General features: G+C 39.1%; 3 pseudogenes; 2 read left to right on the top strand and 1 right to left on the bottom strand.

The window, feature by feature from the left end:
* The first annotated feature begins 17,748 nt into the window (after nucleotides 1-17,748).
* On the top strand, nucleotides 17,749-18,667 carry LOC140531433 (olfactory receptor 6C2-like; annotated as a pseudogene).
* Nucleotides 18,668-33,075: 14,408 nt separating this feature from the next.
* LOC140531432 (olfactory receptor 6C2-like) lies at nucleotides 33,076-34,155 on the bottom strand (annotated as a pseudogene).
* Nucleotides 34,156-51,913: 17,758 nt separating this feature from the next.
* LOC140531431 (olfactory receptor 2AP1-like) lies at nucleotides 51,914-52,841 on the top strand (annotated as a pseudogene).
* The last annotated feature ends 19,248 nt before the right edge of the window (nucleotides 52,842-72,089 follow it).

Here is a 72,089-nt window from a genome sequence, read left to right as displayed (position 1 = left end):
ACTCAGACAAGTATGGGCTTTGTGAGCCTGGGTAAATCCCCTCAAGTCTTAGTGCTATAGATTACTCTTTAAGACATTAAGTTGCAGAGACAGTGCCAACTACTTGCATTGATAAAATGTTTCCTCATCCAGGAGTTCCCTCTGTCAAAGAAATGGGTCAAGTAACCATCCTTAGCCCTACTCTCATCTAAAAACTGAAGATATAACAATCATTCACACTCCAGTTCGCTCTCATAGTTTTCCTTGTTCAGAATTTTTTCCACAATAAAATTCACTCTCACTGGTTCTCTGCTTTCTGAAGGATAAAATTATCATTAAGAATAAAGCTACTGTTCTCAGAGAAGAAAGAATATCCCAGCATAAATCCCATTTCAGCCACATTGTACTTCTATACCATGTTTCTTACCTGTTCCCTGAATTTATCATCTATTTCTTCTTTCTGTTCAGCTAATCTACGATCCACTCTGATGAAAATGCTTTTGTTTTTGCTTCCATTTGTCTTCATCCAAGTGATCTTCACTGTAATTACTTACTTTAATTCTTGGATATCCTCAAATAAATATATCTTTTTAATTTATAGGATATTTGCCCTCTCCTCTTTCTTTTGAATAAAGCGTACCTTTCTGAAATCATATTTCAGTCATTACTTTCATTCCCCCATGTCTCCATGATGCCTATGAGGTTACAATTAAGCGATGCACTGAAAAATCTAGTTTATTTTTCTTTGAACTGATATTTTTTTTGTTTCAAACTTAAATAAATAAATAGAAAAGTCAAATATTGCCATACACACATCAGACCATAAGAAATGATTCAACTTAAACAAATTTTCATTTTAAGAAAACCTATATAATAAATATTAGACATTGTTTCAAAGCTGACCAGCTTTTCTCTGTTTCTTTGTTGGTTTTGTTTTGTTTTCCACTGTTTGTTTTCTTGATATTTTTTCCTCTTTCAACTTCTCTCCCCTAAAGAAGGCTACAATTAAGTTTATGTATACACACACACACGTACACACATAGACATGCACATATACACATGAACATCTATAAAAACACATATATTTACATATTCACTCTTATGCATATATGCATGACTTTGCTATGCTTATTTCCTCCAATAACATTTCAGTGAAGGTGGATCGCATCTTTCTTCCTTCAAAGTCTTTCTATGTTTTTCTAAATTAACCAGCTCATCATTTCCTACATCACAGTGATATTCTAACTTGATCACATCCTATCAAAGAGATCGCCATGAAAATTTTTTTCCTTTTTCTACTTCTCTTCTGTTCTTAGCTATATAGGATTTAGTTTTACAAGAAATTTTTAATGTAAAATAATCAAAATTATCCTTTTAACACTTTAATAATGCTCTCACCTAATAATATTGTTTAAGGTTTGATACTGCTGGATCTCCTTCTTTTAAATCTTTACTCCCTGGTTTCTTTGATGTTTCTGACCTTTTGTTCTTCTAAAATATTTTGTTACTTTTTCTAACACAGTAAAGTAATTTTCAGTAATTTATTTGGGACGACACTGAATAAATAGATTAGTTGGGCAAAACTGCCATTTTTAAATTATATTGGTTCCATCAATCCATGAACAAGAACTATTATGTCAGTTATTTAAATGTGAGTTTATTTGCAGAAAAAATATGTTATGCTCATGTTCATATAGTTTCTATGTCTATTTTAGCAGGTATTTTATATTGTCTAGGTGTTTTAAATGGTCTAAAATAATGGTGAATAATATTGCTGACACACAGTATAGTTTCTCTGTTCTTTACTTTTCTTTAAATCAGATTTGACTTTAACTCTGTTTGAGCTCATGATGACTATCCGTGCTTCCTTCACATGCTAAATTCTACTCCTGCTCTTTATTTTATCTTGTGTGTACCTCTTATTTTTACAATATTTCCTGAAAGCAACATATTGTTGAATTCAAATTTTTAATCCCCTACATGTTTCTTTTTTGTGTATTGTTTCATCCAATTCACATCCTAAGTTATAATTATTTATTGTGAAGTTTTCTCCTTTCTATTCTTTCTCACTGTTCTCATTTATTTAACCTATCCCTCCTCATCCTCTGCTCCACTTCAAGCCTTGCCCTTCCTGCTCCTTAATCCACCCAGTCTTCTGAGTTCCTCCCTTATCCTGTCTCCCAAATCAATCCCCTTGCCCTCTTAATTCTTTCTGAATTTAGAAGACTTTTATACATACATATATATGTATATATACATTTATGCACATATATTTTTTATATGTGCATATATTAAATATACATATATATACATATCTATATAGACTATTCCCTCTTTAACCCATTCCTAATAAGAATAAGGTTCAAGCACTACCTGCCCTTACCCCTACTAACTTCTTCTACGTCAATATTTTCTTTTATGCCTCATTTGGATGAGATAATTACTTCTTTTTATCTCTCCCTACACAGTTCTATTTTTTTTAAACTCCCCTTTGTACTCAGATCATCCCACACCTTTTTTTTCAAAGTACTCATATAATGACAATTATAAGAGTACTTGTAATATTTTTATATGTATGAAGTAAACAATTTGACCTTATTGTGTTCCTTATATTTGATCTTTAATGTTTACCTTATATTTCTCATAGATGTTCTATTGTGAATTTTCCCTTAAGTTAAGGGAGTTTCATCACAACAAACTGAAACTCTCTGAGTTCATTAAATGTCCATTTTTTCTTCATTCAGGGTGATACTTAACTTTGTAGGATAAATTACCCTAGATTGTAACCATAGCTCTTTTGCTCTTCACATTACTGTATTCCAAGACCTATGTTCCTTCAACATAGTAACTACTGGATCTTGTTTAATCTTTATTGTACCTCCATGATATTTGAATTATTTTTTTCTTGTTGCTTCCAATATTTTTTCTTTGGCTTGGGAGCTTTAAACTTGACTATGATATACCTATAAGTTTTTTCATGTGGTGATCAGTGGATTTTTTTCTATTTCTACTTTGCCTTCTTATTCTAGAACTTCAGGACAATTTTCCTTAATAATTTCTTATGATATTATATCAAAATTCTTTCTTATCATAATTTTCAGGTAGTCTGACTATTCTTATATTATTTCTCCTGTCTCTGTTCCCCAGAGCAGTTTTTTTAATGAAATGTTTCACTTTCTCTTCCATTTTTTGCATTCTTTTGATTATTTAATGATTTGTTGCTGTGTTAGAAAGTCTTTAGCTTCCCCTTGCCAAATTCCAGTTTTGCAGAAATTATTTTATTCTTTAAGTTTTTGAATCTCTATGTCCAGTGGGCTGACTTCCTTTTCATAATTTATTTAATATTCTTGGATTACTCTTTTTGTTTCTAATTTTTCCTGAAACTCTCTTATGTGATTTTTAGAGTCTTCTATAAGCTTTTCCAAGTATGTTTTCTGTGCTTTGGACCATTTGATGATTCTCAGGGAAAAAGTAATGCATTTTTTAGCTCCGATATCTTCCTCTGAATACGAACCTAGATCTTCTCTTTCCCCATAGTAACTTTCTATGGTTGGGTTCTTTCTTCTTCGCTTACAATTTTTTTTGTTTTTTTGTTTTTGTTTTTAGCAGCTATCAGTGAAATCAGGTTGTAGTCCTTAGTATGGGGAATGAAGCCCCAAGCCTCAGATACTTTTACTGTTATTTTCTGAGATATTTCTTAGGGCCCTACCTAAGGAACTGCTCTACATTCCCACTCTGCATGACATTAGGATATTTATCCCAGAAAACCCTACCTTTTGAGAATACTCCTATCCCTTGAACCTTCCTGAAACTTAGTGCATGGAAATTCCCTAAACTATGTTCAACTAAGCATCCTAGTCAGTCCCCTCTGCTTTGTTGCCCTTGATATTGGTGGTTGGAAATTAATTCAACACACCAGAGAAAGACCTCCACCTTCCCTATGAACATATAAAAAATCTTGTCACTGGTCTGCAAGGGCAAGCTACCATATTTTCTAAACAATGGGTCCCAGTCATTCTCATACCACAGTGGGAAGACTGACAAAGATTTGCAGAACCTTGTGGTTCAATTCCAGAGGACAACCTCTTGTAGCACCATCAAGTCCTTTACTCTTCCTGTGGCACCTGAAGTTCATTGCACCTGAAGTCCAACGATGCCCCTCAGTAATCCAAGACAAATATATTATTTCTCCAGAAATTGACTGAGATAGCTTCTTTGCCCTGACAGAAATTCCATTGTTTAAAAACACGTGCAACCATGAGTTAGTTGTTTAAAAAAATATCTGTCACAAATAGCTCCTTCAACCATTTAGTGAATACAAATGTAATATAACAAAGAATTTGAGTAAAACAGAGTAAGACATCCCATCAGAATATTTTCAATAAATCCTGAAACATCTCAACACGTTTTGCAAGGGAGAAAAATCTCCATGTTTTTCCAGGAAAATTCCAATTCATTCACCACTTGAAATGAATTGTGAACAAATTTATCATAAGATCATGGGATTTACAGTTGGAATGGACCTGAAGAATCACAATCCTCCCTCATGTAATACATTAAGAAACTGTTTCTCTAAGAGATGAAGAACTTTGCCCAGGAAAAGAAAATTTAAAGAAGAGAGGTTGAATTTGAATCTAGGTCTTCAGATTTCCAGTGCAGATCTTTTCATGTACAATAGCTACAGAAAGTATATCCCTGCAGAATGAGACTCATATGACACACAAAAAAATTTTAAACAAACAATTGTACAGAAGGTCAGACTCAGGAAAGATTTGAGACTGTAAGGGGAAAACATCAGGTACGCTGAGTGAAAAATGGAATTGGAAACATGAATGGCAGTGACAGGGAGCCAGGAGAATCCAAAGACCTTCTTCATTTTCTCCACAATGTTTCCCAAGGCCTGACTGCTTACTGGCCTAAATCTTCATTGACAGAGTATACTGTGATGCTAATGAAATTAAAAATCTTCCCCACCCATTAAGGGGAGTTTGATTAGGGGAGATTTGTAGGAAGGCCCACACCTTTTGTTAATGAGACCCTGGTTCTCAAGGGTTGTGATGCCCTCTAGTTCTGGAAATTGTATTTATAATCTGAGGTGCCATTTTCTTTTGGGGCTAACTCATTGGAAGTACTTGGCCACACTATGCTCTGTGCTTTGAAAACCCGAATGTTGGTACTTCTGTCTCTGATAACTATGCATATATATTCAGGTAGTTGCATCTGTCTATTAATCTGTGATGTATGTATTGTTTATGATCAGGCAGCTGGAAGCCCTGTCTGTTGATCTCTGTCTCTCTGTGTTTTCTCTAAAGTTCAGGAGAGTGACTTTTTTCCCCTGAACTAAGTGAGTAATATATGTATTGTTTAAAGTGATTGTTGACATCACAAGTTGCTTTCCTTCTAAAAAGTAGATCTAAAAGTTCAAACTCTTAATGTATATATTGGGGTCCTTGCTTTTACAATACTAGAAAAAGATACTGGGAAAAAATTCATGTATAGGGGAGTAGAAAAGTAAGTTGAAATCATAATTTGAGAAGCATATGAGTTAGTTTCCAATTAGCCTAGAGTAACAATTATAATAATAATAATAATAGCTCACATTTTAGGTACAATTTTTTTTAAAAAACATCCTGTGAACAGAGCAGTACAGGGAGTACAAATCAAATTTTATAGATGAGGAAATGTGGGCTCAGAGAGTCACTCAAATTTTAAAGCCAGAAAGATGATAGTTTCCTTAGATTCTGATTTAGATTTAGATTTACAGCCAGTAGATTCTGGGCTTGGATACTAGGTCACTTGACTTTGTGTTCAATTCTCTAGGGTATGGCTAAGGTAAAGGAGGAGTGAAGAGCTTTGAGTAAAGATGGACAAAATAGAAGATTTTGACAGAAGACTGTCTTTGAAAGACAAAAAGATGTTCATTTTAAAGCTACACGGAAACAAATAAATCCTGACAAAACCCAGAAACAAACTGGAGTATAATAAGATGACAATATTTATGACAAACCATATAAAAGCTATTTTCTTTCTCTGTCCTACTGACTCCTATGACTATATTTTGTCTCCGTCCTCATCTTCAGACTGACTCCTTTCTACTCATTCTGTGTGGAGTTGTAGAAGGATTCAGAACAACAGAATGAGAACTCACACAGGTATTATCTAATTTATTCTGCTTAGATCCATGGAAGACCTATAGCTACAAGTTTTACTTTACATGTTCCTGTTTTTCAACTCCATGTTGATATAAAGCTGACCATCATCATTCTCTCCTTTGTTAATTTTAATGTAAAAAGCCCATTTATTTCTTCCTAAGAAATTTCTCCTTCTCAGATATCTCATTAACTACTGCCTGTGTTTCCAGGTACCTCTATAGCATGTCAGCTGAGCACTACACCATTTGCCATTCAAAGATTTTTTATCATTTTTCTTGGGTCAGCAGAGTTCTTTCTTTTGGCCATTATGTCCTATGACTGCTATGTGGCCGTCTGAAAACCTCTGCAATACACAACTATCATAAACAGAAAAGTCTATAACCAGCTCTTGCTCAGTACCTGGCTAATGATCATCCTCTCTTCACTTAGCCTGGGACTCAAGTTGGAATTCCATGAGTGCAATGTCATTTATCATTTTAGCTGTGATGCATTTCCTCTGCTAAAGAGTATATGCTCACACACAAAGTTCATGGAGAGGATTGTTTTGATTTTCTTTATATTGACACTCATCACCAACTTACTCTTGCTGATTTTGTCCTATGCCTACATTGTTAGGACAGTTCTGATTCCCCTCTGTCCAACAGAGACAAAAAGCCTTTTCTACCAGTTCCTCCATCATGATTGTCATTTGGTCACTTATGGCAGTTTCATTTTCATGTATATGGAGCCATCTTAAAAAAGAGTGGATTTCAATAAGGTTGTGTTACTACTTACAACATCTGCCACCCCAGTGGTGAACCCCTTTACATACACTGAAGACCAAGCAAGTCATATAGGCCTTTACTATGACCAGGTGGGATTTATATCAGAAATGCAAGGCTGATTCAATATTGGAAAAAACTATCAGCATAATTGATGATATCAATAACAAAATCAACAGAAATCAGATGTTTATCTCAGTAGATACAGAAAAAAACTTGATAAAAACAATACTCATTCTGATTAAAAACACTAGAAAGCATGGGAATGAATGAACTTTTCCTTCAAATTATAAGGAGCATCTATCTAAAACAATTAGTAAGCATTATATGTAATGATGACAAGCTAGAAGCATTCCTAATAAAATCAGGGGTGAGACAAGGAAGTGCATTGTCACCACTGTTATTCAATATTGTAGTAGAAGTGTGAGTTTTAGCAATGAGAAGAAAAAGAAATTGAAGAATTTGGAATAAGCAATGAAGAAACAAAACTGCTGTTCTTTGAAAGTGATGTGATGGCATGGTAAGTGAATTCTAGAGCATCAACTAAAGAAGTACTTGATATAATTTATAACTTTGGCAAAAGTGCAAGATATAAAATAAATTCACATAAATCATTGAAATTTCCATAGACTTCTAACAAAACCCTATGGCAAGAGATAGAAAAAGATATTGCATTTAAAATAATTGTAGACAATATAAAATATTTGGGAGTCTACCTGCCAAGACAAATTCAGGAACTATATTATCACAATTACAAAACATATTTCATACAAATAAAGTCAGATTTAAATAATTGGGAAAATATCAGTCACTCATAGGTAGAGTGAGCTAATACAATAAAAGTAACAATTCTGTCTAAATTAGTTTACTAATTCATTGCCATACCAATCAAACCACAAAAAAAAAGTATGTTATAGAGCTAGGGAAATTAAGAACAAAATTCATCTGGAAGAAAAAAAGATCAAGAATATCAAGGGAATTAATGAAAAGAAATACAAGGGTGCATGGCTTACCCATACCTGATATCAAATACCTGTATTACAAAGCAGCAATCATCAGAACTACTTGGTGTCGCCTAAGAAGTAGAGCAGTGGATCAGGGAAATGAGTTAGGTACATATGATGCAGTAGTCAATGACTATAGTAATATACTGTTTGATAAACCCAAAGACTTCAGCTTCTGGGATAAGAACTTACTATTTAACAAAAACTACTGGGAACACTGGAAAATAATATGGGGGAAATTAGGCATAGACCACAATCTCATAGTGCATACCAAAAAAAAAGTTCAAAATGGATACACTATTTAGATATAAAAGGTGACAGTATAAGCAAATCAGTAGAGCAAGGAATAGTTTGCCTATAAGATCAATGGAGAAGGGAAGAATTTATGACAAGCAAGAGATAGAGAACATTATGAAATGGATAATTTTGTTACATTAAATTCTAAAGTTTTTGCCCAAACCAAACCAAGGTAAACAAGATTAGAACAGAAATAAAAACCTGGAAAGCAATTTTTATAGCCAGTATCTCTGATAAAGGACTTATTTCTAAAATATATAGAATCAACTTTGTAGGAATACAATTAATTCCTTAATTGATAAATGGTCAAAGGATATGAATGAACAGGCAATTTTCAGATGAAGAAATTAAAGGTATCTACAGTTATATGGAAAAATGTTCTTAATTGCTATTGATTAGAGAAATGTAAATTAAAGCAACTCTGAGGTACCACCTCATACCTATCAGACTGGCTAATTTGAGAAAAAGGAAAAATGATAAATATTGGAAAAGATATAGGGAAATTGGAACACCAATACTTTGATGGTTGGGTTGTGACCTGATCCAAACATTCTGGAGAACAATTTGGAACTATATCCAAAAGGCTATAAAACTGTGCCTACCCTTTGATCCAGCAATACCACTTCTAAATCTGTACCCCAGATACATAAAAATGGGAATAGGAGCCATATGTAGGAAAATATAGCACCTCTTTTTTTTGGTGGGAAAGAATGGTCGTGAGAGGATGTCCAACAATTGGGGAAATGGCTGAACAAGTTGGTGAACACAAATGTAATGGAATACTATTGTGCAATAAGAAATGATTAGCAGGTGGATTTCAGAAAAACCTGGACTTACATGAATTGATACTAACTGATGTAGCAGCAACATCGTGAGATAACTAAATTATACACTTAGCTCTTTTCAGCAATACAATGAAGATGGAAAACACTATCCACATCCAGAGAAAGAAATATGGAGTCTAAATTCAGATAGAAGCATATTATTTTCTCTCTTTTGTTTGCTTTCTTCTTTTTCACAGCTTCTACCTTTTGTTCTGATTCTTCTTTTACTACACTATTAATGCAAACATATGTAAATATGTTCAGTATGATTGTACACGTATAACCTATATCAGATTTCTTGCTGTCCTGGTGAGGGGGAAAAGGAGGGAGGGACAAAAAAAATTAGAACTCAAAATCCTGTAAAGGTGAATGTTGAATACTGTCTTTACATATAATTGGAAAAATAAAATAGTATGAGGGGGAGAAAAATGAAAGTATATGCATGAGTTTGACCATAGGTTGAGAATCAGTCTGCACTCATACTGAACCCTTGTAGTTTTGGAAACAATTTGATAACAGGTTAAGAATCTGTGGGAACATATTTCACTTAGTTTGAAGGATAGTTTGATGTCATCATTACACAAAAACTTAGATTAAAAAGAACAAAGTCTCCCACTGCATCCAAAGTCACCTCTAGTTGTCCTGATCTATATAGTGCCACTGGACCCAGATGGCTCCAGAGCAGAAAGTGAGACTGGTAACTTTGCACAGTGCTCCCTCACTTAAACCCAATTCATTTGAATATCACATCATCACCTCTCCGATGTCATGGTCCTCTCCAAGAATGAAGGAAAAGAACAATAGCATGAATACAAAAATTGTTGTATACGTGTTCATTCCTGTTCTAAATCACTGCAGAAACAGAACTACAGCCTTTCACACTTGCATAAACTTGTTGCAGAGAAAAAAATATACTTAGAAAATATTTAGGCAATTATTTACTAGTTAAGGAGTCATTAAATAATTATTAGCACAAACCTTTTATTAATTAATTAATTTTTATTTAACTTTTAACATTCATTTTCACAAAATTTGGGGTTCCAAATTTTCTCCCCTTTTGTCCCCTCTCCCACCCCAAAACACCGAGCATTCTAATTGCCCCTATCACCAATCTGCCCTCTCTTCTATCATCCCTCTCTGCCCTTGTCTCCATCTTGTCTTTTGTCCTGTAGGGCCAAATAACTTTTTATACCTCTTTACCTGTATTTCTAGTTTCCTAGTAGCAAGAACAGTACTCGACAGTTGTTCCTAAAACTTTGAATTCCAACTTCTCTTCTTCCCTCCCTCCCCACCCCTTCCCTTTGGAAGGCAAGCAATTCAATATAGGCCATATCTGTGTAGTTTTGCAAATGACTTCCATAATAGTCATGTTGTATAAGACTAACTATATTTCCCTTCATCCTATCCTGTCCCCCATTACTTCTATTCTCTCTTTTGATCCTGTCCCTCCCCATGAGTGTTTACCTCACATTGCTCCCTCCTCCCCATGCCCTCCCTTCCATCGTCCCCCCCACCCTGCTTATCCCCTTATCCCCCACTTTCCTGTATTGTAACATAGGTTTTCATACCAAAATGAGTGTGCATTTTATTCCTTCCTTTAGTGGAATGTGATGAGAGTAAACTTCATGTTTTTCTCTCACCTCCCCTCTTTTTTCCCTCCACTAAAAATTCTTTTGCTTGCCTCTTTTATGAGAGATGATTTGCCTCATTCCATTTCTCCCTTTCTCCTCCCAATATATTTCTCTCTCACTGCTTGATTTCATTTTGTAAAGATATAATCCCATCCTCTTCAATTCACTTTGTGCACTCTGTCTATGTGTGTGTGTGTGTGTGTGTGTGTGTGTGCGTGTGTGTGTGTGTAATCCCACCCAGTACCCAGATACTGAAAAGCTTCAAGAGTTACAAATATTGTCTTTCCATGTAGGAATGTAAACAGTTCAACTTTAGTAAGTCCCTTATGACTTCTCTTTGCTGTTTCCCTTTTCATGCTTCTCTTCATTCTTGTGTTTGAAAGTCAAATTTTCTTTTCAGCTCTGGTCTTGTCATCAAGAATGCTTGAAAGTCCCCTGTTTCACTGAGAGACCAATTTTTCTCCTGAAGTGTTATACTCAGTTTTGCTGGGTAGGTGATTCTTGGTTTTAGTCCTAGTTCTTTTGACTTCTGGAATATCCTATTCCACTCTCTTCGACCCCTTAATGTAAAAGCTGCTAGATCTTGTGTTATCCCGATTGTATTTCCACAATACTTGAATTGTTTCTTTCTAGCTGCTTGCAATATTTTCTCCTTGACCTGGGAACTCTGGAGTTTGACCACAATGTTCCCAAGAGTTTCTCTTTTTGGATCTCTTTCAGGCAGTGATCTGTGGATTCCTTGAATACTTATTTTGCCCTCTGGTTCAAGAATCTCAGGGCAGTTTTCCTTGAGAATTTCATGAAAGATGATGTCTAGGCTCTTTTTTTGATCATGACTTTTAGGTAGGCCCATAATTTTTAAATTGTCTCTCCTGGATCTATTTTCCAGGTCAATTGTTTTTCCAATGAGATATTTCACATTATCTTCCATTTTGTCATTCTTTTGGTTTGTTTTGTGATATCTTGGTTTCTCATAAAGTCATTGGCCTCCATCTGTTCCATTCTAATTTTGAAAAAACTACTTTCTTCACTGAGCTTTTGGACCTCCTTTTCCATTTGGCTAATTCTGCTTTTGAAAGCATTCTTCTCCTCATTGGCTTGTTGAACCTGTTTTGCCAGTTGAGTTAGCCTATTTTTCAAGGTGTTATTTTCTTCAGCATTTTTTTGGGTCTCCTTTAGCAGGGTGTGGACCTGCTTTTCATGCTTTTCTTTCATCTCTCTCATTTCTCTTCCCAGTTTTTCCTCCACCTCTCTAACTTGATTTTCAAAATCCTTTTTGAGCTCTTCCATGGCCTGAGCCCATTGGGTGGGCTGGGATACAGAAGCCTTGACTGCCGTGTCTTTCCCTGATTGTAAGCATTGTTTTTCCTCATCAGAAAGGAAGGGAGGAAATACCTGTTCACCAAGAAAGTAACCTTCTATAGTCTTATTTTTTTCCCCTTTTCTGGGCATTTTGCCAGCCAGTGACTTAACTTTGGAGTATTCTCTTCACACCCACTTTGCCTCCAGATCTGCCCAGCCAGTGCTTGGGGTCTGAGGTTCAAATGCTGCTTCCCAGCCTCAGGGCTGTGGGCGGGGGCAGGGCTGCTCTTCAGTGTGAGATTAAGTTCAGGTGCTCAGGTGGGGACAGGGCCACCACATGGGGCTCAGTTCCCTCAGGGGGTTTATGTGGAGACCTTCAACAATGGATCTGGGCTTCTGCCTGTTTGGGGAGCCCCAGTTTGCTGCCACCTCCACTGCTGCATCCTAAGAGGACCTAAGTTGTGGGGGGACCCCACTCCCCTCTCGGCAAGCTGAGAAGACCCTCTCATCAGCCTTTGGGGCCCGTGGCTGGAGGGACCTGCACAGCCACTGGAGATTCCTGTCCCTGAAGCCTGCTTGGATCTGTTCCTCTCAGTGCCACTTGGCCAAGGCAGGGCTGGGCTCTGCTCTGGGTTCGCAGCATGACGGACCTTTTGCGAGAGGTTTTCAGGTCTCTCTGGAACAGAAATTTCGTCTGCTCCATTGTTCTGTGGCTTCTGCTGCTCCAGAATTTGTTGGGAGTTCTTCTTTACAGATATTTTATGAGCTATGGGTTTGGAGCTAGTGTATGTGTGTCTTTCTACTCTGTCATCTTGGCTCTGCCTCTAGCACAAACCTTTTACACAATCACAAACTTCCAAAGGATTTGCAACCCCTAAAATTGGAGCCACTGTCTTAGAGAATGCTGTGAAGAGGAAGAGGTTCAGGAATCAGGTCATCTGGAAAGAACTCAAGGGGCAGATATTCTCCTAGTCAAGAGGGCTGTATTGATGCAAAATGGCAAGCTAGTCCTTAGAGGTACTAGCAGCTTGGAGAGCAACAGGAACTTGCTTTTATACACAAATCTTGGGCACTCAGTCAAGAGTGGGGTATGCTCCTCCAAGGGCAAATAACCACAGGGAAGGGGAAGTAGGTGTGTTGGGTACTTAACAATACGTAAGTGGAGGCAGGAAAAGGAAAGCAAGAGTATCTGTGTCAACAGGTAGAGCCCTGTATTACTGGGAAGATTTAAATTTTGGCAAAGCTCCCTTTTGAAAAAATAATTCTTGCTGGGCAGAAGTCAACCTCATCTCTCTTCCCAAATTATTCCGTTGCCTTAAAAGGCAACCAAGGGGAAAATCCTTTGGAAAAGAAATATCCTGTCCTGTGTCCAAGATCCCGTGACTACTCACTGCCTCTTCAGCATCCCAAAGAGGGAGAGAACAAGAAAAGAAGACTGAATTAGAGGTGTACCACTGAAGAAACCAAAAAGCATCTCACCTGACTGTCTAGAAATCAGAGAGAACCCTAGGTAACGAAGAAACATGGAGGGGTCCAGCCACAGGACACAGACAAATGAAAGTGTAGGGAGATATATATATATATATATATATATATATATATATATATATATATATATATATATATATATATATATATATATATATATATATATATAGAGAGAGAGAGAGAGAGAGAGAGAGAGAGAGAGAGAGAGAGAGAGAGAGAGAGAGAGAAGGAAGGAGGGAGGGAGGGAGGGAGGGAAAGAGGGAGAGAGGGAGAGAGAAAAAGAGAGAGATCTGTTGCCTGGGAGAAGATCTGACATTTGGACAGATCCCGGGTTTTGGAGCCAAAATAAAGAGGAGGAGAAGGAGGTTCAGGAATCAGGTCATTTGGAAAGAATTCAAGAGGCAAATATTCTCCTAGTCAAGAGGGTTTTATTGACGCAAAAGTGGTGGACTAGTTCTCAGCGGTTCTAGCAGCTTGCAAAGACAGCAATTTGCTTTTATACACAAATCTTGGGCACTCAGTCAGAAGTGAGGTGTGTTCCTTCGTAGGCAACTAACCACAAGAAAGGAGAACCAGGTGTGTTGGATACTTTTTGCTGTAGGGAAGGCGATGCAGTAAAACAGAAGTGGATGGAGCCCCCTGTTACTGGGCTGATGTAAATGTAGGCAAGGATCTCTGCTTCATCAGTTATATATTCAAATCACAAACTGCAATTTAGAAATTTCAGGTGAAATTACTATTTGCATATTGAGTTAGTGTGTATAAATCGAAACTCATATTTGTTCCAAACCTACCAATTTTTTGGATTTTGAATTTTCTATTGAGGGTGATCCCATCCTTCCATGCAAGTAGTTTTATAACTTGAGTCATCCTCAACTCCTTGCTCTATTTCAACCCCATGTCCAGTCAGTTTGCAAGTGTTGCTGATTTTAATCCACATTTCTTTTCTCAGGTTTTTTTCTTTTAATTTTGGAACTCATTCATGGATTATTCAATTTATTTTTCAGAAATTGAGTAATTTAAGTCATCTCATTCTTGTTCTGTTCATCTGGGTAATTTATATTTTTGTAAATATTTGTCCATTTCATTTACACTGTCAATTAATTAGCCTGTTATTAGGCAAAACTAATTTCTGAGAAATTCTTTTATTTCTTCTATGTTGGGTTTACATTCTCTCTTTTCTTTCTATCTGTAGTCTGCCTTTAATTTCTCTTTTTGAAAAATGCAGTTTTCTATGATTTATCTCTGATTTGGCTATCTCTGGTTTTCAGAAAGTCAGATCCTAGGTTTACCTATTAATTAACTGGGTTGGTCCTTGCTGTTGTTGTTGTTATTGCTCTTTGATTTGTTTTTTTGCTTTCAATTTTCTTAATCTCTTTCTTGATGTTTTTAGAATTTATTTTCTGGGTGGGAGAAAATGTGTTGGTTTTCTAAGTGCATTCCAATTTATTGCTCTATGTTTTCTTTGACATGTCATGTTATGTATCACCTCCTTGAGGTCATGATCCTTTGTGAGAGTGAAGGACAAGCAGCAGCAATGGGTATCAACCCCAACACTGTATATTTAAATTTTAGGATTAATGTTGGGGGAGGGTGGAGGATGGCAGGCAGGATGTTTGTTTTTGTCTCATGCTGATTACATGGCAGATTCACTACTTATTTTGAACCCTCACGCCCAAGGGATCTTTGATTCGTGTACGTGCCTAATTCCCCAAACACCTTATGCAAACTAAGCAGATAAAATGAGAAAAACTCATCTCCCTGCCCAGAAAAGTCACACCCTCTCATCTGAAGGATACAGAAGCAAGTGCTAACATTACCTTCCTCTTCCAGAAGTCATGGCTTCCTCTCAGCTTCATGGCAAGATTTCTCACTTTTAAAAATGATACAGGATCTCTAAATCATCAACAATTTAGGCTTAGTCATGAGAGAGGCTAGCCCAGGAGCTTTGGGTATCCTAGGAAGAGGGGATCACAAGGTTGTCTATAAAGTGAAGTCCTGGAGCCCAAAAATAGTGTGGACAAAAATGTACACAGAGTCAGGATCTGTGAATTAAGCCTGTAAAGAGCATTAGAGATCATCTAATCCAACCTCATTACTTACAGGTGAGGAAATTGGGACTCAGAGAGGTGAAGAGACATAGCTAACATCCCATAAGTCATAAATAACAGCTAAAAGTTTTCAAATCAAGTTGACCTTCAAATCATACCATGCTACCACCATTTCCCTCCACTCTGTATGCAGCTTTGAGTCACACCAACGACTTTTGGGGTTATTCTGGCAATTGATGTCATGAAGAATTACCAGAAATGTAAGTAGAGCAGCAATTTATTAGGTCACATATATTTTCCTTCTTTTTGATCTAGCATGATCAAATTTACATGGCTATTTGCCTCATGTGAAAGGCATTTGGGTGATACAGTGCATAAAGTACAGAGTCTGAAGTCAGGAAGACCTAGGTTTAAATTTATATTCAGACACTGTGTGACCTTGGACAAATCACAGATTCTATCTGCTTCAGGTTTCTCAACTATGAAATAAAGAAAATAACAAACCTACCTCCTAGGATTGTGGAAAGAACCAAATAAGATCATATTTATAAAGCACTTAGCATGTTGCTTGGCACATAGTAGGTATGTAATGTATTTTCTTCTTTCTTAGAGAAGCACTATGGACAAAGCCACCTGTTTGAAATTTCCAAATCTTTAAGAATTGCTAGGACTATTTCAGAGAAATATTCAGCCATGATTTTTGAGATATCACATTTTACATGGAATAGAAAAATCTTTGAATTTAATACTCTAATTAGAGTTGGATCACAGAGACAGCTGCACTGACAGTGGATTGTGCACTTGTTTATTTGATTTCAGTGGTGTTACAAAAGTTTTTCTTATCTAAAATCTTCCCTTGGAAATGCCACTATGCAACCAACTTACAAAATTCCACAAGTGAAGGTACTGCCTTCCTAGGACAAAAATTCTATTTTGAAAAAATTCATCGTACCATGTTATTTGTTTTTTAAAAACATCCATCTTGAATAGCTCATTTAACCATACTAGAGAGTACAAATGTAATATAACAAAGTATTTTGAGTTACAAAAGACTAGGACATTATATTAGATCATTTTCAATAAACCCTGAAACATCTTAGCATATCTTAGTAGGGAAAAAGTGTTCAAGGTTTTCCTTGGATAAATCACAAGTTGAAATGAAATTACCCCCTTAGAAGAAACCATTGCTTACATCTTATAGTTAAGTTATTGATATAAGGAACCCAAAATATAATGTAGTACAGCCCACCAATGAAACAGATGAAAAAACTGTGGTCCTAACAAATGAGAAATTTTGGCCAACATAAAAAAAAATTTAAGAACAGAGGCTTAATTTGAAATTCTGATTTCCAGAGCACATCTTTTCATACAACACAGGTACAGAAAGCAGGTTGCTGCAGAATGAGACTAAAGTAGCACACAACAAACAAAAATACAAGAGAAATTGTACAGGGGACCATAGCCAGGATGTACTTGAGACAGTAAAGGGAAAATCTCAGGCACACTAAATGACGAAAGGAATTGGAAGCACCAATTGCAGGGAAAGGGACCCTGGATAGCTCCACAATATTTCTACACAATATTTCTCAAAGCCAGCCTGCCTACCATCTTAAGTTAAAGGTTCCTAACTTTTCCTTCAGTAACTACTACAAAAAGATGTCAACAAAAAAATTTTTTGTTTAGGGAAGTAGAGAAGGAAAGGTGAATTCATGCATTGAGGAATATAGGAGATAGTTTTCCATCAGCCCAGAGCAACAATACCAACAAAAATGAGAGTTCACATTTCAGGTTTATAAAGGTGTTTTTCCCCCCAAAATATCCCTGTGCAGTAAGCAGTACAGGTACTGCTAACCTCATTTCACAGACAAGGAAATGTGAGTTCATATTATAATGCCAAATGTTGCCTCCAGGATTAGACACTAGGTCCTCAACTTCAAATTCAATTCCGGTGGGTGTGGCTAAGGAAAAGGGGGAGTGAAGGTCTTTGAGTGAAGATGGATGTAATAATAGATTTTTGACAGAAGATCATACTTGAAAGGGCAAAATTGTTAATTCTAAAGATATGTAGAAAAAAAGCAATCCAGACAGAACCTAGAAAAAAGTGGAATACAATGAGGTTACAATATTTAAGAAAAACCTTATGTGAGCTGCCTGCTTACTCTTGCTTCCTGACTATTATTTTGTCTCCACTCACATCTTCAGGCTGAATCTCTCCCACTCTCTTCTGTGTACAGGTCCATCAGAATTCCAAAAGAGAGGATGAGAAATCACACATGTATTTTATTATTCATTCTGCAGGGATTTACAGATGACCCACAGCTGCAGGTTTTGCTTTTTATCTTTCTGTTTCTCAACTACATATTGAGTGTAATGGGGAATCTGACCATCATCATCCTAACCTTGATGAATCCCCACCATGTATTTTTTTCTCAGAAATTCTCTTTCTTAGAAGTCTCATTTACCACTGCCTGTATTCCCAGATACCTCTATAGCATGTCAACTGGGGACAATACCATCTCCCGTCATGCTTGCTTCACCCAAATATTCTTTGTCATCTTTTTGGGAGAAGCAAAGTTCTTTCTTCTGGCCACCATGTCCTACGACTGCTATGTGGCCATTCGCAAACCTCTGCAATACACAACTATCAGGAACAGCAAAGTATGTAATCAGATCCAGTTGAGTTCCTGGCTGTCTGGGCTGACGACCATCCTCCCACCACTTAGCATGGGCCTTCAGTTGGAATTCTGTGACTCCAATGTCATTGATGACTGTGACTGATGCATTTCCCCTGCTGAAAATCATGTGCTCAGACACAGAGTTCATGGAGAGGATGGTTTTAATTTTTGCTGTATTGACCCTCATCATCACCTTACTCTTGGTGGTTTATTCCTTTGCCTACATTATAAAGACAGTTCTCAAATTCCCTTCTGTCCAGCAAAGGCAAACAACCTTTTCTACCTGTTCCTCACATAATTGTTGTCTCCATCACTATGGCAGCTGCATGTTCGCATGTATGAAACCTTCTACAAAGGAAGGAGTCGCTTCGAACAAGGTGGTATCAGTACTAACGACATCTGTCACCCCAGGGATGAACCCCTTTATTTACACCTTAAGGAATAAGCAAGTCATACAAGCCTTTAAGGACTTAGTTAAAAGGATTGTGCTTCTCTCCAGGTAGTAAGAGGCTAGTACAGTCAAGATGCTAAAGGGAAAAGTTTTCCAAGGTATCACAATTCTTTGCTATTTTTCTTGCTATATAGTTTTAGCCATAGGCTAGTAAGCATAACTTTCTGGCCTATTTTCTCATTCTGGGAGAAAAAGAGGGAGAGAAGCAAAGAAGGAGATTGGGAGGAAGTGACATACAGACAGAAAGAGAGAAAGGGGGAAAAGAGGGAAGGAGGGGCAGAGGAAAAAGGAGACAGAGAGAGGGAGAAAGGGGGAACAGAGAGACAGAGATGGGGGAAAAGGGGAAGAGAGTAAGAGGGAGAGAATGAGGGAGAGAGAAGGAGAGGAATATGGAGAGGGAGAGAGAGGGAGAGGAGGAAAGCGTGAGTGGGAGAGGGAGAGAGAGTCAAATGGAGAGGTAGAGGGATAATTCTTTTATGCTCCTCTTTTGTCAAGATCTGTTTTTTGAAACCTCAATCACTTTTCTGCCCAAGAAAGCTTCTCCCTCTACTTGTGAGTTCAGGTATACTCTGTCAGACTCATTCGCGTCTTGGCATAACAATGCCATAGCAAAGTGCCAATTGACAGAGGAATAGCATTGAAAACCTTCCCCCTTAGGAAGCTCTTTAAAAGTCATGGTGCCTTTATCAGGGATGCCTTGCTTACCAGCTAATGGAAGAAGGAGGGGAGGGAGCAAAGGAGGAATAGAACTTGGAATTCGAAACTTATTTTCAATGTCGAAAAATATTTTAACATGTATTTGGGGAATAAATAAAATATGTTTAAAAATTTAAAAATTAAAATGTAAGAACTCAGCAATTTGTTTATAGTCAGAGTCAGATTACTTTGCCTCAAAATAAATTCCTTAATTATTGCCAGTGCCCATACCACTTTGCAGTATTTCTTGCCTAGATTCTCTCCTTTGGGCTTAATTTTCCTTTCCACCATCATTCATCGAAAATTGCCCCTTTTCCATGCCTAGTTTCCTTATCTTTGTTGACTGATTAATCAACCTGCTCTTCCATTTTCTTTCATGATATCCAAAGTGATTTCTATCATCACTTCCCTGTCTCTATCAGATTGAAGCATCACCCTCTTCACAGAGCTCCTAGAACACCATAATTATCATTTTCTCATGCACTTATATATTCTTTTTTTTCTAGTTTGCTCTATTATTATATGTGTAATTTTCCTCCTTCTATAACAAAATTAGAAGCTCCTGGGGGCCATATTTATTTGTTAACCACCTTCATGATACCATGAAATGTGCATCTGAGTCCTTTGCGTATAGTAGACATTCAATAAAATGTATTTAAATGGAACTAGCCAAAAGGAGAAAGTAATCAAGTTATTTTCTAGCAAGGTGGGTCAGTAGTGAATAAGATCATAGAATGGTTGGACTCTAGCCTAGGCAAAGACATAAAAGTGTGTGGGAATTGACTTGGCAAAAACAATGTCAAATTCTGTTCAGATAAGGAATAATGACCATAAACTTTTAGATAATATATTGTTTTGCTATGCACTTTGCATGAATCATCTCATTTGATCTTCACAACCACCCTATGAAATAAGTATTACTACTATTGGCCTTATTTTACTAACTAGCAAACTGAGGATGATGAAAAATTGATTTTCCCAAACTGGAAGAAAAAAATAATATTTTTAGGCACAAACATGTCAAAAAAGTGTTAATTTATCATTATTATAAGACATTCATTGGTCTTCTTAGAAACAGAATTGTCAAAACGTCTTCTGATGACTTGAAACATCTCTCTCTAATGCAAGTCATTTTGAAATAATATTTACAGCTTTCTTAAAATAAAGGAAATTTCACTATGTGATAAAACATAATTATACAACTAAAGATAAAGTAAAAATTAACATTTTATATCATTTATCCAGGAAAAAAAAGACACTCAGTCTTGGAGAATGGTTTTCCTAAAATCCCCCAGTCCCTCTATGACCACTGGCTTCACATCATGGAGAAAGAGACTGCTACTCTAATGCCCTAATCTGAGCAAGGCTGATCAATGAAGATCCCATTTCCTTTGTCATTGTCTAGTCAGCACCCTAATTAATTCATGAGGCAGGCTTCCCTGGGCTAATCAGAGAAAGGGGCAGAGGATCTCATTTTGGGATTAATAGTTATATAAAGATTGAGTTGGGGTTCTCTTTCTTACTAGTCCAAATGCTTCAGTTCAGTATACATGTTAAACGTTTCTTAGTATTTCTAAAAGTGGATGTCAAGTCCTAGAATGGAGAGAGAAAATGGAAAATACGGCTTTCCATGCTCCCTTGACAGAGTCACATAATTAGCAAAACTCTAAGTCAGGTTTGAAAGTTAGGTCTTCCTAACTTAAAGGAGTGTTAAGCAACTGGTGATTGAAAATGATGAAACAGCTGGAATAAAATCAGGAAATTTTCGCTCTCAGGACTTGCACCATGGTACCACCAGTACAAAGTAGTTGATTAGTAAAATGTGTAGTATATATTATGGAATTCTAAGAGAAAGATGAGAGAAATTGATATAGAGACCCAAAGCAGATGACTTGGTTTTTATCTCATTGTAATGAGACCTCTGGAGGATAAGAAATCTGGATATACATCAAGGATATTTCCTTTCCCTAGGAAGTAGAACTTCCCTAGAGAAAGGAGAGATATTTTGCTTATTGAAGGGCTTAAGGGTAAGCCCATTGGGTTTTGCATTTTCTATGGGGTGAAACTTGGTCCTTTATTAGATATCTATCTAGACTCTCTGCCTTCATGGAAGAATTTAGGGTTTCTATAACAAGTCTTTAGAGACCAAGAAAAGGAACCAAGTTCTGAAATTCTCAGTAAAATCCTAGATAGGGAGAAAGAAAATCAACAGGTCCAGAAAATTTTATTGCTACATCTATAATGAATGACAAAAATTATTACAACTCTGTTGTCTTACCCTATACCCCACATGTTTGGAGGAGGATAAAAAGCTAGAAATCATAAATGCTACCATCATATAAAGATAAACAATAAATTTATCCAGCTTTATTGGAAATAATTTATAATGAAAGACAAGAATTATGGTTCAACCTTTCATTCTTGTCCAACTCTTCATGATCTCATGGCCTGGTCCATGGGATTTTCTTGGCAAAGATTCTGGAGTGGTTTGCCATTTCCTTCTGGGAGTACACATTTTATAGATAAGAGCCTGAAGCAAATAGGGATTAAGTGGCTGGTCTACAGTCATGCATCCAGTAAGTGGCAGGGGCTGGATTTGAAATTAGATCTTCCTGACTCCAGGATCAGTGCTCTATCCACTATGCCACCTAGTTAAAATATAGCTGTTGTCATAGTAGGATTGGTTATCCTCAAATAAGGAAATAATCCAAAATGGGTGTACATTACTAATGGAAAGTCATATGTATAGGCTACTTTTCAAAGTATTTTCCTCACAATGATCCGATGAAACATGTAGTTTTAAGTGTTATCCCAACCTTATAGATGATGAAACTGAGGCTCAAAGACTTTAAATCATTTGACGAAATCCAAATTCAGGATACTTTCTAGTGTACTCCTAACTCTAAAGAGGATTTCCTCTAACATGCCTAAGAAATATCTTCACACTGGAAGCTCATTCCATCCCTGGACTACTTTCACATCAGAAGACCCCTCCATAACTGGGCTATCTGTCTGATGAGCTAGCACAGAACCTCCATTTTAAGGAGGATGCCTAGACCAACCATGACTTTATTCTTCTCCAGTCTACACTTCTGACTCTATGGAATTTCCATAGCAGTGGTATCAAAATCAAATAGAATTGGAGGCCACTAAAGCGCTTAAAGATATCTTCTAGAAAACCACATATTAACATCACCTATTGTATTGTATTTAAATTACTTGTTAAATATTTTTCAATTACATTTTACTCTAGTTTGAGCCAGACTTCAGAGTATTGTGGGCTGTATATGGTTGTCTTTGACCTCCGTGCTCCATAGCACGCTCTGATGCTGGCCACCTTGATTCCTCTATCCCATTCTCAGTTTCCTTATAGGAAATAAGCTCCTGGAGAGGAAGAACTGTTTTCTCTCTGTTTGCATGTGTATTACCACCATTTTGGCAACTTTCCTAGCACATAAAAAAGGTTAAATAAATGCTTTTTGTTATTGCTTCCACTACATCACATTCACTCTCAATATGAAAGATTAGGCTTCCAGGCAAAGAAACTGGGAAATAAGGAATTTGAATTATGAGGAGAAAGAGGGGGAAGGGTAAGAGGAAGTCACTTATATCGTGACTCTCTACCACGCATGTTCTCTGTTGCCCAAAAACCTAATTTAATGCCTCTGTCTGTTCATGTGGTCTGTAGCATATTCCAAAAACAAAAATCAATTCTATTTTTCTCTCTACTGACCTTTATCCAAATAACCTCTCACTGTGATCATAGATATCCTCACATGAGTATACCATCTTAATATGTAATGCTATTACCCCCAACTCTTGCTACCTACTAGGTTTATTTTGAAAAAGAATAACCATTCAAAGACCCAGTCTACTCATTGACTTTATCCTACAACCCTACAAAAGTAGCAGCGTTACCACCCACACACTTTGTCATCTTTCGGCTAAGATGGAAGTTGGCTGCTCTGTCTGTCTGTCTGTGTTTGTTCTTCATTTTCAAAGAAGACCACGGCATCAGAGAGATGATAATATGACTTGCATTTGACTTTGTTTTGAGGGAGGGAGGGCTGGCAAGGTTTCCAGCCTCACTTCCCCCCCCTCCCCGCCCCCCCCCGCCCGTGCCATCCAGATCCAGTGACCATATATTCATCAGGATGACTGGAGAAGAGCCAGAATACAATGGGAGACCTTGGACTATTCAGGTACTCACTTAGAGTGAGGTAAAACCCATTCAGCAAATAGGCCTCTTTAAGAAGTAATAAGGGAATGGCCCCTTTAATGAGCACAAGAGAAAAACAAGTAAATCAAGCTGGGAGGGAAAGAGCTCCAGTTCCTATTGATAATCACTCTGAAACCTAGGGTAGTTTTCAGATTGCACCACAAAGAACAATCACAAAGAACAACAAAGGAAAATGGGTACAAGTGCCTACATATAGTTTAGGACTTAACAACAAAACTATCAGAAACCTATGGAGGTTCAGAAAGTAAATATGCCAAGGTAGGTGGATGGGACAGTATGGAATCAGCCCATATCCAAGCCACAACAGCAAACAAAATTACATTGGTGTCTAAGAGGCCTATGCCCAACACAGAATCCAGGTAAACCTAGCACATACCACAGCAGGAGAGAAGGCTAGACCAGCATTTAGGGAGCATTCATTTCATATATTATAATAACTTTTTATTCCATTTCATGATCCATATGATACCATGGTTTGTACAGCCAATGACCAATTGATGGACCCACTTTACTTCCAGCTCTTTGTAGCAATAGAAAATACTACTATAAAGACTGTGGTACATATAGGTCCTTTCCCTTCAACTTTGACCTGTTTCATGTATATGTCTAATACTAGTTTCGCTGGGTGAAAGGATATGTGCAAATTGTGACAGTTCCAAATTGTTTTCTTTTTTATTTATTTTTTATTCTGAACTTAACAAATCTTAGCAAACAGCCACATTGGTAAGAAGCCCTCGATATGGAACTTGGTCCATGCAAATCCATTGCGTCAGTCCAAGGCCATGGACTATACTTATACTGCAACCAGTGTCTGAACGTCTTTTTCTTTGTCTGTGGCTTGATATAGTAATTGGGAAGTATTCTTACTCTTTTCTCCCATTGGCCCATTCAACTGAACAATTTCATATCTGTGCCATATAAAAATTTGACTCATTCTGCATGGTATGAGCATAAACAACTCATTGTCATTGTAATCCAAGTATGTAAAATCAAGCTGAGGAGAAAATTCAGGGTTATGATTTATTGAAAAGAAAATTAGAAAAAGGTAACTTTTTAGAATAACTACAAAGTGTTTTTCCATAGATGAGAGTCTCTTCATATGTATAGGGATTATAGAAGGTATCAGGGAGAAGATGGCATCTGAAGTAGATACTGAACTTCAGCCAGAATTTCTACAGGCAAAGAAGATGAAACGGAAATCTGATGTGAAAGACCAGATTCCAGGCATAGGATATGCCTGGGACAGATTACCATCACTTTTATCTTGGTTCTATGTAGTCAGTGCAGCCTGTTTCTCATAATATTTGAAAATTTGGCCTAATGTACTAAAGATTCAAAACATTTAAAGTATTATTTATAAGCAATATATCACTCGGATTTTAACCTGGCATTACCCAGAAGATGTGAAAGGCTGTTTGGCTAAAGGTATTCCTCTTCTCCACTTCAGATGATTGAATTTCCCTAATCATATCTGTCTGTGCCCACTGGAATGCTGCTCAGGAGGTTCCTACTTCTATTTACCAATAAGCTCACATTGTTGATAAAGAAAACCCAAAGATCTGTTGCACAACTCTTAGTGATAGTGATATTAATCTCCTAAGGGTTTTAGCCTAGAAAAAAGTCCCAAATTTCATATAGTTTCTTTTCTTTGAAAAGCTGAAAAGCTTATAAATACAGATTACTAATAAAACTCACAAAATATTTTGTATCCCTAGGACATTTGTCAATTAAGAAGTATCAAGGTTGGTCCCCCAGCTTATTGAGTTCAGTGGAGCTGATTAATCAAGGAGTTCCTTTTACACACACACACACACACACACACACACACACAGACACACACACACACACACACACCTTAATCTATTCCTTCTTTAGCAAAGACATAACAATTCATGGCACCATAAAAATTATCTTAGCTTTTTCTAGAACCCACATAATGTTATAAACACTTAATAAGAAATTTAAAGATAAAAGAAACAGTTAGAAACACTTAGAATGTTGACTATAAGGAAGCAATCTTTCTTTTTGAAAGGAAGAAACAGGGAGAGAGTTGATTGACCATCAACACAGGGCTTCTCAAAGTGGACAAAGACCTTTGCTCTCTTTTCTTCTCTTGATGATATGAGAAACAAATCCAAGAATGATCAAGACTCTAGCCATAAACAGAGATAAGGAAAACATCCTGGAAAGTATCCTCCATCTGCCCCACCACTATCTTTACCAATCCATGTCTTCAAGATTTTCCAGCTCTCTCCATGTATCTCTATCTAGAGAGAGATTTAAGAACTTCTGCTACATTGGAAATCTCTGCCCATCAGTACTGATCCTGTAATAGCTTAGTCTCTTAACTTGCTGGAAAAAAAGACAACTTTGAGAAGGAAAACCCAGATGGTGGAGTAAAGACAGAGCCTCACCTGAACTCTCCCCCAAATCCCTCCAAATACTTTTAAACAATGGCTCTAAACAAATTTTACAACAGCAGAACACACAAAAATATAATGTGAAACAAATTCCTAGCCCAAGACAACTTGGAAGATTGGCAGGAAAAGTCTGTTGCACCAGGGTAAGAGAGGAGTGTAATTCAGCACAGGCTGTGCCAGCACAGACCAGGCCCCACCAAACTAGGAGCAGGACGCAGAGTAACTGAATCATTAGCAGCAGTGGCAGTTTCCAACTTCTCAACAAACAGATGCCAAAATAACTTAAAACATCAGCAGGAAAGGTCTGTTGCATCTGGATGAGAGTGGTGCACAGTCAAGTGCAGGCTGAACCAGCACAGCCTCAGCCCCAGCAAAGCAGGAGCAGACCTTGGGAGTAATTGAAGCAGAAGCCACAGCAGCAGAAGTTGCTTCTGGTACTCATAGCCTACAGAGAGTAAGGGAGTCAAACAACTGGTCAGAAGAAGATTACAGGAGTCATTTGGTGAATACTGAGGCAGGATACAGAAGCTTTGCCCATACTCAGATCCTGAACACATTTCTGGGTGGCAATCACAGGGCAAGAAGGAGCACTAGAATAGTACAGCTTCTGGCCACAGGGGAGGGAGGATCTTCCTCACAGTTCCAGGGCAGAAGAGAGTGCTTGTGGTCACTCAGTGACCAGAGTACAGGCCAGGAGATGAATAAACACCTATTCTTAGATCATATCACCTTGGAAGAACTAAATTAACAGGTCCCTAGAATATCTCTGACAATAGTTGCACAAAACGCCTAAAGCTTAGGACAATGAGCCATTCACACTGGAAGCACAGTCATACTTTAACAGAGTTAAAAGTCAAGTAAAAAGCTGGGGAAATGACCAAAAAATGGAAAAAAAATTAATTTTGACGATAAAAATTTACTATGGTGACAAGGGACATCAAAACAAAAGCTCAGAAGAAGGCAATAAGCGGAAGCCCTTACATCCAAAGCCTCTAAGAAAAATATGAATTGGTCACAGGCCATGAAAGAGATCAAAAAGGATTTTGAAAATCAAGTAAGAGAAGTAGAGGAAAAATTGGGAAGATAAATGAGAGTGATAAAAGAAAATCATGAAAAACAGGACAACAGCTTGGGAATGGGGGCACGCAAAATGTATGGAAGAAAATATCTTAAAAGACAGACTAGACCAAATGGTAAAAGAATTCCAAAAAAGTCAAAGAGGAAAAGAATGCCTTTAAAAGAAAAATGAGCCAAATAGAGCAGAAACATACAAAAGCTCACTGAAGAAAATAATTCCTTAAAATTAAAATGGACGAAATGGAAACTAATGACTTTATGAGAAATCAAGAGGCAATCAAACAAAATCAAAAGAATGAGAAAACAGAATACAATGTGAAATACCTCGTTAGAAAAACAAGTGCCATAGAAAATAGATTCAGGAGAAATTATTTTAAAATTATTGGACTACCTGAAAGCCATGACCACAAAAAGAATGTAGGCATCAACTTGCAATAAATTATCAAGGAATACTGCCCTGATATTCTAAAACCAGAAGGTAAAAAAGAAATCGAATGAATCCACTGATCACCTACTTAATGGTATCCCAAAATGAAAGCTGCCAGGAATACTACAGCACAATTACAGAGTTCCCAGCTCAAGAAGAAAATACTGCAAGCAGCCAGAAAAAAATAATCTAAGTACCTTGGAGCCACACTCAGAATAACACAAGATTTAGCAGCTTCACACTAAAGGTTCAGAGGACTTTGAGCATGATATTCAGGAGTACAAAGGAGCTAGGATTACAACCAAAGAATCCCCAACCCAGCAAAAGAATCCTTCAAAGGAAAAAATGGATATTTAATGAAATAGAGGACTTTCAAACATTCCTGAAGAAAAGATCAGAGATGAATAAAAAGAGTTGAGTTTCTAATACAAAACTCAAGAGAAGCATAAAAAAGTAAACAGCAAAGAGAAATCATAATGGACTTAATAAGGTTAAACTGTTTACATTCCTCTATGAAGAAATGATACTTATAACCCATGAAAACTTTCTCATTATTAGAGCAAATAAAAGGAATATATATATATAGATACAGTGTCAGTTGAAAATGAAGAAATGATATCTTAAAAAAGTAAAATTAATGGGTCAGAGAGGAATGACCTGGGAGAAAGGCAAAAGCAAATTAGAAAGGGGCAAATTATCTCATATAAAAGATGCAAGACAAAGCTTTTACACTGGAGGGGAAGAAGGGGAACTGAGGGACAGTGAGTGAATCATGAACTTATCAGAATTGGCTTAAAGAAGGTACAACATACACATTCAACTGGGTTTAGAAATCTAATTTACCCTTCAGTAAAGTCAAAAGGAAAGGAGATAAAAAAGAGCAGAATGATACAAGGGAAGGCAGACTGAGAGAAGAGGTAGTCAAAAGCAAAACATTTTCGAGGAGTGAGAAGGGAAAAGGAGAGAAAAGAATAAATGGAAAGGGTTGAACAGAGAGAAATACAGTTAGCAATAGTAATTGTGAAAAAAATTGAAGCAGTTTTTCTGATAAAGGCTTCATTTCTCAAAGATAAAGACAACTTCAAATTTATATAAATAAGAGCCATTCCCCCCAAAATGACCAAAATATATAATCAGTTTACTGTTTTTAAAATTTATTTCTTTTCAATTTTCTAAAATCACATCCATAAATCTTAGATTTTCTCCCCCTCCCTTCTCCTCCATCCCTCCTCAAGACAACATGCAATCTTATATGAGTTCCGCACATACATACTTATTAAACAGATTTTCAAATTAGTCATGTTGCATGGAAGAATTAAAATGAATGGGAGAAACCATGAGAAAAACTTAAACAAAACATAGTGCAGGAGAAAATATTCTGCTTCATTCTGCTTTCCAATTCCATAGTTCTTTCTCTGGATGTAGATAGCCTTTTGCCTCAAGTGTACGTTGGGAATGTTTTAGCTCCTTGCATTGCTCTGAAGGGATAAGTAGATCAGAAAAATTCCTCACACAGTGAGGTTGTTCCTGGGTACAGTGATCTCCTGATTCTTCTACTTTCACTCAGCATCAGTTCATATAAGTCCTTTCAGGACTCTCTGAAGTCTTCCTGTTTATCATTTCTTATATCACAATAGTATTCCATCACATTCATGTATCACAACTTGTTTAGCCATTACCCAATTGATGGACATCTGCTCAATTTCCTCTTCTTGGCCACCACAAAGAGAAGTACCATAAATATTTTTGTACACGTGGGACACTTTCCTATTTTTATGATTTCTTTGGGATTCATTCTTAGAAGTGGTATTACTTGATCAAAGGGTATGCACATTTTTGTAGCCCTTTGGGCATAGTTCCAAATTGCTCTCTAGAATGGATGGATCAGCTCACAGCTACACCAACAATGAATTAGTGTTCCAATTCTCCCATATCTTATCCAACATTTATGATCTTCATGTTTTGTCATATTAGCCAATCTGATAGGTGTGATGTTGTACCTCAGAGTTGTTTTGATTTGCATCTCTCTAATTCATAGTGATTTAGTATAATCAGATTTCAGATGAAGTGATCAAAGAAATCTATAGCCATATGAAAAATTACTCTCACTATTGACTGAAGAAATGCAAATTTAAAAGTTCAATATCTCATACCTATTAGAATGGCTGATAGGACAGAAAAGGTAAATGGCAAATATTGGAGGAGATATGGGAGAAATGCATGGTTGGTGGAGCTGTGAACTGATTCAACAATTCTGTAGAGCAATTTGGAATTATAACCAAAGGGATATTAAACCATGCATACCCTTTGATTTAGCAATAACGTAGTATGAGGTCTATATCCCAAAAGAGGTTAAAAAAAGGAATGGACCTATGTGTACACAAATATTTATAGCAGCTCTTTTCTGGGACCAGTGAATTAGAAAGTGAGGGGGTGTCCATCAATTGAGGAATGATTCAACAAGTTGGGATATGTGATTATGATGGAATAATATTGTACCATAAGAAATGATGAGCAGGATGTTCTCAGAAAAAAATGGAAAGATTTACATGAACTGATGCAAAGTGAAATGTGCTGTGCAGAAAGTAATAGCAATATGGTAAGGTGACTAGCTATGAATAACTTAGCTATTCTCACCAATAGAACTATCCAAGGAAATTCTGAAGTATTTATGATGAAAAATAGTTTGCATCTCCTGAGAAAGATTTTTTACTTTGTGTTTCTCGAGGTTTTTTCTTATCAATGGTCTCTTTTGCAACATTAAATGTTTTACATGACTGTACATGTATAACCTATATAGAACTGCTTCCCTTTCCAAAGGTAGGGAGGGAGGAGGGAGGAAGGGAGAGAATTTGGAACTCAGAGTTTTAAAAATGAATATTTAAAATTGTTTTTGCATTGAACTGGGGAAAAAATGCTAAAAAGAAAAAGAATAATGTTTGCAAAGCAAAAACTAAAATTAAATAAATAAATAAATGCAGAAATTCTGGTGGAGTGGGGGAAGGGGGAACAAAGAAAGACAGCTTCCAAGGTCTTAGGACCCATCAGAGAGCAGATTGTACAAACTGGGGCTAAATGACTATTACACCGGCAAGAAATTTAAGAAGATATTTCCTCACATGTATTTTCCTCAGGCAGGTGCTCAACTAGAACAGGTTTAATATTTCTAGGGAAGAGTTGTTCTTCCAAAGGCACAGTGTGCTTTTTCCACAAACATAGCAGGGGGAGAGCATCTGGGTCTGGCTTTCAAAATTCAGATGAACCAATTTGGATCTATTTCCTTCATTCTAATGGGACCTTTCCTTCAATTCAGAGGACATGGAATTGAACCCACTAAGGTAATAGTTGAAATTGAACTCCATGAGAAGAGTAGGATGGAGGTAGGGCAGGGGTAGCCCAGGGAATAGCTATGTCTATGTTGAAACAGCAGGCTCAGAATTCTGAGGTGTTGACCAAAGAACAGGGACAGATTTACATGTTTCTCAGGAAACACCAGTCAACTTCTGTGACTTGGAAGACTCCGAGGTCAATTTTAGTATATAGAGAAATTCAGGGATAAGACTATAACACACTCATTAAGGACAAACTGTTTACATATACATGCACATACACATACACTCATGAAAATGTTATCAGTATTCTTAAAAGTGTCATCATTACTAAGGTCTTTTGAAAGAAATGTTGGGGCTGAGTTGTATATGATGGTGTAATTGTAAAAAACAAAATTGGCTAAAAAAAGGTAAAAAGGGAGCAAGTATGTTACAAAAATGGGATCTGAAAGGATGAACCAATACAGAGGAGGCAGGTGGGAGTGAAGGGCTGGTAACATTGGAACTTTACTCACATCAGGATTGAATAGGAAATTACCTGTACCTGTGAAAGGGTTAAGAAGCCTTATGAACATGTAGAAAGGGGAAAACTTGAGGGTCAGGGTGAGGGAGGGATTTTTAGAGGGGACTATATATTGGGATCTTGGAGGGTGGATAGGGACTTTTGAAGGGGTGGGTATTATGGGGAGTGGTAGGGTGGTGGGAGAGAAAAAAGTAACAGGGATAGGGTAAAAAGAGAGGTTGAGAAAGAAAATAGTGAGTAAAAATAAGATGGAAGGAAATTCACAAAGAGCAATTATAACTTTGAATGTGAATGGGATATTTATAGCAGCTCTCACTGTTATGGCAAAGAACTGGAAACTGCACGAATCCCCATCAATTGAGAAACAGTTGAACAAATTTTGGTGTATGGGTGTGATGAAATAGTAAAATGATCACAGAAATGCATGGAAGGACTTGAAGGAAGGAGTAAAGAGCAAAGTGAAAATAACCCAGAGAACACAATATACAGTAACGGAGATAATGTTTTGAGAATGATGCTGTGACTAATTTTGGCTATTATAAACATACAATTTAAAAATAAAAAAACATATGAAGGAAAACTATCTGCATCCAAGAGGTAAAACTGATGAATAGAAGTCTGTATAGAATAACAGCATCTATCTATCAACTAAATATACATATATGTGTGTGCATGTGTATGTGTATAGATAGATGGATAGATAGATAGATAGATAGATAGATAGATAGATAGATAGATAGATAGATAGATAGATAGATAGATAGATAGATAGATAGATAGATATAGGCAGCCATCTCTGGAGTGGAATGGGAGGAAAGTGAGTGGAATATATTTAGTGGAGATCCCTCAGAAGCCTCTTGTGTCAGCCCTGTTTGTCTCACCTGGCCCAGAAACTAAACAATAGAGATTCTGTTTTTCTTAAAATTCTTTTTGTGTTATGAGATAGTCCTTGGCAGAGACTGCTTTTGCTTACTCCCAGACTGCCCTTACTCACTCCCAGACTGCCTTTACTTCCTCCTTTATCTCCTTTTCCAGACATTACTCTATGTTACATGACAGTCTTTGACAGAAGTTTTTCGCTCCCTTACCCCGATTTTTTCTAAAAATCGCTCTTGTAGACTTATTCCTTGCTGCTGGGATAGATTTTCCATGAATAGATGGTACCCTCAAGACTCAGCCAATGGGCTAAGATGAAGAGGGTTAGGGTGGGGGTACTGTGGTCAGGGTCTATAAAAACTGCTTTGTAGGGAACACCCTCGCCCTCCTCAGACATCGCCACCTTGAGCATAGGCAGGAGGGAAAAAAAGGAGAAAACGGAAAAGGAAAAAAAAGAAATTTACATACTAACTTTATTATATATTTAAAAGGAATAGCAAATTGTACATAATAGATTTTCAGTCTCATGTAAAATTATCTTCTTACTATACCATGCTGTGAAAATCGTAATATTCCCTCAGTTAAAAACAAAATAATTTTTAATTAACAATTTGCAGTGTTGTAGAGTTTCCTCAGGCCCTGAAACATTAAGTTACTTCCATACCTCTACATCTAGTAAGTTAGAGACAAGACTGGAGCCTAAGTGCTCCTACTTCCATGACTACACCTCTATCCAAAATGAAATGCTGTATACCTAAAACAATTAGCAAAAGGAAAAAAATTGCAAAAGGAGAAAAGGGAAAAAAAAGACAGATAATTAAAGGTTAGTTAGGTTTTTCTGAACAATTTGACATATCAATATCAGTAACCTCTTAGTGCTTTAAGAGGAATGTCATCCGTTTCACTGAATCCTTAAAAGCTTGTACTACTTGTTTGTTCTTCAAAGTATATATAAAAGGATTTACACTGGGGATCACAGAAACTGTGAGTATGGCTACCACCTTATTCAAAGGCACTCCATCATTAGTGGACAGTTTGAGATATTGGAAAATGCAGCTGCCATAAGTCATAGATACAATAATGATGTGGGAGGAGCAGGTGGAAAAGGCTTTTTTCCTTTGCTGCACTGAAGGGAATCTCAGAATTGTCCTGATGATGTAACCATAGGACAGAAGCACTAAGAGTAAGGTGGTAATGAGGGTAAACACAGCACAGAAGAGAACTACCTTTTCTATGAATTTTGTGTCTGAGCACACAATCTCCAGCAGGGGAAATGCATCACAGCCAAAATGGTCAATGACATTAGAGTCACAAAATTCCAACTGGAGGCCCAGGCTAAGTGGTGGGAGAATGACAAGCAGCCCAGTCAGCCAACAACCCAAGAGGAGCTGGTTACAGACTTTGTTGTTCATGATGCTTGTGTAATGCAAGGGTTTGCAGATGGCCACGTATCAGTCATAGAACATGATGGCCAAAAGAAAAAAGTCTGTTGCCCCAAAAATAACAACAAAAAATATTTGGGTGAAGCAAGCATTACGAGAAATGGTGTTGTCCCCAGTTGACATGCTGTAAAGGTATCGAGGAATGTAAGTATTTGTGAATGAGAATTCTAAGAAGGAAAGATTTTGAAGGAAAAAATACATAGGAGTCTTAAGGTGGGGATCCAGCAAGGTGAGAGAAATGATACTAAGATTTCCAATTACACTCAATATATAGGTGATAAATAGAAAAATGAAAATCAGGATCTGCAGCTGTGGGTCATCTGTTAGTCCCTGGAGAATGAATAATGTTATTCCTGTGCGGTTTTGCATCTTGGATTTATGACTTCTGGTTGATCTGTATGTAGCAGAAATTGAAATAGGAATAGAGGGTGACACATTACTAAAGTGAGTAAAGAAGAAAAAGGAAGCTAGTTGCTCACATACCTTTTTGAATAATTCCAATATTGGCATTGGTCCTTTGAGTTGTATAACAGAATAAAGGCAAGACATTTGTTTCTACAGTCATACAATCTCAGTGTTGGAAGGATGCCTAGAGTTCATCTATTGGAAGGCACACCTGAATGGGAATTCTTACTAGAGCATCTCTGATAGGTGTTTATCTACCCTTCTCTTTAGTGATGAGAATCCAACTGTCTCCTGTAGCAGCACAATAGACTTTCTCTTACCAGAAGTAGAAAGCACCTCCTTTTTCACATCACTTAGAAGTACCCCAAAGTGGTCTGCTTCTTCAATTATTGTTTTCCTTGTTCCTGGAAAGTGAATTAGGACTTGTTGGGGCTGTAATAGCGGAGATTGCTACTTAGATATACATTGAACTAGATGACCTCTCATTTCCCTTCCTACCAGGAGTGAGTCAATTGTTAAATGTCCAGTGTGAACATTTATTTAGAACGGAGAAATTGACAAACACTACAAATCCAGGTTTGACTTATTTTGTTTATTGACTAGATTTAAGAAGGTTATGAAGAAAATATCATTAATGCAGTTTAAGCTTAAAAGTATATTTTACTAGGGCAGCTAGGAGGTACAATAGAGAAAGCAGTGGCCTTGGAGGCAGCAGGACCTGAGTTCAAATCCAGCCTCAGAAACTTGCTAAGCACCTATTAGATGTGTGATCCTGGACAAGTCACTTAACCCTGATTGTGTCCCCAAAACATTGTATCACATGCTCCAGAGATTATTAAACATATGCTGGCACACTCCAATATGCCAGTCATTGAGTGCCTCTATTATTAAATTTATGGTATTGTATTTCTCTGATGACGAGAAAGAAGGTTAAAAGCTTAGCTTTACCTCATGGAGCATTATTTCTCTGTACTACACAATGAAACATGGGGAAATACTCTTATTACTGATGCAGACAGATGTCCATTTGAGATTGTGGTACAAAAAAAAGAAGGATCTCTTTTGTCCTTTGGAGAGTTGGGACAATATGTATGTCTGATTGTACATGGAAACAGAAATTCTTTGACTGCCGTTTTTAAAAAAGAAAACCCTGCTGTCAGAACCCTCTCAAAATCTAACCCTCGTTATGGTACTTAGGACCAAAGTATTAATGCAATGCTCTTTCAAAAGGCTGTTCTTGGAGAAATGACTCCAGGTTTTGTACTCTTTTAAAGGCATATTCCCATGACATGTTTTCTCTCTCATTTAGGGATCATTAAGGCTTTCCCATTAATGTTCTAAGGGTAAAGGAAAGAGGAAAGAAGTAGTGTCAGGGAGAAAGCAGAAAGGACCTGTAGAACTCTGTTTCTATAGCTTGATTGTGCCCTGGAGTGAACTGTTTTGCAGGATAAGCTTTAGATCATGTGCTTATCACTCATTTTGCTGGAGTGATTTACTATTTGCTCCTGTGCTGGTGGATTGTCACTACATCTGTTGAAGCATGTTTGCATGTCTCTGCTTCTCACTTTTCACTAACCCAATAAATCCATATTGTTGAAAGTCTTAGAATGAAGCGTTTCTACTGCAAGCATAATCATCATTAAAAGATCATCAAAATCTCTCCAGAACAATTCTGCTTTTGACCCTGAGTTCTGTGGTTCAACGGATCTGTGGTTTGGGTTGTATTTTTTAATGGGTCTCCCTATCTCCTCCAGGCTGAAAATACACCCACCATTCATGGATTCCTGTCCTAGGGCTGATCAGCACGTAAGCTTTGACTCTGTGTGGGTTCTGGCCAAGAGAAGTTTTGACCTACTTCATTCTGACCTAGTTTATTTCTCCTCAGGCAGTCTAGTGTCTGCCTTCCTCATCATGTTGTGCCACATTTGTGCCATGTTGGGACACCCAAGTGACTTTAGCCTCACTTTAGCTCAGAATTCATGACCCTCACACCATCCACTAGCTTCAGCTTCCCCCAGAAGCAGGGATTACAGGCAGGCACCATCACAAGTGGCATTCTGTGATTTGTTGACACTTCTAACTACAAGGTAGAATTTTATTAGATTGTGCTAAAATGGGTCTCTCTGCAACTTCCAACATTCCACCTACTAGAATACCTCACACAGTATAAGCACTTAATAATGTTTGTTGAATTGAATTGAACTTCAGGAAGAGGATAGCATGAGCATGGAGAAGTTTGGGAATCAAAGATCACCTGTACACTTCATAGAAGGCCATTTAATCTCCATTCACAAAAGCTAGGCCCCATAAGGACACTCTTTATACAAGGGTAAAATTCGAAGATCAGTTGACTAGGAGAAACTGCACTTTCCACAAATGTTTCCCCTGAATGGAAAATCCAGTCATTTTCTGAATTTGGGATTTGGGCCACGGAGAGAGATAGAGTTCAGATCCCCATTCACAGCCCCTAAAAGAGAAACAGTATATGACAAATCATCCTCATACTTACTTTTCTGACTATACTTCATTTCATCAGTGGTCACTTTAACTCTCTGTTGTGACTCAAAGCTTAGAGACAACATGATAGTGGGGGAAGTGCAGGTGCACTCCTGAGAAAACTTTGTTTCATGTGCCCACCCCCTCACACTCACAACCAAGTGTGGGCTTTGCCATAGCTCTCTCATATCTTCAGATATCCAAGAATCCTGAACCAGATTGCCCTCCCATCCACCAGCTCTAAAATGAAGTCTCATCAAGGAGCCTGCCCAATTTAAAAGTATGACAGGATTTCATTTGTTTTACAGAGCAATAAGGAAGACAGGGAGACTGTAAAAATGAGGGAACATCAAGACCTGCCTTTGCACCGAAGAGAAGACATACAATCTGGGAAAGAGGACAGGTTTCCCTCTAAATGAAACACTAAGAACAAATAATCTGTTTTATTTCTTCAAACTAAAATGGGTGCAAGGGGATCAACCAGATCAATAAATAAAAAGGCCCCAGGGGATTCCAGTTCTTAAATCACTAATGAAACCCTGTGGAAATAATTTTGTCATGAGACTTTTAAGAGACAGCTGTGGGATTGTTCATTACCTGCAGAGTCAGGAAGGTATAACCACAGAATTAAACACATTGTACAACTGTGACAAGTAGGTGTCTGATACCTGACTGCTCCTTCCCATATATTGTCAAAGGAATTCTTATTCAGAAGTCAAGGAGAAGCTATTGAGTAGACCCCAGAGGTGTCCAGGTTTGAAAGCTAGCCTTTCACTTTTGATACCTAGAGGAAACTGAGATGAAGCACTGGATTAGAAAGTATTAAAAACTCTAGGCCGAGGGAAGGCAACCTGCAGACGCCAGGTCCCATGTGACCTTGAGTGAGGCCTTTTGAAAGAGTCTAAGTTTAATAGAACAAATCTTTTTACTAAGGTGATTTGGTCTGTAAAGTTTTGTTTTAGTCAAAGTTCCACACTTGAGGACCTAGAGAGTCATAGGCATAAAACTGAAGACCTTAGGAGCACAAGTAGGATTTTCATAATTATAACCATATAAAAGTAGTGACTTGCTACCAGAACAGACAAATAAAAAAGGAAAACAACTCATGGACTGAATTTATCTACAAAGCAATCAATGTGATTTATATTTCTGAAAACCAATAAAAATTAGCACTTTTGACTAGGGATGAGCACCTAGGTGTCTCTGTGGATAGAGTGTTGGTCCTGGAGTCAGAAAGACCTACATTCAAATAAGACCTTCAACATTTCTTAGGTGTGTGACAAGTTACTTGACTACTGTTTGCCTCAGTTTTTCCATCTGTAAAAATGAGAATAATACTAGCATCTACCACCTAGTATTGTTGTAAGGATCAAATGAGATAAAATTTCCAAAATGTTTAACAAAGTGCTTGCACATAGTAACCACTACATAAATATTAGTTATTATTTTTCTACTATATATTTGATAAATGTTTAATTAAATGAGATGTACTTAATGAGAACTGGCATATATGTGTGTGTGTGTGCATATTTGTGTATATATATGTATATATATATGTGTATATATACATATATATATGCTTATATTTATATTTTCCTGGAGTCTTTGAACTAAAAATAAGAGGGCAAGTGTTTTTCCTCCCATTTTTGCTTCAAAGATTCCAGAAAAATATTTCAAACATGTATGTATGTATACATATATTTTTGTGTATAAATATATGCACATATGTGGAAGTTTTCTTCCCCCAACTTTAGAGAACACAAGTTCTATAAATATTTATATATTTGCATGTACACATACATGTCAAATCAGATACTATGAAAAGTAGCAGACAAAAGTAGGAAGAAGAGCAGAAGTAAATAAGGATCAACAATTTGTTGGAGATACTACTCACCAATGAAATCTATAGCTTCAGCTATCTTGTGTTCATCTTTTGTTGCCAAAGAAGACCATGTCATCAGAGAAATGATGACATGACTTGCACTTGACTTGGTTTTGAGTGAGGGAGGGCTGTGCAGGTTATCAGTCTGACTTCTTCTCCAGAGCCCTCTCTTAGATATCTATATACAATTGTGTAAAGCAGGTGTGAAAATAAGCACAGTTAAATAGACATGTTAATGAAAGGAAGCAAATTCTGTCTCAGGAATCACTAACACTTTGGATAATGGTACTTGTGACTCTAGAAAAGCACTGATTATTGAAAAAGAACTGAATAAGTAAAAGGGCTAGTGAATAACCTGATGCATAAAAAAGATGCCCAACTCTAAGGAAATCCAGAAACTTGAGAAGAAAATATGATGGTTCTAGAACATTACAAAAGATACATGGAAGGAGAAAAAGAAGCAATAGTGAGGTCTTCCTACATCAAGTTTGCCCCTTTCCAGCCATCCATTCCCTTTCCATTCATTGGCTCTGCCAAAGGAATTCTCCTAAAATATTAGTGTGACCATGCAGCTATTCTGTTCAATAAGTTCCTATGCCTCCCTTTGGCCATTAGAATCAAACATTATCCAACACATTTTGTTTTTAAAAGCCCATCACCCACTGCATCCCAACCTACCTTACCTAACTGATATGATTACCAGGGGGGCCTAGAGAGCACTCTCATCTCCCATCTTATAAGCATAATTCCTTAGCAACTTAATGCCCTTCTAGGAGGTGGCTTTACTTTTAAACCCTGCATGCATTGCCTTGCAAGAGAAAAGAAAAACAAATGCCACAACTTAGATATCTCACCTGCCTTGGTGATTCTATATTATATAGAGTTTACTATATTCCCAGAAATTGTTCTCTCTGGACAGTTGGTAAATAACTGAAACTCCTGTTCTTTTTGATTGTGTGACTCCAAAGCCCTAGCCAACTTCGAAACTGGGTTGATAAAGTCTCATTGATTTAGAATTAACTCCTTACCCTCTACATCCTACTTCTTTTCCAATAACGAGCATTCATTCAAAGAAGTGGAATTTACACAGACTCAGTACCTTTTTGGATTCAAATTCAGACCAAGAAATCCAAAACATTGCTTCATTTTTTAAATTTTAATTAATTTATTTAAGTTTTCAACATTCATTTCCACAAAATTTTGAGTTCCAAACTTTCTCCCCATCTCTCCCCTCCCTCCATCCCAAACTGTGAGCATTCTAATTACCCCTATCACCAATCTGCCCTCCCTTTTAACATCCCTCGCTTCCCTTATCCTCATCTTCTCTTTTGTCCTGTAGGGCAAGATAAATTTCTATACCCCATTACCTGTATTTCTTAGTTCCTAGTTGTATGCAAGAACAATACTCAACAGTTGTTCCTAAAACTTTGAGTTCCAGCTTCTCTTCCTCCCTCCCTCAAGAGTTTCAAGAGTTACAAATATTGTCTTTCCATGTAGGAATGCAAACAGTTCAATTTTAGTAAGTCCCTTATGGTTTCTCTTTCCTGTTTACCTTTTCATGCTTCTCTTGATTCTTGTGTTTGAAAGTCAAATTTTCTTTTCAGCTCTGGTCTTTTCATCAAGAACATTTCAAAGTCCTCTATTGCATTGAAAGACCATTTTTCCCCTGAAGTATTATACTCAGTTTTTCTTGGTTTTGTGATTCTTGGTTTTAGTCCTATTTCCTTTGACTTCTGGAACATCATATTCCACACCCTTTGATCACTTAATGTAGAAACTGCTAGATCTTGTGTTATCCTGATTATATTTCCACAATACTCAAATTCTTTCTTTCCAGCTGCTTGCAGTATTTTCTCCTTGATTTGGGAACTCTGGAATTTGGCTATAATGTTCCTAGGAGTTTCTCTTTTTGGATCTCTTTCGGGAGGTGATTGGTGGATTCCTTCAATATTTATTTTGCCCCCTGGTTCTAGAATATCAGGGCAGTTTTCCTTGATAATTTCATGAAAATCTAGGCTCTTTTTTGATCATGGCTTTCAGGTAGTCCCATAATTTTTAAATTGTCTCTCCTGGATCTATTTTCCAGGTCAGTTGTTTTTCCAATGAGACATTTCACATTATCTTCCATTTTTTCATTCTTTTGGTTTTGTTTTGTGATTTCTTGGTTTCTCATAAAGTCATTAGCCTCCATCTGTTCCATTCTAATTTTTAAGGAACTACTTTCTTCAGTGAGCTTTTGAAACTCCTTTTCCATTTGACTAATCCTGCTTTTTAAAGCATTCTTCTCCTAATTGGCATTTTGAACCTCTTGCCAATTGAGTTAGTCTATTTTTCAAGGTGTTATTTTCTTCATCATCTTTTTGGGTCTCCTTTAGCAGATTGTTGACCTGCTTGCCATGATTTTTTTGTGTCTCTCTCATTTCTCTTCCCAATTTTTCCTCCACCTCTCTAACTTAATTTTCAAAATCCTTTCTGAGCTCTTCCATGACCTGAGCCCATTGAATATTTATTTTGTATGTTTGGGATACAGATGCCTTGACTTCTCTGTCTTTCCCTGATGGTAGGCATTGTTCTTCCTCATCTGAAAGAATGGGAGAAGGTATCTGTTCACCAGAAAAGTAACCTTCTATAGTCTTATTTTTTTCCCATTTTGGGGGCATTTTCCCAACCCGTTACTTAACTTTTGGATCCTTTGTCTACAGTAGGGTATACTCTGGGGACCTGTAAGATCTCAGTTCCCCTAGGTGGTACAATCAAGCATGTACACTGGTGTGGAGCAAGCAGAAATTTTTGTGCCCGGAATCTTAGCCAGCACTGGGGTAAGAGATTCAGCTAAGCTGTGGGGGCATGGCCGCCATTCAGTATGAGATAAAGATCAGCTACTCTAATCCCCCAGGAGTATTACATGGGAGCAGGGCCACTATACAGCCCTGTGGCAAGAATCAGCTGCTCAGTGCCCCCAGGAGTTTTACGATCCAACAATGGATGCGGGCTACTGATGGGGCTGCTATGGAAGCTGGTGCTGCCTGCCTGATGTGCCTTCTGTGGCCACCTGAGGCCAGAGCTACAGGAAGGTCGTTCTCCCTTCTTTGGCCAGCTGAAAAAACCTGTCACTGACCTTTGGCACCTGTGGGTTGAGGGATCTATGAACCACTGCTACTGCGATGAGATTCCACCCGGAGGCCTGCTTGCATCCTCCTCCCAGAACCACACAGCCTGTTCAAGGCTGGGCTAGGCTCCACTCTGTGTCCAGTGTGACAGACATTTCCCATTGGCCTTTCAGGCCACCCTGAGCTGGAAATCTCCTCCACTCTGTTGTTCTGTGGCTTCTGCTGTTCTAGAATTTGTTGAGAGTCTTTCTTTACAGGTATTTTCTGGGCTGTGGGGGAAGAGCTAGTATATGTGCGTCTTTCTATTCCACCATCTTGGCTTCAAAACATTACTTTAAAAGACAATCGTTCAAAATGACAGCTATCCTACCCCTCCCAACCCATCTCCCACATCTTTTCCATTCTCTACTGTCAAAATTTCAACTCCCTCCAGAGGGTTATGGGGGAAATAGGACAAGGAGTGGACTCTGACATTCTCCCAAAACCAGGAGAACCAGAACTCTGCATGTGAATACACTGGCTCTATGGCTAGCTCTCTAATCACCAATCCCAGGTGACCTCTGAAAGGAGCACTATATTTAATTATATATCACTTAGCCCCCCACACTCTACAGTAACTATCTTCCTGTTCTTCACACAAAACACTCCATCTCCTATCTCCACTTTTTGCACTTGTTGCACCTGATGCCTGGAATGCACTCCCATCTTACATATACCTCTGAAAATCCCTGTTTCCTTCAAAACTGCTCAAAGATGTACCTTTTCGTGACCATTTTCTGTTCTCCCAAAAGCCCTACCACCAAAAAAAACCTACCTTCTAAAATCAGCTCACACCTATATTTTTAGGTGTGTATGCTGTCATTTCAATTACAATGTAAGCTTTTTCATTTTTCTCTTTATATCCCTAGTGTCAAACACAATGCCTGGCACATGCTAGGCATTTAATAAATGCTTGGTGAATGAATGATTGATTGAGAGGCATGAATTTTCTCTCCTATCTGATCACAAGAGAGGCAGTGTGGAAGAAAAAGAACTGACCTTGAAGATGAGATTGACCTCATACAAGGATGGACTATGTGAGCCTAGACAAATCACCAAACCTCTTTGTACTATAGACTTCTTACTCTCTAAGGCTCTAAGTTGCAGAGAAGGTGCCAACTACTTGCATTGAAAGAAGGTTTCCATGAGTTCCCTGTGTCAAAGGAAGGGGTCTAGTAACCATTATTAACCCTGCTCTCATCTAAAAACTGAAGATGTAGCAATCATTCACACTCTAGTTCCCTTTCACAGTTCCTCTTTGTTCAGAACTTGTTCCAGAACAGAATTCACTTTCACTGGTTCTCTGCCTTCTGAAGGATAAAATTATCATTAAGGTAAGGCAAGAATAAAAGATGCTATTGTTCTCAGAAAAGAAAGAGTATCACAGCTTACATCCCATTACAGCCACATTGTACTTCTGTACCATATTTCTAACCGGTTTCCTGAATTTATCATCTATTTCTTCTTTCTGTCCAGCTGATCTGTGGTCCATTCTGATGAAAAGTCTTCTGTTTTTGCTTCCATTTGTCTTCATCCAGGTGATCTCCACTGTATTTACTTAACTTTAATTCTTTGATATGCTCAAATAAATATATCTTCTCCATACATTGATATTTTCCCCCACCTCTTTCTTTTGAGTAAGGCATACCTTTCTGAAGTCATATTTCAGTCATTAGTTTCATCCTCCATGTCTCAATGATGCCTATGAGGTTATGATTACAAAAATACATTGAAAAATCTAGTTTATCTCTCTTGTAATTCATAATTTTTTTTATTTTAAATACAAAATGAGAAAAGGAAAAAGAAAACATTGTCATGCACACATGAGAACATAAGAGATGGTTCGATGTAAATCAAGTTTTCATTTTAAGAAAACCTATATAATAAATACTACTATTGTTTTTAAAGCTGCCCAGCTTTTCATTGCTTCTTTGTTGGTTTTCATTTGTTTTCCACAGAGTCCTTTTTTCTGTATATTTTTAAAAATATTTTTCCTCTTTTCTTACCCTACCCAAAAGAAGGCTACAATTAAGCTTGTACACACACACACACACACACACACACACACACAGATATCTATAGAAAAACAAATACCTATGTATTCACTCATATATGAGTGACACATATATTTATGACTGCACTATGCTTATTTCCTCCTATAATCTGTTTCTCTGAAGGTGTATAGCATCTTCCTTCATAAATCCTACTCTTTCCTTGTGCCTCTAAATCAACCAACTTATGATTTCCTACATCACAGCAATATTCTAACCTGATCACATCTTATCTAAGAGATTGCCTATGAAAATGTTTTCCCCCAATTTTCTGCATTCCTTTTGTTCTTGGCTATGCAAATATTACTTATACAAAAAATTCTTAATTTAAAGTAGTCAAAATAATCCTTTCCACCCTTCAAGAATGCTCTTGCCTTTTAATATCATTAAAGGTCTGATACTATTGAATCTACTTCATTTACATCTTTCCTTTCTGGTTTCTTTGAAGTTTCTGACCTTCTGTTCTTCTAAATGAAATTAGTTATTTTTTCTAACTCAGTAAAATAATTTTTAGTAATTTTATTGTGATGATGTTAAATAAATAGATTTGTTAGGGAAAATTGTCGTTTTTAAATTATTTTGGTTTTACCTACAAGTGAACCATAAGCATTACTTAAATTATTTAAATCTGAGTTTATTTGTATAAAAGTGCTTTATGTTCATGTTCATATAAAGCCTGTGGCTGTTTTGACAGGTATTTTATATTGTCTAGGTATTTTAAATGATCTAAAATAATGTTGAATAATATTGCTAACACATAGTATAGTTTCTCTATTCTTCACTTTTGATTAAACTTATTTTAACTTTAACTTTGTCTGAGATAACTACTATTCCCTGCTTGTTTCACATACTAAATTCTACTCCTGCCCTTTATTTTGTCTTTCTGTATATCTCTCATTTCTATAATGTTTCCTGAAAGCAACATATTGTTGAATTCAAATTTTTAATCTGCTGTTTCCATTTTATGGATAAATTAGTCCCATTCACATTCCATTATAATTATTTATCTTTAGTTTCCTCTTTCTTATTCCTTCTAACTATTCTGATTCTATTTAACCTATCCCTGCTCATCCTCTGCTTCACTTCTACCCACTACCTTACACTCCATTTCCTTAACCTATCTACTCCTGTAAGAGTCCCTCCCTTAATCTCTCCCCCAACCCTATCTCTTTGCCCTTTTATTTCTTTCTAAATTTAGAAGACTTTTATAGCTTATAGATGTAGATGTACTATTCCCTCTTTAACCCATTCCTAGTGAGAATAAGCTTTCAAGCACTATATGCCCTAACCCCCTGCTAACTTCTTCCATATCAGTTTTTACTTGTATGCCTCCTTTATGTGAAATAATTACTTCTTTTTATCTTTTCCTACACAGTTTTATTTTTTTAGAAATTCCCCATCATACTCAGATCATCCTACACATCTCTTTCAAACTACTTGAATAATGATGACAATCATAAGAGTACTTCCAATATTTTCATATAAATGAAGTAAATAATTTGACGTTATTGAGTCCCTTATGCTTGGTCTTTGATGTTTACCATATATTCCTTCTAAATGTTCTATTATTAACTTTCTCTTAAGTTCTGGAGATTTTGTCACAATAACGAAAAAGTCTTTGAGTTCATTAAATGTCCATTTTTTTCTTCATTCAGGATTATACTTAACTTTGCTGGGTAAGTTACCCTAGGTTGTAACTCCAGCTCTTTTGCTCTTCACAATATATTATTGCAAGACCTGTGGTCCTGCAACACAGTAGCTACTAGATCTTCTGTAATCTTTATTGTACCTCCATGATACTTAAATTATTTTTCTTGTTACTTTCAATATTTTCTCTTGAACATGGGAGCTTTGAAACCTATAAAAATTTTTTCCTGGGATCACTTTCAAGTGGTGATCAGTGAATTTTTCTCTATTTCTACTTTGCCTTCCAGTTCTAGAACTTCAGATCAATTTTCCTTAGTAATTTCTTGCAATATTGTATCAAAATTCTTTTTTCATCATAATTTTCAAGTAGGTGAACTATGCTTATATTATTTCTCCTCAATATGTTCTGCACATCAGTATATTTAATGAAATGTTTCATTTTGTCTTTGATTTTGTTCTTTCTTTTGATTGCTTAATGATTTCCTATTTTCTTTGAAAGTCCTATAGCCCAATTCCAGAGTTCCCAAGTCATGGACAAAATATTGCAAGCAATCTAAAAGAAATAATTCAAGTATTATCGAGGCATAGTTAGGATAATACAAAATTCTACATTAAAGAATCAGACAGATGAGAATTTGATTATTATTATTTGATTATAGAGAGTAAAAGAGCTAAGATTACAACCAAGAATCAAAATTGAGTATAATCCTTCAGAGGAAAAAATGGATATTCAATAAAATAAAGGACTCTTAAGCATTTCTGATGAAAGTAACAGAGTTGAATAGAAAATTTTACTTTCAAATACAAGATTCAAGAGAAGCATAAACAGATAAACAGGAAAGAGAAATAATAAGGTCCTTAATTAGGTTAAACTATTTACATTCCTACATGGGAAGATGATTCTTTTAACTCATAAGAACTTTCTTATTATTAGAACAAATAGAAGGAGTATATATAGACAGAGTACACAAGTGTGAGGTGAATGTGAAGAGATGATATTTAAAAATACTAAGGGGTGAGAGATGTAGGAACTGGGAGAAAGGAAAAAGCAAAGGTAGTATGGGGTAAATTATCTCACATGAAAGAGGCAACAGAAAGCTTTTACAGCAGAGGAGAGGAGGGAGTGTGGGAGGGGAGAGTGATTGAACATTATTCTCTTCAGAATTGACTGAAAGAGGGAATAACATAAATAATCAATTGAGTATTGAAATATATCTTGCCCTACAGGAAGGTAAGATGGGAAGGCAATAAGAGAAGAGGGGGGAGTGATAAAAGGGAGAGCAGTTTGGGGGAGAGGATAGTTAGAAGCAAAATACTTTTTAGGAGGGACAGGGTGAAAGAAGAGAATAGAATAAATGGGGGGGAGAGTTGAATGGAGGGAAATATTGCTAGCAATAGTAATTATGAGAAAAATTTTAAGGCAATTTTCTCTGATAAAGGCTACAATTCAAATTTATAAAAATAGGGACCATTCTCCAAGTGATAAATCCTCAAATTATATGATCAGTTTTCAGATGAAGTAGTTGAAGTTCTGTATAGACATCTGAAAAAGTACTCTAACTCACCATTGATTGAAGAAATGCACATTAAACTGCTATGGTTACTTCATAGCTTACTGAGAGGAGCAAGTCTTATGCCTGGCCAGCAGGCTGCTCATCCTCCTGTGGAGCTCGTGAATAAGAGAACGAGGTGGGAGAGCGGGTCAGTGAAGCAACTCCAATTTATTCAAGCAAGCACTCTGATTATATAGTCTCTGCCAGCTAGCCCAGTGAACCATAGTAACACACCTAAACAAACCCCAAACTATAGAAATGAACACAAGCTGGAACTATAGTGACAACAACAAACCAGGGGTGGAGCCGTCCCTTCCAGCGCCATCTTGTTCACCCTTCCCTGCTCTGGACTCAGTTTACCTGATGTCCGTCAGTGTGGCGTCCCAGATGGTGTGGCGGTCAGCGCCCCTTATAACTCCCCCTTTTTGTTTTAGACCTGATGACCTTCACGGGTTTGTACATCTCTCAGCTTGAACTGATTTTCAGTAAGCATCTTCATAGTCTCTTTTACAGTTCGTAAGGCACATTTGAGACATGCTGGTATGAGACATATAACAATCAGGATAACAACTTCCTGACAACAATGGACCTAGCCAATTAAACAATGAGGTGGAATGACCAAAAAGTTGCATCATGTCTGAAACAAAATTTTCAGGTATTAACTTTTTTGTCCCTTGAGTATTTATATCCAATGCCAATTTTTCCAACAGTTTCATTTCACTTGAAACATTGGTGAGTGTTAAACCATGTAACTGAGCTCTCATTTCTTCCCAATTAAATTCAGTATCATTGTACAATTTGTTCATCATACAAAAATGATGATATCTGTAATCACATCTTAAAGTCAATTGTGTTTCTATGGCCTGCAGTTCATCCCCAATAGCTATTACATCATGTCTTAACATTAGAATGGCCTGGTAGAATTCGTGGTCCATCTTCAATTGTTCCCTAAATCCTACTGAAACATTATTTGTACAAACACCAAGGATAGCCCTTCACCAGTCCTGTAAAGTTGAAATGTTTACTAATGTCCAAAGGTCCAATACCGGTCCTCGGCCTGGCTCACTGTTAGAAGCAGTAAGATGCAACTGGCTAATTTCATGGCTCAGGCGTTGTAGTTTCTTCTTTCTCTGGCAGAATCCCTGTGATTTCTTCCCCATGTTGTATGACCCGTAGTCTTTTCACTGGTACCCAAATCTCCTTGTCTCCTGTAAAAATACAAGCATAACCCTTGCCCCAAGTTAGTATGGTATGTTGTCCATGCCATTGCCCTTCCTGATCTTACCACATGGCTGTCTGTCCTGTGGCTGGAGGCATCCATTCCAATTTTTTCTTAAAATCATCTGGTGGTCTGCCTGATCTATTCATGTGTTTCATGGCAGGTGTAAGACCATGCTCATCGAATTTTAAATAATTGATAGTGTAAAGTGCCAATTTTAATTTATCATGTGCCATGGACCTGGGTCCCAAAGCTCCCCCTTTTTGTTTTTGGACATATTGTTTTATGGTGCGGTTCGCACGTTCTACTATGGCTTGTCCTGTGGGGTTATAGGGGATCCCAGGCACATGAGAGATGTGCATGACCTGCATGCCCAGAAACAGATAAGAGTGGAGTCATAAGATGAGATCATTATCTCCCCTCATAGCTGTTGACTGACAACTTGCTGTTCTCTGTACAAAGGTGAAAAAAAGAAGCCCCACCTTCCCCTAGTTAAGGACCTTCCATCCCCTGCTTTGCATAACCCCTGAGGAAAGATGACAAAGGACCAGACCTGGCCAAAGCAACTTTCCCCTGCATCAGGAGGTTACAACTTATGGCTACCACACCTCAGTTGAAAAGAGGAGCCAAACCCACTGACCACATGCTTTCAATCTCCTGCTGCATGTGTCCTCAGAAGGAAGGTGGCAAGGGGCCAGATTGGTCAACTGCCACCTCCTGCTGCTAGCCTGATCTTCCAAGTTCAATGTGAAGAATCTCCAGTGCAAAGAGGAACAAACTTATTTGACCTCAGACATTCTGTGTTTTGCTATGCCTGTCTCTTGAGGGAAAGGGAAAAGGAAAGAGAAAAAGGACTTCCTTCTCCTACTGTGCAAGAGCAACTTCTGTCTACTGCTGTGCCATTTCCTCCCTAATTGCGAGCTTTCTGAGAGAAAGGGAATAATAAAAGTGTCTCTCATCTGACTATCAGACTGTATGCCTTCTATCTTATGTTGTGCTCATCTCCAGCCCAATCTCTAGTCTCCTGTGGGAAGAGGAGTGGTATCTTCCATTCAGTGATGAACATTTTTATACCCTACAGTCATACCCTACAACATCCCAATGATTCTTAACTCCTGTAGGTTTCAAACCTTGTCCCCTATTCCCAACCACTAAATTCTTTATTTCCATCCCCTCAACCCTATAATGCAACCAAATACAACCCTTCCCTTCCTCTGTCCTCTGGAATGCTGATTCCATAGGCAACAAACTTCCCTTCATCCTAAATTCTTTACTCTACCACTCCTATTATCTTTTAGCTATCAGTAAAATCTGGTTACTCCCTGATCACACAACCTTCTATGGCTACCCTTTCATATAGATAAGTTTAATCTCAATACAAAAAAAAAAAAAAAGATTTACTAGTTACTTGAATTATCTAAGGTGCAGGTAGGTTGGTCAATGAATTGCTAGGTTCGAAGTGAAGAAAACCTGAGTTCAAATGTGGCTTCAGATACTTCCTAGCTGTGTGATTCTAGGCAAGTCACTTGACCTCTGTTTGACTTAGACGTATCTAGGAGGCTCGATGGGTAGAGCTCTTGGCATGGAGTAAGGAAGATCTGAATTCCAATCTGGCCTCAGACACTTACTAGCTATGGAACCCTGTACAAGTCACTCAACTTCTGTTTACTTTAATCTACTGGAAAAGGAAATAGCAAATCACTCTAGTATCTTTGGCAAGAAAACCCTATGGGCAATATCAGCATGATATGGTCCATTGAGTCATAAAGAGTCATTCAAGACAAAGTGACTAAACAACAACAGTTATCCAAAACTAGACTAGTTAGTCTCTCTCGAGTTAGTAGGTTTCTATTCAAAAGAGATTTTTAAGTAGATACTGGATGATCACTTTTCAATCACTTGTTCAAGGGAGTCTTAGCCAGATATTGGTTTTATTTCCCAGTTCTGAAACTCTGTGATCCTCTTAAAACAAACACTGAGATTCTGAAGTTAACCAACAAACTAAGGAGTAGTTACAGACAATTATTATTTGCTGATGATTCACCTCTAGCCATGCAAAGGAAAGCTTCACTGTCCTAATGCACAGCTTCCCTAATCCCTGCAAATACACAAGGAAATAGCACCATGCAAGTCCCACAGGCAGTGTTCTTGGGAGGACAGCCAGAGAGAGGAGAGAGATCACTGTATACCCTCCCCACATCAATAGTTACTCATATACTGTTTTAGGGGAGTTCCCTCTGTCTTCCAGAGGAGGGCAAGGGCTATTACAAGTAGACCATGGTGAATTTTATATAGATATACATCCAGGGGTATGTTGTGAGCCAGGTTTCAAAAGCTAATTATCAGTGTGAACAATCAGAAATAGATGAATGCTACAAATCAGAGTCTGGTTTATTGTTCTCTTGATATCTGGACTTAAAAGAGTGAGGAAGAAACGTTAATAAGCATATCAAAGTGAGAAACATGTCATAAATGGTTTTCAGTTGTTAAACATATGCCAGCGTATTCCTGCAGTGTGTCCCAAAAGACTTAGTCTACCTTTTAATAGCTTTAAACTGCACTAAGATTTATGGAACACCCTGAAAATGCAGCGAGGGAGAAAGAGAGAGATGTTTGTATATACATACATTAGATAATTTAGATGACTGTATGAATGGGGAAAACAAAGACTGCTGAACCTTGGAGTTATGACAGAGGAATGAAAATGGAAAATGTGTAACAAAAAAAGAATCAAATGGAGGTATTACACATACGATGACAAAATCAAAGAACCTCACAATGTTGCAAGAGATTCCAAAGGCCAGCTGACACGACCTGTATCTAAACAAAAATATCTCTTTCCAAAATGCTCAATAAGTGAGGACCCAGCTTTCCCAAGAGGCTTTTCCATGAGAGAGAACACACAGGCTCCTGAGACACCCCATTCTCCTTCTGGCTATTAGTAGGAACACTGTTTTTACATTTAGCCTAAATCATCCCTTTTGTAAGTTCTACCCATTGCTCTGCCCACTGAAAGGGTGAGAGAAGGCGGACTATTCTTTACCTGGAGTCCAGGAACTTATTCTCTCTGTTTATATATGTGTGTACATCAATATGTATATAGCCATTATAACTATATTTCAATGTAATTGACATCTTTTGTAACACCATATATTTTATCTTATGAATGTAAAAATATGATTCTAAGAAGGGCTCCATAGGTTTCACCAGACTGCCAAAGACTCCAGGGCACAAAAAAAAGGGTTAAGAACTCCAGTATTGAGTGAAACAAAACTAATCTCACCTGTCTTCCCCAAGAAATACTTTCAAATACATAAAGACAGTTTCATAACACTCCAAGCATCCTTACCCTAAACATCCCCAATATCCCATTTATTTAACCAATTCTACTTTGTCTCTCAGGCTCCACTATCTGAGTTATCCTCTTCTGGCTGTCATTCAGTTCATAAATGTCCTTCTCAAAATGATTCATAGGGAGGGGATAGTATAGGGAGACCATGAGAAAAGACATTCAGGATGAACTGCACAACACATGGAAAAAAGAACTTGGGATGAATCAACCAGATAGCCTCAGACACTTCTATTACTTGCATGACCCTGATAAAGTCACTTAACATGTTCCCCAGTTTTCTGAACTATAAAATTGAGATAATAATAGCACCTAACTCCCAGAGTGGTTTAAAATTCAGATGAGATATTTGTAAAGCATTTAGCACAATGCCTAGCACATATATACATTATATAATGCTAATTGCTATTATTACTATGATTATAAGCATTATTGTTATCATCATCAGTAGTGGATTCCACTGGTTATCCAACTTCTGATGTCTCTCCTTTTAACATTCAGATTCAGTTAGGTCACAATGAAAAATCTCACCACACTGACTGACTTCATTCTTCTGGGACTGACAGATGGATCTGAACTCCAAGTGGTGGTGTTTCTCTCTGTCCTTCTCATCTATGTGTCCAGTGTCATCAGTAATCTGATCATTATCGCTCTCACTCTGTTGGATTCCCACCTCCAGACACCTATGTATTTCTTCCTTCAGAATTTTTCCATCTTAGAAATTTTCTTCACATCTGTTTTTACTCCCAGAATCCTACTGAGCATCTCAACAGGGATCAAAGCCATCAGCTTTGTTGGCTGCTTCCTTCAGTACTTTTTTGCCATATTTTTGGGGGCCACAGGGTTTTACCTTCTGGCTGCCATGTCCTATGATCACTATGTTGCCATTAAAAAACCCTTGCATTGCACAACCATCATGAGCAGCAGAGTCTGCATCCTGCTTATCTTCTGCTCTTGGCTGGCTGGGTTCCTGATTGCTTCCCAGCAGTCTTAATGGCTAGTTTCCTAGACTTCTGCTCATCCAATATAATAAATCATTATTATTGTGATACTACTCCCCTTCTAAAGCTCTCTTGCTCAGACACAAATTTGGTAGAGCTGGTTGATTCTCTCTTAGCTATAGCGACACTGATGTCCACCTTAGGTTTAGTGATTGTCTCGTATTCAAACATTATTCAGATGATTCTCAGATTTCCTTCTGCCCAGCAAAGGAAAAAGGCCTTTTCCACCTGTTCTTCCCATATGATTGCATTTCTCTATCCTATGGCAGCTGTATCTTCATGTATATTAAACCCCCAGCAAAGGAAGATTTCACCTTTCATAAGGAAGTAAGTATGTTTCCAACCTCAATCACTCCCCTGCTAAATCCTTTTATTTACACCCTAAGGAACAAACAAGTGATACAAGCCTTCAAGGACTTGGTTCAAAAGATCATGAATCATTAATGAGATACTCAATTCAAGCCTGAGTGAAAAATTAGAAGAATTTCTAATGAAGCACTCACTCCTATCAAATTGACTAATATGACAGAAAAGGGAAATGACAGATGTTGGATATGGGAAAATTGGGTCACCAATGCACTGTTGGTGGAGTTGTGAACTGATCCAACCATTTTGGAGAGCAATTTAGAACTCTCTTCAAAGTGCGTACCCTTTGACCTAGCAATATCACTACTAGATCTATATTCAAAAGAGATTTTTTGAAAAAGAGGAAAAGGACTTATATGTACTATAGTATTTGTGCAGCTCTTTTTTGTAATGGCAAAGAATTGGAAGTCAAAGGGATACCCATCAATTGGGAAGTGGCTGAAGAAGTTGTGGCATATAATTGTGATGGAATTGTGTTATAAGAAATGACAAGCAGGATACTTTCAGAAAACCTGGAAAGACTGTGAGGGGCCGAGAATGGACCCCCTAAGTGGGTAGGAGACACCCTGGTGTTGGGACCCGCCCGAACCCGGGACTGCCACGTTGCGAAGGCTACGCGGCCGCCGAGAACGGGTGCTGGGGAGGCACCATAAAAGGAGATGGCTTCACCCTTGGGGAGGATCCGGGACGGACCCTGGAAAGAGGAAGGTATATAAGACAACGCCCTAGGGAGCTCGGGGGGACTGGACTGAGACACGCCAAATAAACGCTTGCTCTACCCTACTCTGGTCTCTGCTCGATTACTGCTCCTTTCCCTTGTTCCCCGGGAGGGAGCCCGGAGTCTGGGTCCGAAGCCGCGGTGTGCGGAGTGGAGAAAAGACCTCGCTCTCAGGGATCGCGAAGGTGGTCGGTGGTCGTTGCCCGGCCCGTGACAGCTGGCGCCCAGAACAGGGACCTGAAAGAGACCCCCGCGAATGAGAGGAGGTGAGTTATACCCAACCCGCTGGTCAGGGTGGAAGGATCGAGCAGCCTAGGAGAGCGTAGGAGAAACCGAGAGTAAGGACTCCGCGCGACACGGTCCTTCCCGGGACCGCTCCTAGAAGGCAGTTAGTTATGGGGCAGTCACATGTCTCTGCCCAGATCAGACCAGAGGACAAGGAAGTTATAGCCTGCCAGCTCTACAAGCTGTGCAAGAGTAATGGGATAAAACTACACATAAAAACCTGCCGGGACTGGGTCGAAAAAATTCAAATTATCAGTCCATGGGTAGAGCATACAGGTATCGACCCGGCTCGCTGGGGCGTGGTAGGACAGCAGATGGCCTCTTATCATAAGGAGGATCCATCATTAATCACCCCCCAGGATTTTGTCATCTACTCGGCAGTAGGTGCAGCTTTAAACCCGCAGCCACCCCCCATTCCCAGGGACTTCGCCACCCAGGTCGGCGACTCTCTCTGCGGCTCCGATGATGAGGAGGAGCCACCGCCCTTGTACCCATGGGACAGCCTCCGCAGACTGGCAGAGAGGGGCTTAAACCCCCCACCGACCAGCCTGCGTGAGGAAATAGAGGAAGTAGACCAGGGGTCCCGTGGGAAAAGCAGAAGTACAGGGACACAAGGAGAGACAGGGGTAGGGTCTCGTGGGAAAAGCAGAAGTACAGAGCTTGAGAAAAGAGGAAGTGAGTTGAGACACAAATCACAAAGACCCCTCCCAAGAACCGTCGGTGAAAAACAAAAATATGTCAGTGTCCTCCAGAGGAGCCTACAGGGGGCAGTAGAGGACGGGGAGACAGTGGATTGGGATGAGTGGAATGCATTCCCTGTCTTTATGCAGGCAGGGCAGGATGGCCAACTAAATCGGGTACACAAACCATTGCCATACAAATTTCTGAAGGATCTCAGTCTGTGCAAAAATACGGGGTGGGATCGGCTTTTGTAAAAAGGCTCTTCACCTCATCTGTAGCGGTGGCGGGGTGGATCCCCTATGACTGGATCGAGGTTACTCAGGCCGTCCTTGATCCTCCTCTGTTCATGACGTTCCGCGCCTATTTACAAAGATGCGCCCGTCACTACGCAGAGGAGATCAATGCTCAAAATCAGGACGAGCTGGTCAACCAGATCACAGCCTTTGGGGAGTGGGACGCAGCAGATCGGCAGCTCACTTACAATGAGGACCTTATGAGGGCAGTGCAGATAGTACATCTCAGGGCATTAGCAAAATTAGGCACCAAAGGTGGCAAATCTATCCAGAATCTAAAACAGAGACCTGGGGAGGCCCCGATTCAATTTATTTCCCGAGTTCAAGAAGTAATAGAGGCCCAATACAGAAGATCCGAGGTTGCGGTACAGTTTGCCATACAACTGGTGAAAGAGGGACTAGCCCCCAAGTACCGAGGAATCCTCGCCACCCTCCCTGCCGAACCCACCTTGCAGGAAATTATAGATAGATGCCTAGATGTGCAGGAAGAGGACCCCAAGGCCATGGTGGCACTCTCCGATGCGCTTTCCCTCATGTCGGTCAGCCGGTCGCAAAACAAGACATGCTTTAACTGCGGAAAATCAGGACATTTCCGCGCGGCCTGCCGACAGCCAAAGAAGGGAATAAAGTGTTATAACTGTGGGAGGGAAGGCCATGTCTCCCGATTCTGTAGAAACAGAAGGAAGCACGGACCAGGCAAAGACAATCAGGCTCGGGGAAACGGGGGATCGGGGGTCCCGCAGGGGATGGGACCCCCGACGAGACTGAATCCCTGCAGCAATCCATTTACCCCAAGAAACTGAGAGAGGAGCTCTATGCCGTACAGGCGTTGAGCTTGAGCCCTTGGACGACGGTACCCGTTAGAGTCCTACCCTCGAAATTCCCCAGATTGATAGTGGGCTCGGAGCTCCATCCCGAGGTAATTGTACACACACAATATCTGGCCCCAGGGAAGAGAGAAATATACATTACCAATCCACATTCCTATTCCGTGCCTTTAGAAAAAGATAGAGAGATCGCCCAAGCCATCCACCTTCCCTGGATGGATGCAAATCACAGCCCTGAAAAACGCCAGCCCTTTGTGGCTTGGACAACCGCCATAAGGCGGGAAAGACCAACCCTTGTAATGGAGATCGAGGGCTCATCCCTTGAGGGCATGATTGACACAGGAGCGGATGTCTCTGTCATAACAGACAGGGATTGGAGGCCCCAGTGGGAGAAACAAGAGGACGCCCGACAAGTCTCCGGGGTTGGAGGGAGCCAAACGGCCTACATCTCCGCCCGCCTGCTTCGATGGCGATGCGGCGATGCAGACGGCTTATTTCGCCCCCTCTGCCTGGTCGGCCTCCCCCTGAACCTTTGGGGCAGGGACATCCTCCAACAAATGGGAGTCCAAGTTACTACAGATCCTTTAAACTCGTAGGGGCCACACTCACCCCCTATAAACCAAAACCTATACAGATGAATTGGAAAGATCCTAACCCTATCTGGGTTGAGCAGTGGCCCCTCACTAAAGAAAAGATACAAGCCCTCCAAGACATTGTCCAGGGCCTATTGGCCGAGGGACATGTCGTACCCTCAACAAGCCCATATAATTCCCCCGTCTTTTGCATAAAAAAGAAATCAGGAAAGTGGAGAATGCTTATCGACCTCAGACAGGTCAACGCCGCCCTCGAGCCAATGGGGGCCCTCCAACCAGGGCTTCCCTCACCAACCATGATCCCCAAGGATTGGGAAGTTATAGTGATAGATATTAAGGACTGCTTCTATAGCATACCCCTTCACCCTGCTGATGCCCCGAAGTTTGCCTTTTCCGTTCCCTCTATTAATCTTCAAGAACCCTATGCCAGATTTCAATTTACAGTTCTCCCCCAGGGCATGGCTAATAGCCCCACCTTGTGCCAGATGTATGTAGCAGCGATCATTCAGCCGCTTAGAGGAAAATACCCTGAAACATATATAGTCCACTATATGGATGACATCCTGATTGCTCACCCTGAAGGAAGGAGGGTCGAAGACATACTAAGAGAGACCATCAGGGAACTAGGGAAGTACAATCTAGTAGTGGCCCCAGAGAAGATCCAGAGGGGAAGAGAGTTCTCTTACCTTGGGCACACAATACAGGGCAATGAGGTTTCTAGGCCCTTCCCAAAAATAGATACTAACAGAGTGCGGACATTGAATGACTTCCAAAAACTTATAGGATCCCTACAGTGGTTGAGGCCAACCTTACCCATTACCGATAAGGAAATGCAACCCCTCTATCAGATCCTATCAGGGGATCCCGCGCTTAACTCCCCCCGTCAATGCACCCCTGAAGCACTGCAGACAATAAGAATTGCCCAATCTAGAGCTAATCAAAAGGTGCATAGAGTAGATCCAAACCTCCCCCTTGCGGTCACTATAATGACGCAGGAACGAACCGGAGAGATCGCCGCGATCTTTCAGATTCAGGGAGTATTAGAATGGATTTATGGAGAGAAGAAGAAAAAGTGCATCCCCAATGAGATAGAGGAGAAAGGGAAGCTCCTATTAAAAGCTAGTGAGCGAGCTAGGCAACTGAATGGACAATACCCAGTTATCTTCTTGGGAGCTACTCCTACGCTCCTTGAGGAGCTGGCTCAGGAACATCTTGTCTGGGCGATATTAGTCACCCAGCAGCAGTTCACTCAGGCGGCTTTGCCACCGGCCTTAAGGGGCTGGAGAACTATTCCGCTGGTCAAACCCCCTCCAATAGTTTCCACAGAACCTGTAGAGGGCGTCAACGTGTTTACGGACGCCACAAAGGCCAATCGGGCAGTAGTGTTTATCCCTGACAAGAGAATTTTGAGAATTGTACATACCTCCTATGATTCTGCCCAGAAGAATGAGTTATTCGCCATCTATTTGGCACTTCAGCTTTTACCTGATGAACCCTTTAACCTTGTTACAGACAGCATGTATTGTGCCCTGACGATTCCAGAGCTCCCAAGCGCAAATTTAACCACCTCTTCCTCCACCGTCAGAGATATTTTAACAGACATCCAAACCCTCCTTCGATGCTGACAGCATTGCATTTATGTGCTACATGTCAGGTCTCACACATCCTTAGAAGGACCCATATATCACGGCAATGCGATCGCTGATCGAGCACTAACCGAACCGGTGGACATATTTTACAGTTCACCTGACCTTGCCCATAAACACTTTCACCTCTCTGCACGCACTCTGCGACATTTGTATGGTCTCCCCCGCGAAGCAGCGCGAAACATCGTCAGACGCTGTGCCCACTGTGTTCCCTTTCGCCCACCTCCCCAGGATCGAGTAGAGAATCCCCGAGGCCTCTATCCAAATGAGCTTTGGCAAATAGACATCACACATTACCAATCCGCGGTCATTCATGTGGCCGTTGATACCTTTTCGGGGTATATACTTGCCACCTTGCAACAAGGTGAGAGCACTCGCTGTGCCATTCAACATCTCATGGAGTGCTGTGGCAAGGTCGGACCCCCCAGAATCATAAAATCTGACAACGGACCCGCCTACAGATCCGCGGGCTTCCGCAAGTTCTTAGAGGAGATGTCCATTACACACATTACCGGGATTCCCTATAACCCCACAGGCCAGGCAATTGTTGAGCGAGCCCATCAAACCTTGAAACGCATTTTGCATAAACAAAAAGGGGGAATCCCAGGGAGATTAACAAGATTGCTCCTAGCAAAAGCAGAGTATACAACAAACTTTCTTAGCTTTAATGATGTAGGTATATCCCCCGCTATGAGGTTCTTTACCCCACCACAGAAAAAACTCGAAGACACTCTTTCACAACCGGCTTCCACAGCAAACTCCTCACCCTCCACCTCCCAGGCTCGGGAGCGGGTGTGGTGGAGAGATGAAACCGGTAACTGGCATGGGCCCCACCCCATAATGACGAAAGGAAAGGGATATCTTTGTGTCTCCACAGGTACAGGCCAGGATGGACGAGATGGACACCGATGGGTCTCCCTCCGATGGACGAGAGCAGCAGGCCCTCCTGACCCGACAGAAAAGGAAACGAGGCCGGAGGATAAGGAAGAACCGCACCCAAAGGGCCCTGCGAGACAGACTCATTGACAGCCTGGTGACGCTCGCGCAGCTGCATCTAGTGTTGTGGCCACTGCCTAGCGCCAAAGCTATCCCGTGGGAACACGTCTCCATTGGGGAGGCGACCCACTGGGCGCTGACCACCCCTGCTCCCAATACCCCAGCTAGTGACCTGGGAGCACGAGGCCGTACCCCTCTATGCTATAGGCAACATCTCGGTCCTGGTCCCGGGTGCCTGCATGCTAGTCCCTGTAGCTTACAGACATCTAAATGCGTCAGTCAGCTTCCCAGCCTGGTCCCTTCCCATCTGTATGGGGAGGGTAGATAGGAAATATTGCGCCAAACTGGGCCCCCTTACCATCTCCCAGATCCCACACGGCTCCCGTGGTACATACCCCAAGCAAACCCCCATCTTCCCAGGCAATATGGGAGTAGAGCTAATGTCCTTTTACAAAGGGAACATCACGGCTCCGCACCCTTACCAAGGGTACCTGACCGGCCACGGCGCCTACCTCTTTTACAATACCACCACCAAAGTGACTGGGTGGCTCCAAGGAGTGGGGCCTTCACCCTTCCCCCCATGCACCCCCACTCCATGGGTCCTCAGTCCCATCCAGACATGCTCCTCTGGGTACCCACGGATTGGAGAAAATATAAGTGGGACACAACTGTATTTCTGGGACCGGGCGCCCGTCCCGAACCTGGTGGCACCGGCTCCCGTTCCTGTTCCTGGACGGCCACAGCCACACCTTTGGAAAGTCGGACTTGCATTCGAGGACGCAAAGGTGTGGATCTAGACTTACTCAGCATCGAGTGACTTTTTTTGAACATCCCGACGTTGTAGCCAAATGGACTCACGCCCTCCATTCACCACCCTGCGATAATAATAAGAAGGTCTGCGCCAACTTCACCGCGCAGGTGCAGATGGGCCCCAATGCATTCTTCATGCTCTGTAATGACACTGATATCGGGGAGAGTAGCGGGGTGTTCAATGTTACATGTAACAACGGCGCCGCCCTTACCAACACTATTAATGTGACCACTTTGGCCGAATGGGGGCGAAACCTCATGGTGTTCCTCCTCCAAATCCCGCACTTCACCGCTCACCCGGTGAAAGCCGAGAGATTTGCCCTCTCGAGAGCCGATGCCCTGCTGCAGGAAGTGGTGGAAATGGGGGGAGCGGGGAAGGGTTGGAGGAGGGCACGAAGGGACTTGGGAGCAACGGACGTTCTGGCACTCATTAACCTAGCCATAAACATCATTGAGGAGATACAGATACACGAGCTGCAGAACCAGGTCGAGTATGTAGCCAGCACACTCCAAAAGTTTATGCTAGATAATGGGTTAGCTTGGAGACACCAAGAGCACATTGACAGAATGATACTGGAAAGGCTGGATGCCATGACCGAGGTGCTTGAAATTATGGCCCAACAACAAGCCCTCATGACCAGATACATGAGAATGCCTTGTCACTACAAATATTACCCAGTTTGTGTTACACCCATTCTATTCAATGACTCCACATTTGAAGAGATAGAAAAAATCCTTAAGAACATCACCTATACCAGAAACATCACTCAGGAGCTCGAGCAGTTAGACAAGATAATCTTGGCTATGGATAATGCCACGCTCGAGTACTCAAAACGTTGGGATCATGACATATCATATTCTATTTTTGATTGGATAAAGGGATTGACCCTCAATGACCTACTACATTATGCATTTAGGCCTAGGGGGCATTGGACTCCTCATGGTCATGCTTTGCTGTTTGCCCTGTCTGATGTCCCTCCTGATGAAGGCCCTCCGAAGGTCCCTAGAGGCAATGCAGGCAGACCTAACCCCCTTAATTAAACAAAAAGGGGGAGTTGTGAGGGGCCGAGAATGGACCCCCTAAGTGGGTAGGAGACACCCTGGTGTTGGGACCCGCCCGAACCCGGGACTGCCATGTCGTGAAGGCTACGCGGCCGCCGAGAACGGGTGCTGGGGAGGCACCATAAAAGGAGATGGCTTCACCCTTGGGGAGGATCTGGGACGGACCCTGGAAAGAGGAAGGTATATAAGACAACGCCCTAGGGAGCTCGGGGGGACTGGACTGAGACACGCCAAATAAACGCTTGCTCTACCCTACTCTGGTCTCTGCTCGATTACTGCTCCTTTCCCTTGTTCCCCGGGAGGGAGCCCGGAGTCTGGGTCCGAAGCCGTGGTGTGCGGAGTGGAGAAAAGACCTCGCTCTCAGGGATCGCGAAGGTGGTCGGTGGTCGTCGCCCGGCCCGTGACAAAAGACATAATAAACTCAAGCAAAGTGACATGAGTAGAGCCATTGTACACAGTAACAGCAATAGTGTATGATGATCTATGATGAATAACTTAGCTATTCTCAACAATACAAAGATGCAAGACAATTGCAAAGGACTTATGATGAAAAATGCTATCCACCTCCAGAGAAAGAACTGATGGAGTTTGAATGAAGACTGAAGAATAATATTTCTTATTTTATTTTTTCATAGGTTCTTTTTGCTCCACATTTTTTCACATTATAACATGACTAATATAGAAATATGCTTTGCAAGACTGCATATGTATAACCTATATCAAATTGCTTTCCATCTCAGGGAAGAGGGAGGTAGAAGTGTAAAAGGAAGGGTGAGAGGGAGAGAATTTGGAACTCAAAAGTTTTTTAAAAGCATGTTAAAATTTGTTTTTATATGTAATTGGAAAAAAAATATAGTATTTTTTAAAAAATGGCTAGTAAGACAGAAATACATTCCTCATGTGGGGGTCTCCACATGTAAAAGAACAAAAGCAGGAGGTAGAATGTCATATATTATGAGGCTCATTTGTCTAGAAAGTAAAGTATAAGTAATATGAGACATAGTAAGATTGGAAAGGTAGGCAAGAGGCAGACTAAAAGGATTCAAATACTAGGCTTAGGGCTTTGTATTTTATCCTAGAATCACTGAGAAGGCAATGAAGATATTTGAGGGGAGGAATTCCTACATATGATAGGATGCAGAATGTTCTCTGTATTTCATTTTGGCATCTATGGGAGCATGGATTAATGAGGAAACAGATTTTCATCAGTGGTCGAAATTGGAATGGATAAGCACTAGAACTGGGGCAGGGAATCTGTGAGTAGAGAAATAGGACAGATGGAAGGTAGGTTGTATAGGCAGAATCAAGAAGACTTGAGAAATGTGGTAACATAGAGGGTGATGACTGCAGTTGTAAACTTAAAGGATAGTAGATCTTTCAATAAAAAGTGAGGAGGGGGTAGTACGGACAAGGGGCAGGAAGAATGAACTACTAATACATAACATATCTATTTGATGAGTTTGAGATGCCTATGCACCATCCAAGTGAATATGTGTCATGTGGGACTCTGATTCAGGGTAGAGAATAGAGTTCCATGTTTAGATTTGAAAAACATTTCCTCAGAGATGATAATTGAGCTCATGGGAGTTAATAAGGCCATCAATGAAATTAGTATAGAAAGGAGAAGAAGCCTCAGGACAGAACCTTGGAGAGGACACAAACATTTAGTGGGTGATAAGAACAAGAAGATAATCCACAAAGGAGCCTGAGAAGGCATGGTCAGAGAGTATGAGAAGAAATCAAAGGAGATAAAGGTCATAAAAACAAGTAAGGGAAAACTATCTAGGAGAAAGGGGTAGTTGGCAGTAGTATTATCATTGAAGCATTCAAGTAGAATGGTGGCTGACAAGACCATTGGATTTTACAGTTAAGAGAACCTTGACAACTCTGGGGTGAACAGCTATGGTTGAGAGATAGGGTCAAAAACCAAACTGTAAGACAGCAAAAAGAGGGTGGAGGCAGCAATAATATAGTCCTTTATAGGAATTTTGCCAATGAAAGGGAGAAGAAAGTAAAGAAAAAGAACTTGATGGAATGACAGTGCCAAATATAGATTGTTTTTTTTAAGAATGAGGGGACTGGGGAATAGTTGAAAATGTCTAGGAAAGATCTAGGGGATAAGCAGAGTTTGATGATGAGAGTATAACATTTTGTCAAGGTGTTTGACAAAAACTCTGAAATTTATAATTCTCATTTGAAAAAGAACAGAAAACTAATGGAAAGTCAGCCCTCAAATGGGTGAGGACATGAAGGTTTTTCACATACAAGGTATCATGGGAGTTTGGAACTTTCAAAGAGAAGGAGTAGAGAAATGAACCATTCCCTGCCATCAGCACTACCATGGAAACAATCAGTGACAGTAATGTCTGCATTTCCCTTCTCCAAGAACATAACAGATGATGACCTCTATATGGCAAAGCAGAGGGGTTTTTATCACAGGCCCTTATTGCAGTAAGAGTACTGAGAGAAACAAGACAAGTCAGGAGGAATGGATGATCCCAATCCACCCTAGATTTATTTTTGTTTAATTATATCTTCTAATAATGTTAAAAAATATGTTTGTCTTAATATTCTCATGAAATATTTTCATATTCTCTATGATCAACCTTGTACTTTGTTTATCAGTCATGCAGGAATGATATCCAGCTGGGAGTTCAACCACCAGAAAAGCTACATCTCACTTAGGATTCTAAGGCAACAGAGAAATTGAAGAGAATTTCTCTCCTTTCTCTCATACTTTACTTAATTTGTGAAGAAGGCAGATACTAACATCCCAGTTCCATTTAACTACTTAACATCAATTGGTTCTTACAAAGTAATGTTCACTTCATGGATACAGCAAAGCATTTCCCTCAACATCATAGGACATATCCCCTTTACATCACCTCCATCTGGTAGGAGGTGGACTAGGCTCAAAATTTTGCACATTTCCTGCATAGTTTTGGTCCCACTAACTTTATGTCTAAAGGTGGCTTGCCAGCAAATGAATCCTTTCACTGGACTGGGATCTCAAAAGTCAATCTCAAGGATTATACCTAGCTTCTCAGGACTTATATGACCTGCTACCTATAAAATCCAGCCTGGATCCCAAGTTCCAGATCCCTGTGCCTTGTTCTCCCAAGGTTGGAAACTCTTCTCCTTTTATCAGGCGCCGAAGGAAACACTGAGATCTTCTGGAAGTGAATGAGAAGCTGAAGCTAATGGACTTTTTTTTAATACCTCCACAGCTATGGTTAGCCAACCAAAATCAGTTACAGAATGTCTCTTCATGCTCCATGGTCTGTCTCACTAAGGCATTTCTCTTACTCATCATCAGGTTTCTCCCAGAAGTGGTTCCCTAGCATACTTCATGTAAAGATTCCATCTAAGGCACTCTATGCATCCTCTTATTAGAGCAGCTATCATTTTTATATTAATGAGTTGACCTTGGTGAAAAGGGAGAGGGCATCAGAGACTGAAGCTAAGCAGGAGAAGACAGGAAAGTGAAGAAGAAATTTGAGGTGTGAGGTAGGTGAGGAAGCTCACAGCAGATGCACTATCCTCTCGGTAAAACAGGAAATGAGAGTGCTCTTCAGAAGCACATATCCTAAAACTGGAATCATACAAAGATTATCATGGTCCCTGGAGTAAGATAACTTTCTGTATTTTTTGTCCAAATAGGATGGCTCTTCTGGGAGCAGGAACAGGAGGGAGAGTTATAATAATTATGATGACATATAATGACATAAGGAATAAGATAATATCAATAAAAACTTATTTTAAAAAAAAAGAAAATGAGGACTACTGCTGAGGGGGAAGATGAGGTGGGTTGAGAAGATATGAAAGAGAAAAGGTACTGTGGAGAATGTAAGTCAGTTGGACAAAAATGAAAGGATTTTCCTGGAACTATTAGAGACTGGATTATATAAATTTATAGTGACCTCATTCATACATGTCTGCATGATTTTCTCCTTTCCCCACAACTTTTCAACAGCGTATCAATAAAAACAGAAAAGCAGAGAGAATGATAATTCAGAGTTGAGGTTTGGCATAAAGATATTATAAATAATACAAACGGGCAAAAGATTCGAAGGAGAGAAAACTAATAGGGTACAGCTGAATAGGTCTACTGTATCCGTGCTTAGTCATAGCCATGTTGGGGGATTAGAGGAGGAAAGGGGAAAAAGAACAGTAAAAAGGGCACAGCAGAGAACAAAATAAAACCTGCAAGGAAGTAAAGTGGGATAGCTGTGAACACGGTGTGTAGTGCTTATTTCCATAGGCTTTCTTGAAATGGAAACATATTGCTTAATATTTTGAATTCTTTCTTATGTTTTGCTGTGCATTTGGCAATATTTGCTCTTTGCTTATTTTATATTTGGTTTAGTATTTGCTTATTTTTTCTTTTCTTATTTTGTATTGAAGTTTAAAATGAAAACTTTTTCAAAAAACACAACGGATAAGAAGGAGAAATTAAAGGTTTTAGATCTTGATTGAAGAGAGGAAGTTCAGAGTAATGGATTATGGAGTTAGTACAGCTATGAGTGACGGGTATAATAAGCGAAGATGGAGATCATGGGAGTTTGGAGGTTGATGAACTAGAAAGGGTATTTGAGAGGACGTGTATGTAGCAAGTGCCCTTCACTTTCCCTCCCATCCAACCTCAGACTAGCTCAGTCAATATTCCTGGGGACCAGGGAAAAGTTTAGAGTACTCTGGCTTCTGGCCGTGTATGACGTATTACTGAGTCTCTTAATTAACTGTTAATCCCAAGCCTGATGACTTGGGGGACCTATTAAAAGAAAATAGTTTTCAGCTTTGATCTCTTGGGTGAGACTCTCTAAACATCAACATATGATTCTAGTGAGAGATGGAAGACAGTCCTCTGCCATGATGTCATGTGGACACCATTCCCCACATAAAGTACATAAATCCCTTGGTGACCTTTGCCCATGAATGGGTAAAGTAAACATGAAATGTAAAATGACTAATTAGCAGTATTGCACCACTATTTCATGCAATGATGAGGCTGTCTTACCATCAGTCTGCCAATAGATTCTAATAATAAAAATACTAGGTTAAATTGCTGAATGTCTTACTAATCATTATATAATATGTTTTTATATTATATATTCATAAATATATCATACATATTTGTACTATATAAAAATTATTTTTAGAGTAGTCATTGCTTTCTGAGTAGAACAACTGATTTGTATTGTATTTTTATGTGTGCTGCACCATGGATCCTTTTTTTTTACTTTGCACTTTCTACTTAGATCACTGTTTCATATTCTGATAGTTCTTTGCTGACTAATAAAATCAACAATCTCTAGCCAATCTGATAAAAAAGAAATGAGTAGAAAACCAAAACAACAAAATATAAAATAAATGAAGTGAAATTACAACAAAACCAGAAGAAATAAAAAGGATAATCAGTATCTATTATTCATAGTTATAGGCTTAGAAAACTGAAAGTACAAAAGAAATACATGAATGCCTTCAAAATATAAAATATTTAAATAGTCAGATGACCAAATAGAAATGATAAATAACTCAATCTCAGAAAATGTAGTAGAACTAGCTATAAAGAAATTAACTACCAAAGAAAACACTCCTGGCCTCATGCATTCAAAGAAAAATTCTTTCAAACTTTTAAAGAACAATTAATATCCATACCATAAAAATTATTCTCAAAAACTGAGGACAAAACACCCTATCAGAATCTTTTTGTAAGTCAAATATAGGTATAAGTTTAATACCTAAACTAGGAAAGAATGAAACACAGGAGAATTATAGACCAATATCATTAATGAATATTGACTCAAAATTTTACATAAAATCCTGTCGTATTTGTGGAAGAAACCAGAAAATTTCAGATGGTTCTGGAGGAGAAAGTGAGGCTGGCAACTTTGCATAGCCCTCCATCACTTAAATTCAATTCACTTGCGTATCATATTATAACCTGCTTTATGTCATGGTCCTCTTTAAGAACAAAGGACAAACAACAACCTCTGTGAGTAGAAATAGGAGCTCCCCACGGGGATTCCAACTAGAACTGACCTGCTGGGCAAAACAGCTCTTTCCTTTTCTTTTGATTAGTTTTTTTTCTTTTCTCTGTCCACATGAGGTAGCATTACCGCTACCTATGGGTGCTCTGTCCAAAGGACTGTAAATTCTGATGTCTAAAACTTTTTTTTTCATAAATCCAAATCACTCTGGTTCTCACTGATTGGCCAACAATAGGTCCCAGGTCAAGTGACCCTTGGTCATTGTTTGGGCCCTGACTGGCTCAGAGTAAATGTAAATATCAATTGTTTCTATTTTGGCCAGAAACCTTGAAGGTCTTCCCCTTCCAGACTGATTTTTTTAACTAGGTAAAAGAAGTCATTCTCTGCCTCATTTCTTACCCAACCTTAATCATTGAATGGGTGTTGCCTCAGTCGAACTCAGTTAAAAAAGCAAAGCTTAGCTTAAAAAGGCCATTGTCTCCCACCGCATTCAAGGCCATCTCCAGTCATCCTGACCTATATCATGCCACTAGACCCAAATAACTTTGGAGGAAAAAATGAAATTGGTGACTTTGCACTGCAGTTCCTCACTTAAATCCAATTTACTTGCATATCATGGCATCACCTCCCTGATGTCATGGTCCTCTTTGAGAATGAAGGACAAACAACAAACAACCAGAAAGCTTAAATCTTAGAAATATAAAACACTCTACAGAGTCTCCATTTGGTTTTTATGATTTTTCTGAATGCTGCTTTGAACATTTCTTCTCTGTATTGTCCCCCTTTGTCCATTAGTGAGTATTTCCATGGGCCTCCATTTTGGGAATGAGCTCAAACCAATTAATCTTTCTTTTTCTATCTCTGAGACTTTCTGGACGTGACACCATGCCCCAATTCAAGTACCTCCCCAACTCACCCCCTCTTCTTTTGTGTGTTGTCTTCCTCCAAGGAAGGATCTTTTTTGCTTGTATTTTAATTCCCTAGACTTAGCATAGTATCTGGCACAAAGTGAGCACTTAATAAACGCTAATTGTCTTGTCTTGAATCAAGGTGCAGTTAAATGATTTCTCTAGAGTCACGGAGCTAGAACGTATCAGAGGCAGTGCTTAAAACAAATCTTTCTGATTCTAAGGCTGCTTCTCTGAGCCACACTGCCATGCTGGATCTCGTTAAAATCACTTCTAGGGAGTACAAAGATGCACACATGCTAGCTCCAAACCCACATCCCATAAAATACCTGTAAAGAAGAACTCCCAACAAAATCTGGAGCAGCAGAAGCCACAGAACAATGGAGTGGAGGAGATTTCTGTTCCAGTGAGACCTGAAAAACTGACATCCAAGGTCTGTCCTGCACCTGACCAGAGCAGAGCCCAGCCCCGCCTTGGCCACGTGGCACAGAGAGGAGCATATCCGAGCAGGCTTCAGGGACAGAATCTCCAGAGACAACTGAGGTCCCTCGACCCACAGGGGCCAAAGGTCAATGACAAGGTGTTTTCAGCTTCCCGAGAGGGGAGTGGGGTGTCTCCATAACTCAGGCCCCCTCGGGAGGCGGCAGCAGAGGCAGCAGGAGAAAGGGGCTCCCAAAGCAGGCAGGAGCTCAGATCCATTATTGAAGGTATCCACATAAACCCCCTAAGGGAACTGAGCCCCATGTGACAGCCGTGCCCCCACCTGAGCAGCTGAACTTACTCTTACACTGAATAGCAGCCCTGCCCCCACCCACAGCCCTGAGGCTGGGAAGCAGCATTTGAATCTCAGCCCCTAAACTGCTAGCTGGGCATAAACTGGAGGCAAGGTGGGTGTGGAGAGGAAACTCAGAAGTCAAGTAACTGGCTGGAAAAATGCCTAGAAAAGGGAAAAAAAATAAGACCATAGAAGGTTACTTTCTTGATGAACAGATATCTCCTCCCATCCTTTCAGATGAGGAAGAACAATGCTTACCATCAGGGAAAGACATAGAAGTCAAGGCGTCTGTATCTCAAACATATAAAATAAATATTCAATGGGCTCAGGCCATGGAAGAGCTCAAAAAGGATTTTGAAAATCAAGTTAGAGAGGTGGAGGAAAATCTGGGAAGAGAAATCAGAGAGATGCAAGAAAAGCATGAATAACAAGTAAACACCCTGCTAAAGGAGACCGAAAAAAATGCTGAAGAAAATAACACCTTGAAAAATAGGCTAACTCAATTGGCAAAAGAGGTTCAAAAAGCCAATGAGGAGAAGAATGCTTTAAAAAACAGAATTAGCCAAATGGAAAAGGAGGTTCAAAAGCTCACTGAAGAAAATAGTTTTTTCAAAATTAGAATGGAACAGATGGAGGCTAATGACTTTATGAGAAACCAAGAATTCACAAAAGAGAACCAAAAGAATGGAAAAATGGAAGATACTGTGAAATATCTCATTGGAAAAACAACTGACCTGGAAAATAGATCCAGGAGAGACAATTGAAAAATTATGGAACTACCTGAAAGCCATGATCAAAAAAAGAGCCTAGACATCATCTTTCATGAAATTATCAAGGAAAACTGCCCTGACATTGTAGAACCAGAGGGCAAAATAAGTATTCAAGGAATCCACTGATCACCGCCTGAAAGAGATCCAAAAAGAGAAACTTCTAGGAACATTGTGGCCAAATTCCAGAGTTCCCTGATCAAGGAGAAAATATTGCAAGCAGCTAGAAAGAAACAGTTCAAGTATTGTGGAAATACAATTAAGATAGCACAAGATCTAGCAGCTTCTACATTAAGGGATTGAAGGGAGTTGAATAGGATATTCCAGAAGTCAAAGGAACAAGGACTAAAACCAAGAATCACCTACCCAGCAAAACTGAGTATAATACTTCAGGGGAAAAATGGTCTTTCAGTGAAACAGAGGACTTTTAAGCATTCTTGATGAAAAGACCAGAGCTGAAAAGAAAATTTGAATTTCAAACACAAGAATCAAGAGAAGCATGAAAAGGTAAACAGCAAAGAGAAGACATAAGGAACTTACTAAAGCTTAACTGTTTACATTCCTACTTGGAAAGACACTATTTGTACCTCTTGAAACTTTTCAGTATCTGGGTGGTTGGTGGGATTACACACGCACACACACACACACACATACACACACACACATGCACTCTCACACAGAGACAGAGAGCACACAGTGAATTGAATAGGAAGGGATCATATCTTAAAAAAATGAAATTAAGTGGTGAGAGAAATATATTGGGAAGAGAAAGGGAGAAATGGAATGGGGCAAATTATCTCTCATAAAAGAGGCAAGCAAAAGACTTTTTAGTGGAGGGAAAAAGAGGGGAGGTGAGAGAAAAACATGAAGTTTACTCTCATCACATTCCACTAAAGGAAGGAATAAAATGCACACTCATTTTGGTATGAAAACCTATCTAACAATACAGGAAAGTGGGGGAGAAGGGGATAAGCAGGGTGGGGGGGATGATGGAAGCGAGAACATTGGGAGGAGGGAGCAATTTGAGGTCAACACTCATGGGGAGGGACAGGATTCAAAGAGGGAATAGAAGCAATGGGGAGCAGGATAGGATGGAGGGAAATACAGTTAGTCTTACACAACATGACTATTATGGAAGTCATCTGCAAAACTACACAGATATGGCCTATATTGAATTGTTTGCCTTCCCAAAGGGAATGGGTGGGGAGGGAGGGATGAAGAGAAGTTGGAACTCAATGTTTTAGAAACAACTGTCGAGTACTGTTCTTGCTACTAGGAAATAAGTAATACAGGTAATGGGGTATAGAAATTTATCTGGCCCTACAGGACGAAAGAGAAGATGGGTACAAGGGAATGGAGGGATGATAGAATAGAGGGCAGATTGATGATAGTGGCAATTACAGTGCTTGGTGTTTTGGGGTGAGAGGAGGAGACAAATTGGGGAGAAAATTTGGAAACCAAACTTTTGTGAAAATGAATGTTAAAAGTTAAATAAATAAATTTTTAAAAAAATCATTTTTATTTACAGAATTTAGAAACTCTCTACCTCATGCTTCATGTCCATTACCTCATTTTCTCCTCACAGTTCTCTTGTGGGATATGTAAGTCAAGCCTTACTAAAGTGAAGAAGGAGACTCAGAGAAGTTGTTTAATTTGATGAAGTTTCCCCCAGTTAGTAAATAATAGGGCCTAGATGTGAAACTGGGCCTTAGATCCCTAGTCAGATTCTTCTACTTTGCTATGTTACTTACTAACCATACAATTTGGATATTAAGGTTTTGAGAACTGTGATTTCATCAGTGTAAGTACGTGTGGCATAGTAGAAAGACTACTGACCTTAGAGGCAGAGGATCTGGGTTCAAATCCTACTTCTGTCATTTACTAGCTCAATTACCTTGGACAACTCACTTAACCTCCCTGAACCTCATGTTCCTTAGCTATAAAATGAAAAGGTTGAACTAAATGACCTTGACAGTCCCTTCCAGATCTGAATTTATCATCCTTATGAGGAAAATCCTTCTACTGAAACAAACTGGCAATGGTTCTACAAATTATTATCTTCCAGCTATCATCTTAAAGGGTTGCATAGAATTATTAGGTAAGAATTATAAAGTTAAATTTAAAATTTATTTAAAATTTATTTTTCAAAAGAGTTGATTTTAATGAATGTACCTTTACTAATATCTAACTCTAATGCTATCTTAGGTAACATTTTTTTATTAGATTTTGTTATTTTTTCATAATATACCACCTTATTTGGACTGTGATGAATATCATACTTGGAGGTGCTACTGGTGTATAAATTTCCACCTGTAGATGTGAGGAGAAGTGATGGATTAAGCCAGTACTGCTGCTCTAAATATCAGAAATCAAACGGAACAGACATCCTAAGATAACTGCCACCTCTCAAAGTCATTGATTTATGATTAGCTATAAAAGCCAACTCTAAAAGGTGAGTGTATCACCAAAGTAATGTTCATAGCACTGGTGCTGACTATAAATATGCTGGAGTACTTCTAAATCACAAAGTATAATAGACTGTCCATATAGGAGGCAGAAGAAAAACTTTATTTAGACACCAGAAAGTCAAATCCCAGAACCAGAAAGCAAAAATCTGTTATAGCAACCAAGAAGTCAATATAGGTTATCACCATAGGGAACAAAGCCATTTCCAAGCCTCCCTGCACATGTCTAAGCTCATATTAAAGGGAAATCATATGAGGCAATTTGGAATAAGAGAGTGGATCGCATTAGCAAACTAAGGAAGGCAGAGATAAAGGAAAATAGCAAAAGGAATAGAATCATTGCGAAATGGGCATATGAGGAAAACAGATGCATGAGCCCTTATTCCACCACATCTTGGATTAAAAGTAAAATCGAACTAAGCCTAGGAGAAGTAATTATGAAATCTACAATTTCAGAAGCAACTTAGTGGTGGCAGGAACCTGGCATTTGGGAGACCTGAATTCAAACCC

Source organism: Notamacropus eugenii, chromosome 3, assembly GCF_028372415.1.
Source record: "Notamacropus eugenii isolate mMacEug1 chromosome 3, mMacEug1.pri_v2, whole genome shotgun sequence".
Lineage (NCBI taxonomy): Eukaryota > Metazoa > Chordata > Mammalia > Diprotodontia > Macropodidae > Notamacropus > Notamacropus eugenii.
Note: the sequence above shows the minus strand (reverse complement) of the source record. Positions and strands in the feature narration are given on the sequence as shown.